The sequence below is a fragment of the Styela clava genome, chromosome 5 (assembly GCF_964204865.1).
Source record: "Styela clava chromosome 5, kaStyClav1.hap1.2, whole genome shotgun sequence".
Taxonomy (NCBI): domain Eukaryota; kingdom Metazoa; phylum Chordata; class Ascidiacea; order Stolidobranchia; family Styelidae; genus Styela; species Styela clava.
Window position 1 is genome coordinate 15,296,602 of NC_135254.1, and position 72,089 is coordinate 15,368,690.

A 72,089-nucleotide genomic window follows, 5' to 3' on the forward strand; every position below is an offset into this window, starting at 1 on the left:
AATTATGTGCGAGAGGATTGTCTAACTCCCGTAGGGTGGTTCACGTTACCGCTGGTCGGTTAGGACTTCCTCCACCACGCATCTAAAACAAACAACTGACTAACTATAACCATAACGGCATGGACTGGTAACCGGACAAGAGGCGTTGGTTCGGCATATGATTAAGCCCACTTTCTTCTTCCCCGGGATCAATAGGTAAATCCTAAATCCGGAGATAAAAAGGCGATAGCACGATATGCCAGCCGTCGAGCACAATGAAAAGATTGTGGTACCAGCGACCGAATCGAGCACCAGTTACGCTTACTAAAAAAATGCAGACTGGAATATATTTTCATAATTTATTTCTTGCATACATAAGCTGATTCTTAGATAACAGCACTATTTTGATAATGAGACGATACCAAGATAAGAAATTTTAATTTACCATGTATAGGCAAACCGTGCACGACTATCCAGCATTTATTCCAGGGATAAGAAATGGTAATTTTCTACTTGAAAACTTTCTTGATTTCCAACACTCCATGGCAACGCAAATAGGAAGTTATGACTAAACAGCTCTGAGTGGTCAGATCACTGATATAAATGGGAAAATTAAATAAAAATCAAGGTAAAACTTACAGCACAATAAACTGAATATAAAGCTCTTTAGGATGGAAAATGCTGTTCAGCGTAGCGAAAAAAAAAAATGCGCAAACTATAGTAATGGACTATGAAACTAAAACTCCAAGCAAATGGCAGCTCCTAATGAATGAAGCCAAATCAAAAAATCTTTTGAAACAGACGAAAACAGATGTAAGTTGCACAGCTCATGCGAAAAAATAAAATAATATCAGCATCACCAGAATCTTGATGTAAAAATTACATTTTAGAATTGATTGCTCCTAAGAGGATTTCGGGATGGCATGTTGATTATATTAAATATTTGATCCGTCCTAAAAAATTTTGATTTTCACATTGAACTTGGATGTGTAAAAAAATTATGATACCTTGGCCACGTAGTCGGGATTGATGACCCCACTTTATCGCATCCTATGATGATTTTTCAGATAGTGGATGAATAATGTAAGATAGTAAATACTGTAATATGAAGGGTATAAATAGCAAAAATTTGCCTTTGCTACATGAAGAAATTTGTTACTTAATTTTTTAATAATTAATTATAAATTAATAAAATTTCAGAAATAGGAATCTTGAGTAAATTTAATACAGAGTTATAAGAAAAGTCGGTTAGGGATGGTATAACTAGGACTGATATGAAAATAGAATAATGTTGGAAAATAATTACTTATTAGCAGATAAGTTCCTAAATGGTACTCATAACTGGATAAATACAACCAGTGTTCACATCCGTTAGAAAATCATACACTTTAGAAGGAGAATAATATGTTAATAAAGTGGTTTTCAACTGGTGTTCCGCAGAACCCTAGGATTCCGCCAGTACAGTCCAGGGGTTCGGCAAGTTTCCATTCCAATCTAAGAGTCCATATATTATTATTTGGGTGCTCCTGCAGTATGTGAACCAAGATGGCAGGCACCTGAACATAGAGTGTGTACCAGGTTAGGGTTAGGCCATAATTTTATTCCAATTTTCCTTATTTTAGTTCTTTTACGAATTCGGGGACTAGCCAAGAGACTCCCATAGTATTTGTACCTGAAATTATGGCCTAACCCTAACCTGGTACACATACTACGGGAATACCAATATTTGTATACTGTTTAAATGTAATCAAATACCTATTTGGTTTGACACTTTCATTAAACTTGTTACACTATAAAGATCATTTTATTCCATTATTAAGCTTTTATGTATATTTATAATTTATACAATTTAAACAATGAAACAAATTTAAACTATTACACAGGGGTCCTGCTCTACCAAAGTTGTTGAAAACCACTGTATTAACATAATGAAGAAAGAAGCATAAAAATTAGCTCAAATTGTATGGAATACAATCTGCCGCAAATGTCTTGAACAAAATATATTTTTCAAACCGTATTGACCTATGTCGCAAGGTTTTAAAAAAATTGCACACCACATAAAAAAATGTCTCTTATCTAGAATTTGTAATATAATTAGAATAAAACATAATTAACATAATAATTAAAGTTAAAAATATGAAACAAGGAACACTCGCTCAAAATTGAAAGAAATGTATACAGTTTAGCCAAGGCAAGAATATTAAGCGGACACCGATATTGTTCGCTCGCAGGGATGGCCAAAACCAAATATTTCACTATATCAATTCATTCTGAAAAAAATATTTTTGAATATAGAATATCGAATACATTCTAAATTACGGGCAAGTTCATGTGGAAATATATATCTGCTTTTCTGGTGGCCCGAAATTTTCTAATTTTCAAATAAAAATATTCTAAATTATTCCTAAACTCCATTTTTTTGAATCGAATATAATTAAATTGGAATGTATTCGATTCGCTTTGGACATCCCTGATTCAGTGTATTGTGTAACACGAAAACAAGTGGGCTTCCAGTTAAATATAAGTATCGATGATTCGGTCAGATCATGTTTAAATTGATTGGTATAAGTTATATTGATAATAAAATGTCCTGCCTTGAATAGTGTGGTAAGTATTTTTCTAATACTAATAGTGCAACACAATATAAATTCATTTAAATTAAAACTTTCAACGCTAACACATGCCAAGAGCATAAGACATGGCAAATAGATGCAAATAACACAAAAAATTAAAGTATGAAGCTTGAGTATGATATTTTAAATGGCTTTTTATATTGTAGCTTATCATTGTATCTTGCCCTGGGTAGGCAGTAATTATATTATTGTTGTGAATGGATACCTGAAAACAAATTATGATGCAACAAATATAACCGAGTAAGTGCACAGAGAAGAAAAAACTTCAAACTTAAAATAGGATGTCTGTTGTTGAACTTGAATTGGTCACGTCGTCCCATGTTGCAGCATTATCATCTGGTGTGGCATCATTAGAAGTCGCTATTTCTTTTTCTGAAGATGTTGTTGACACTGATTTCGAATCACTTGTATCTTCATCATCAAGTTCCTCAGATTTCATTGACAAAAGATATTTTGGTGTGTATTTTCCTATGGTGCTATCTTCTGTAGATACAAATATTTGAACAAATTTATTACAGGATTTAAATTTCAGAGTAGTTATATTTCCAACGAAAGAAAAAAAGAATGAAATGCGTCAGTACAATTTTAACATGCCACAGTACGCCATTTAAACCAGCAAACACATATTCTTGAATATCATTGGAAGTATATTTACATACCCAAACATACTAGTATCAAAAAGAAGCATTCAAAGTTGGAAAAGCTGTATTATTTAATGATAGAATCAGGAAGAAGGTAACAGTTTATAACAGAGAACGAAAATCTTGTGCGAAGATTCAGTGTGGCTAAATTGACCAAACAAATGATGACAAAAGGAAAATAAAACACAATTACTATGAGAAATAAAACATAATGCACACTCGCCTTGTCGTCTTCGATACACAGGTACAAGTTCTATCGATGTAAGAGTTGGATAGAAGAAGTGAAGAAATGGAGAGAGAGAGAGAGAAAAAATATAGGAAAGAGACAATTACTTATTAAAACCCATCTAAGATTAGACTAACATATGGAGAGCGTCCAAAATAGTCGGTATATTACATTTAATTGAAATGCAATTACAATCATTCCGAAATTTCAGTTGAATCAGGAATTGAATGAAACCCTTGTGTTGTATGTCGTTATAAGCTATATCTTAACACAATGTCATTTAAACTGAACAAAAATATGGAATGGAACTTGATAAAACGTAGAATGGAGTGCTAATCATTTTTTCTCCAATTTCACCCCTGATTAAAATATTGATAGGAACCATATCTCGGCATTTTTACATATCAATATAGACTGTATTACGGAACCCTATCAACAACAAATCAATTTGATTTAAAAAAAATGGCAACACATGCCCACTGGGCAATGCGAATTTATATTCCATTCATAATTTATATATATTCAGATTTCTTACTTCCAAATCCTGGTGCTTTCGTAACAGTATTCACTGTTGCTTTTGTTTCAAGAGCCAACAATGATCTTTCTGATGCATAAGTAAATGTTTTCTCAAGGTCTTTATCTTCACAAAAAGATATTGATGAAACCTGGAAATATAAAAAGGTATTGAAACAGAATAAATCAAGCATACACAGAAAAAAAGCATGGGCCAAAACGGACTAACAAAATTGGCAGTCGACCACAGCTATCCTTCCATGGAAGCATATGAAAAGTAACTTTTACAGTTGTCTGACTATATACATTTATAGCTTATTTTGAGTTCCTTTTTGCGAGATGCGCTTACGACATGGTCAATATGAGAGGAATAATTAAGGAAATTTATGCGAGGGAAAACAGCCAAACTACAGCAACTCAAATATTACACACGAACGACCCAAGGATGCCCTTTAATCACGTAATGGATTTCTTAGTAATACAACTTATAATTAAACAGAAATATGCGTGACTTATGGACAAGAACGAATAAACAAACCTTGGTAAATTATTAATCTACTCGCTTAACAAATTTCGTCAAACTCTTCGCATATCATGTTGATTAGACAGTGCTTAGAACACTGTCTTTAATTTTGTTACTGACCTCGCATCCCTCATTTATGTAAATTTGTTAAATGGTCTCTTTTATTTAACATCAAGTTGTTCATAAAGCCATGGTGGCTGCATGGAATTATTGTATGATTGTTTCAGAAATTAACTATAAGCCAATGCTTATGTTTATTTTTTAGGGTCTATCAAGAAGATTGCCAATTACGCTAATGCGCATAGACAAACTTTTTTTCAGACTAGAAGTATCAACAAATACACGTCTGCTTACATATGTCTGCTTAAAAACCCATCTGTAAGATTGTATTCTTGGGTCTTGACCATGAGAATAAGATAGGATTCTCATATTTATCATAGGGTAGATGAAAGCCGATAATACGATTTACTCATATGGCACCCCCCCCCCCCCTCTACATGACAGAAAACTGGTTATCCTCTGAAAAAGTCAGCTATTTTAACAGGTGGCGTGATCGCAATGTCTGTTTCAGAAGCTGCTGCATCAGAAATTTCCCATTCCGATTTTTGAAACTCCACGCTCAAAAAATGCTGGCTGCGTCCCATAACCAGCCAGTGGCTATCTAAGCCACCCTATGACAGGAGTGCAATGGTAAAAGTTAGCACGATGAGCCAACCACAGAACCTGAGATTTTGGCAGTTGGAGTTGAAAAAGGAAAAGTTTAATTTTCTGATTGTCAATATTTGCAAAAAAGAACAAATATGAAAGTATATATAATACATATAATAAGATGTACGAGTAAGAGTAAACATTTTCCGCCTGTCGTAAAAGTTGGCAATCAGCAAATTTTGTCTTGATAGTAGTGAAATTTGATATAGCCTACTTTCATTTTGGTACAAGGTAATGCCCAGATTTATTAATCTTACCGATTTTTTTCTCTTTGTATTCTTAATGAGGCATGATCTCTCAAGAGAGATGTACCCACCGATAACTGTGATTTGATCCACTGTGAGTTTCCTTTTTCCAGATTTTGCTGATTCAATGGAATCAGTTTCTGCAACGTTAGGCTTATTTCCAGGAACTATCATACGAGTGTTGCCAGATCCCTGTGTGAAATAAAGTAAGAAGACAAATTTTAAACACGTTATGTAATCAGGTGCCAAAAATTTTGCCCATCCAGACTGGCGGGCCATGCAAGTGTGACATGAAAAGTTACATTTTATGAACAATATTTACAGTGTTACAAAAGTAAAAGTAGAAAACAATGAGCCTCGCGCCAAAACTGAATTGAATAGCAATCTCAACAAATTCCTTGAGCTATTTTTTAACTAAATCAGCAAAATTTGGTTTTAGTTTGATTGTGGCAGCATCAGACATGCCAGATTAAATTACCCAACAGGCCGGATTTGGCCGTAGTTTGCTCATGCCAGGTATAGAATAACATTTATTATATACATTGTACATATTAGAGTGGTAACTAAAAAGAAGAAATCTAATTTAAGAATGATATGCTTTAATGTAAAATTTATCCAGTCCACAATTAATATAAAATTACAATATCTTTTATAAAACAACAGGCTATATTACTTCTCATTAATATACAAATATTCACTCATTCACTGTTCTATGATTAAAGCTTGTTTAATTGTCTTCACATCTAAAAAGCCAAGTTATCCTCACAAAATGCCTGTCTATCCTGGTAGTGGTAGCACTAAAATATAATCAACAATCAACATAACTAACTCCACAAGTGAAAATTTGACTAAGAGACGTATATTCACAATTCAAACCATGAATATTTGATGAATTTTTTCTACGAGACTCGCAATTGTGGTTTACTAGTTAGCTACTGATAATAACCCAGTGCAAAATTACTTTTCCAACTGACTCACAACAGCAAAACACATATTGTTGACGGACATTCTGGTTTTCTGATCACAGCACTACCTATCACAACCAATGTCTAACTAGTATACTGCTGTCCGATACAAATTCTATATATGCTCTTTTGCTAAATAATTAACTAATTTATGGTTAACCCCATTTGTTTGATATCATGTTATCAGTGGTTGGCACCACGTGCCACATACTTTAAGTACTATTGTACATAACATATGTGTTTGCAGTTCATCAACGAGACAGCTACAGCTTAAGGTACAACTATAATGGAAATTTGGGTGAAAAGGTATTAAACAACATTTTATTAAACGGTAAATCTTATGCTGAGGACTAGTTTCGGGATCAAAGTTATTCTGTTTAGAAAATTGAATAAAAGTGATAGATATGAGGGTGTATTTTTGACTACATATACATGAAATTTTTAGAAATAACAGGATCTAAAACTGAAGTATGGCATTGTGGAAGATTACTAGAAAGCATTAAAAAAATATTTTTTTAAAACTTATTGCTGTAATTTTAAGTTGTATTAATAGTACATGATTTTTACGCAAATGAGAAATATATTAAAATTTTCACTAAATTAATGCTTTTTTCAAAATTGAATAAAATTTTTTCAATTCAGAATCACTTTCTGTAAGTTACATTATCAGAACAATCATACCGTCAGGGAAATATGTATGAAAAGACTTACTGACAAATTTATAATTTTGTACCATGAACCCATCAAATTTCTGTTCTGCAGTGTCAAATATTATAAAACCATGCCATACATACCTTTACAATATTGGTTGGTGGTGGAACAGGTGCAGCAGCAGATTTACGAAATTTGCTTGGATCAATTGTGAAACTTTTTCCACGACTTGATCCCGATGTTGACGAAGGAAATCTAGAACCAAATGACGCAGGCTTTTGCACAGATTCTGTTTTAGGGATAACGGATATTGTATTGGAATTAGTCCTGTTTGTAAACATAGTCGAAGGTTTATGAATATCATTCGAATTAGATGGTGATGGAATGGTAGCGATTGATTTTTTCTTCTCTTCCTTAAAAATTACAATATCCTTCCTTGGTTCGGTTGGTGAAATTGGTAATGATGCCACAGGTGTGATAACGAGATTCGTTTCGTTAAGAATATCGTCAATTGATGTTGAAGGCAGATCACCTTCGGGTGGGGCCTTCACATAACCCCCAACAGGTTCTTGTGATGGCAAATCCTTTTTGGGTGAATCCTTAACCCATGACTTATTAACTGGTTCTGGTGATGGTAGATCGTATTGGGTGGGACTTTTCACCCAAGGTTTGACGGGTTCTTGTAAGGGTGGGGCTTTCGTGTGAGACTTCACAAGTTCTTGTGATGGCAATTCATCCCTGGGTTGATTTGTTACCCAAGACTTTGTAGGTTCTGGTGTTGACTCTTTATTTTCCATAATATGAATTTCCTTTTCAACGCTCAATCTTTTTGCAGGGATTGGTTTATGATTTTTTTCTGATGCTGTTGAAACTTTTGTCATAGTTTTGGTGGGTGTGGCCGTAGCTAATTCTGGTTCATTTTGAGGAAACTGTTTTCTAGCCCTTGACGGGGTAATTTTTAAAGTTTTTGAAGTCATCATGAGTTTATTAGCTTTAATTGCCAATTTACTTTTCAATGTTGATTCATCGAGAGATTCGTGTACAATTTTCATGAATTCATTTTCCCCTTTGCCATACTTTTTTACATACGGTGGATGACTTTGTACAGAGCTATTATTTTCTTTCATTGTTGAGGGCTTAATTTGAACTTTTGGTTTTTGGCTTTCTACAGATGGCTTTATAATAATCTCTTTCTTAGGAGGCTCATATTTCGGGATTGTTTGCATATTCTCTGGCTTATGAGCTTCATTTGCCTGCGTTTTGGCACCTTGACGATAAGATGTAAAGTTGCTTTTATCTTGCAGTTTTGGTTTCTGGATTTCCTTTGCATTACTAGTCTGCTCTACAGTACTTCCGCTAGAATGTAGAGTTTCACCATTTTTCAAATCCGTGTGTTTTTTTAGAGAAGTGACACTGTATGGAGCATGCTGTGGTTCTGTTTTGACAGTGGTGCGTACAAAATTTGTGTTATCCTCTCTAGCGCTGTGTAGCTTTGATAAATCGTCATTGAATGAGCTGGTGTCTTTATTTTTTGTTTCAATTTCATTTGAAACATCTGGTTTAGAAGCCGCTGGTTCAGTTTTTGTTGGCGATACAACATGCTTTGGACTGGTCGGGGCTGATACTTTACGAATGGGGACATTAACATGATGAAAACCGTGATCAGTACTTGACATAGCTTGCTTGGAAAATGGCTTGGCGGAGGATATAAGAAGTGGTGATAGCATATCTGTTGGCATTGTGGATTTTACAGTATCCTGTGATTCTAAATTTTGTGTTTTCTTTTCAACAATCACTGTTGGGTAAGGTTCAATATGTGTCAATGTTGTTGGTGATTTAACAACTTCAGAACTTTTTGATCTTTGATAAGTTGGAATGTGATAGGTTTTAGTCTTTTGTTGTTGGTCAGATTTATCAGTTTGAAAGCGTCCTAGAAGTTTATGTACGATCCCCACTTTTGGATATTCCTTCGTTTCGTCCGTTGCAAAAACAGATTCAGAATTGTTGTTAGATGTTACTTCATTGTTGACAGACTGAAAAATATAACAATAACATTAGAGTCACTTCAAGGAAAAAAAAGTTGGGCTGCATTGAAATATAAACAAAATAATTGCTGAGCTTATTCAGTTTTATTATAAGAAATCTAAAGTAGCGCTACTGATTTGGTTTCTGTTGGACTGACTACTTATCCTTCTTCTATGCTTTTGAGCCGGTGGATCTGTATGCAAATAATGCAAGGAGGCTATAGCAAGATTGAAGATATCTATCTAAATTACACTACAAATTTACAAATATATTTGTAGATCTGTTTTTTTGTTTTGTCAATATTGTTTGTAATTTTAGGATAATTTCATTCGAGAAAATTGATGCCATCTACACCAAATATTAATAAACAAGAGTGAATAAATGACATCTAGTTCAGTAGCTAACCATTACATAATAGCGAAATGATCTGGGTCAGCTACAGCATTATCTCTTCCCAATCATGTGTGATAGATTTAATAAAAACAGACCTTTTGTCAGTAACAGTTGAAAAATCGTAGCCAATGTAAATTTGATCAAATTATTTATATTCTTTTTTATTCAATCACACAATGTTTATCAAGTCATGAATACATTTATCTGAATTTGAAATATCATGGAGACCAGGTAATATAAACTTAAAACGGTGCTCCCGAAGTATGCGAACCAAGATGGCGGACATCGGAACGTAACATGGGAAACAGGTTAGGGTTAGGCGATAATTAGTCCTAGTATCAGTTCGAAGACTAGCCAAGAGCATCTCGTAGTATTTATACCTAAAGTTATGGCCTAACCCTAACCTAGTACACATATTACATTCCGATGTCCGTCATCTTGGTTTGCATACTTTGGGATCCCCCTTTAAACAATACCTTATCCTCATTCTCAATAATAATTATATTGTCAACAGAAGTTATGTTGATTGGATTAGTTGTTGCTATTTCTGGAGACAAAGATTTGTTGGGAGGAGTTGATGAATATTTCGGTCGATGCTGCTTCTCGTGTACTAAGAATATATTGTCTGAGACCTGGACAAAAAAAGGTTATAAGTAATTAGCACTAGTTTTATAAAAAAATCACAATCATAGCTAAAAAAAAAAAAAAATTCACGATCACAGCTATGCTTCAATGTAAATTATTGTAAAAATGGTCGCATCAGCAGATTTGACAATGTTGCAAAGTATTTTATACAATCATCAGATTCAAAAACATAATGACCATAAAAAGAGACCTACCGTACTTTATTTTGAAAATAACTTTTGTGCAAAGCGTCCTAGATTACTGAAACTATTTGGTGATTGTAATCATACACAAATAGAAGTTCGAGTGCTAAATAAATTTTCGTAGAAGTAATTAAGAAATTTATGGATTTTGTTTTTTACGAGGGTCACCCTGTATAATTCACATATAGCCTTGATTGTAAAGAATTCACTTGATTGAATTACCGAAACAAAAGAAAGTTGTAAATCAACATGACAACTTTATTGCCTTATCAGTAATCTGTTAAGAATGTATTACATGGTATCCAATGAGATAAATCATGAATGATGTTGTTATTAGAAACCCACAAAGATTTATTGTTCATAATGAATAATAATATAATGATAATTTGACAAATGAGAACAGTGACTTATTTTGAACTAAAATTCTCTGCGTCTGGGCATATGGAAATACGAGGGATAAACCAAATCTCCCAGTCCCGACTCCCAACTACATTAAATACTTGGCCTTTTCCAAGTGAAAGAGAATTGATAAACATTGGCAAAGTAATACAAAATACTGGTAATATTAAACAGAACCGTTCACTCTTTTTAGGTTACAATCTTAAAATTTTTATTTTCATTTTCCAACCATATATATACTACATACATATAATATAAACTTACTTTAGGTATGTGTTCTTCTAAAATATCAGTCTGATCTTCATTCATTCTCTGATTCTTAGAATGGATTCTTTTCAAGAGCTCTCGTTTCCACAAGGGAACCTGTGTTACAAAGAAGATACAATACACATTTAAGCCTGCAATAAGGAACAATATAGAATGATGCATCTCTATTAAAGGTTGGATGATTCAAGCGACTGACTGATAAAAAAAATTAACCCTTTGATACACAGGTACTCATTTGATGCCCAATAGAAACCAAATGTTAAATAACAAACACCATTTTATATTAGCTTGTTTATTTATTTATATTATATTTTTGACAAAGCTATATTAGGTCTGACAAATCTGATGTATCCAAACTAAAAAGTACCGGTATATTAAAGGGTTCATTATATGTTCTTATATCCACGCAAATATGATATTATATCATCCCACATGGTAATTACTTTTTGCTATTGCAAGAAGCTGAGAAGGAAATTGGCCTGCATACCATTCAATAATATATTAACATTGATTGCGTAAAGATATACATAATATTGCTTTGGTGGTTTTAAAATAATAGAATAAATAAATTTTGAGCGCTTGGTCGACAGGGTTGTTCATGTTTTCACACATGACTGTTTGAAAAAGAAATATGATTAAATGAAACAATTGCACCTACTCATGATTTTGTGAAATATTTTTAAAATTTTTTCACAATACATATAAGCAGATTTACGGAATGATCTGGATTTTACACAATCGACAATGCATTTTACGCCCATAAGATAGATTAATACATATAGGCAATTTACTCAGAGAAACCTTGGGTTTTCATTTGAATTTATATGCATATACACTGCCATGCATGAGTAATTGATAAATGTTACTAAACATCCTTATATGTACCATAAACAGCTAAAATTTATGAAGCAGTAATAAGTCTCAGACAGTAAACCATAAATAGTTCATGTAATCATGTTTCACCCTCATTTATTACAATTAGGACAGGGTGCCTGTCTTCTAAGTCAAGTTAATTTAGTGAAGATCCTAATAACTTTGGGACTAAAGATATTTATAAAAACCATAGCCTTACACAATTTAGTTGAATAAATATCTATATATATTTTATTTAAAGTTACAAGTTTCGGAACTTATGGCTGAATCACATTGGTGTAGCTCAATAAGTAGATATGTATAACTTTTGGAAATATTTCAGAATGTAACAATAATATTAACTTTTCAAGTAGACTACCGGTACATTTTGTTGGTAACCAGAGCCTTGTTCGGAGCAAAACATGTATAAATATGACTATAAATAAGAGACTAACTAAACTGGCAATGACAAGATAAGAGGTCCGGATAGTAATAACTTTTCAGTAAAACTACGCTCTATCATCATGTCCCTAACTTACTCAGAGAGTATTAACATCGCATATTGCATCCTATATTTTGGAAGCCAAATTTCAACAATTGAGTTTAAGGAAATATTATTATTTTCGATTGAAACCAAAACAATTTAATGATAAACACATCCACTGCTCCCAAGTCATTTCCCCGAATATTCTCAGAAGTAGACATAAACAAATAATTCGCCTGAGTACTGTATATTTCAAAAGGAAGTCTTTATATTATCCGCAACACAGCCGAAACATTAAAAAACGGCAGAGAAGAGCAAAACAAGTTTATCAGAAGTTAAAACCGTCAAAATTACCTCGACACATCAACAACGAATTAATTCTGCACCCCAGAAACCTAGACGACGAAATGAGTTAATTCACCAAGGACGAATTGTGTGCGTCAAATCGATACGACGGGCGAAATTAACAAGCCTTTAAATTGGCTATACAACAAATCAATATCGAGAGTGAATTGACAATTTCTTAACTTTGTAACACCTGCTGACTTACTGTTGGTGATTTAATTTTAAAAATGAATGGAAATCCTATTCGTTCCGGAAATATTATCACAGTGGGCTATGATACCGTGTATAAAAAGATTAGTCAAATTCTCCTCGATATGGGTCACAATCATAATTGGATACAATGTAACATGGAATACTCACACTAGGACACCATGATGCGCTAAATTTATCTCTACGTGAGGCGAAACCACCAAGACAACGACGGTAGGTTCATTTAATCACCGTTTTGAAAAGATTTAAGATGAGAATTTGACGTCTTCAGCTATTATGAATCACAATTCATGCGTTTGCGGCGTTAAGAATGAAATTCTTATATGTGTCAAAGTACGAAAACGACACAGCGAACAATAACGATTATGAAAAATCACCAATTTAATTGCATGCAAACGTTGACCTCATTATGCACGTTGACAGTGGAATACGAGAATTATATCATCGCTCGCAAAAAAACAACAACATACAAATGCATTGCAAGCATACGAATAAAACTATGCTTCGCTAGGCGTTTGAAAGACAAAAATAGCAAATTAAAGTAGACGAATTTCTTATTTTGGATTCCACATTCGTCTGACAATTAAACTATAAAATAATAGATACCTTGCTAACTTGAATTGAAAAATATTTAAATGTCTTTATCTTCCTGCTTGCAAATTATACAAACACAGTATCATTATCTTTCTGCTTGCAAATAATACAAACGCTATCCAAAAGGCGTATGAAAGACATGAACAATCAAGCCGGAAACTACCACGCTACTATGTCATGAGGTGATTTTTATCCTCGTCTTCAGCTATATACATTTAAAAAGATTCGTAAATCTCATTGATATACAGCGTAATTCAAAACTTTAAAATGTATTTCAAGGACTATGCACACATAAATTTCACTTGAATTACAAGTATTTCCGAATGCGATATGACCTATACACAATAAGCATCTTAATTATCCCATTTGGCACTGCCGCAAGATACGTCTGCCAAAGTTATATTTATCTGGTTTTTAACTTTAAATAAGTACGCTATTCAGAACAGGATTGGTCGTAGTAAATGTCATACCAATTGGCCATATCTGGCGAATGTATAAATCTTCGCACATACAAGTTGTTGCCATATTACGAAAGCAAAGCACGATTCGATTGAGACCGAGACACGGACAATACAGGAAGGATATATAAAATTTAGTGATAGGTTGGACTTCCTGCCTCGTTTATTTGTGTAAGTAATGCTTACTCGAAAATAAAATGTGGACATCTTAGTTTAGTCGAAGATTATTATAACCGAAAAAGCACTAGTTTTGCTTGTTACATGAATCACGCAATTCTCCCAGTCTTTTGCATAAAGTATAATGATGACAAATTTCATTTTCACATTCTTGTTATTTTCATTTCGTTGCACAAAGGACATTTAAAAGTCCTCAGTATAAACAAGAAAGTAATGCTCAAATATATGGACACGATAGCAAAACGAAATAGTACGGTATGAAATCTGCCACGGTAGACTACCGGTACCAGTCTCCGCGACTTCGCCTGACCACCAGAACGCAACAAACGCGGAGCCGCCACAAGTTTAAGTTTGATTACGTCATCGCACACAAAAAACGAATCCCACCAAGCCAACAGAAATTTTTGACATAAAGTAATAGACTTCTGGCGACAATCTTTAACCACTGCACTTTTCAAAGCAGTTGACCCTGTAGTTGATGAGAGATTTTTTACAACATGAAAAAGAAAAGAAATACAAACAAGATGAATAACAACATTACAGCAAAACAATCCATAGGTCCATTTCGTGTCTAATAAATACACAATAAAAGCGTGGTATTTAAATCCGCGAAAATCTAATATATCTTCAACATATACCAATTACAAATTACTGTACCTCATGCTCTTTCGTATAAGCTACACTGCGCTTCGTGATTAAAATCTTCTTATTCAATGAAATGAATATAGCGAAAGAGATTGCGTTGCATTTTTAGAGTGAGAAATTTGAGAATTCCTAAATAATTTATTGCTCAGACGCCTAAAATTGCACGTGATAAATAAGGAGGTCTTGATTTTCGTTTTGACTTTGCTGTAACCTGGATACTTTTAAGACGAGCTAGAGCTAGCTAGAGAGTTGGGGAAATAAATCGCCCCCAGAGACGACCAAACTATTCAGGATAACACGTGAACGAGAGCACAAAGCAGTCAATTTTACGGACCACGGAACTTGATAGCCTTGATCACGGGTGTGACGTTAATAAAAATCGAAATTGCCAGACAAGGAGAAAGGGAAGCGAGTTGTATTGAATATATAATCAGTGCTAACTGGGTTTGCATAGCATGCAAAAGAAAATAAATGACGGCCAATCAAAGCAATATACAATCTATCGCAACACTTTTAGGATATCTGGCTGTTCAAGCCGCTATAGCCAACAGGAAAGCGTAAAAATGTATCACGACAACACCATCATTTATTGGTAGTAATTTAAAAATAATATTGAAATGCGCTTGAATTTCCCTTGAAACATCGACAATCAAAAGAATCAATCAAAAACGGCCGTCTAATATTCCCATGGCTAGCCTACCAAAGAGTTTTGTTCAGAAACTAAAGTACAACCTGATCCAGGACAAATCGACGACTACCCACAGAAAGTCATATGAGATTGAAAATTATATTCTATCAAAAATAATATTTGCCGGAAGCGAGGCCTCGAGTACTGTAACACGCTTTTGCGGTGGACATTGTCGGGGCAAACTATTTCATCGGTGTCTACCAATTTCACAAGACTGGCAACCGCGACAATATAAAACCGGACAAAAAAAATTATGATATCCCAAGTATCTTTCAGAGATGAAGTTTTTTCCGGGATTACAAACATTGAATAGCATGTACAATTAAGCTTACCGATCGCTGTTCGATTTGAAAAAATCCATCTCTTCGTAAAAATAGGAAAACCCTCTTCCTACTTCACTAGCCGAGCACAATTCCTTTCTAACAGTATTACTCACGCGAAGAGCCGACACCCGCAATTACCCAAAACGTCGTTTTTTCCTTTCGCTTTGTCCAGCAAACCTTTTTCGTCATCGAAATCACTGTTTTGTAAGTACCGGTACGTTAAATAACCGCCTCCGTCGTTTTCGTCTAGTCTAATAATGGCTTTCCCCTTGGTTTTTCTCCCAAGCTAGTAATTAAGCACTCGGCAAAATAGAAACAGCATATTTATCGGCTAAGCCATCTGCCGGTACTCGCAATATCAAATCAAAATACTCGCAATATCAAATCCAAATATAGCTGGAAATGTACTGGTTAAAACTACATGTAAAATATTCCGCATTGCATAGTTAACATCAAATAGGATCGCTCTACACGCTGTTGACAATGCTATACCACGTTAACCGTACAATAATAGTAAATGACACGTATTTTCATAGAGTATAGCTTATCGCTCAGGTATGCTAAAATGAAACCTTTTTTGGGACGGGGTTGAGTGCGGGTATGATAAGGTTGTTTGGTGCGTAAATCGTTGCGTATTTACCTAATAAAACAAAATGAAAGTGTGCTTTAGTAAACAAACAACCAAATAATGAGGTCTGAGAGCCCGTTGACATGCTAACATTCCTGGTATACTTTCAAGCCATTAGAATCAAATAAACCGATGGCATAACATCGGTATGAGAGAAATACCGAAAGTGAACAGGCAATACACCAATCTTGTTATCAAATACACCAGTCTTGTTATCAAACAATTCACGAATACCTAAATGCCTAACCATTCCAGCCCATCTCTAACTCTGTGGAGTGACTGAAGCGATTGTAATCTCCTAGTTATTTAAGAGTGCAAATTAAGTTATTAATTACAGGTTTGTCGAATAGAGCCGTTCAAATTGGAACTTAAATACCCGAAGTTTGAAGCACTCGGAAACTATCGTGTCGCGAAGGTGTTACACGATAATTGCTAAGCTTTGGTTTTTATCTCTTAATCCCACTGATCCAAAATCCAATGCGTTATTTGATTGGTGTTGCTGAAATCAGCGCTAGCGCGAATCAAGTGAGAATATATTTATATGTGACTAGGGCCTGTTTGCTAAATTACTCAATCAGAAACATCAAAAATCGAAGGTATATGAGATGACGACAACGCACGGATTGAAGTGCTTAAGTAAGCTTGATAAAAAGGTGATCATGAAACATCTTGAACACGGAAAAGACAATCTTCATACGGCTTTAAACGGCTTTTTACGGCCTTTAAAAAAATTTCTCAAATTAGTTTTTCTATACCATCAAAATTTGGTCGAAATTATTAACCTTTCTTCCAGACTTTCATTCATGTCACCAGAAATACAAAAATAACAGACTCGTTTATTTCAACAAGAGAGATTTATAAATACAAAAATGTCTACCCAATGAGAAAGAAGTATAGTATTAGTTTGACAATGAACCACATATAAATTTCGATATTTAGGTAAGGGTAATTATAGGCCATGCACGGCGAAGACAAAAATCTGGCACACAACCATCATCAACAAAACAAAGAAAGTAACTGAATAAACAAAAGGCCGTAATCAACAGAATGTAGCGATTATTAAGCCGAGTTTGACTTTCAATCACGATACACAGGTGCACCCGATTAGCTTAAATAGAACATAAACATTGAACAAGAATATACAGCGTTCAAATACTCACAAAGTACAAATAAAACACACCTTATACTACGTATTATGGAAGCAGTAGATGGTTGTTTGCTAAGTGGGCACACCCAAACCATGTCTCATATAGCCTACTACAATTTCCAAAGGTATTTGATAGAGAATTGGCGAAAGTAACCGAACGACAGGAGAAAAATGATATATATATATTTCAACACAAAATTTTAAACAATTGGTGAAAAAAAACATTAGTATTGTGGCACCACACAAGTGGATCAGAAAATAAGTTTACGCTGGTCCGAGTTACGAAAATTGAAAAATAAAATATAACAATGAAAAGAAAATACGAAAGACTCCAATTCTGTTTCGCATCAGGATAGGACACAAGAATTTAAGGGTACATTGAAGTCAACGCGGTATGGCTATGAATCAAACAACTGCTGAAAATTGGCTTTCGAGTCACGGTCTATCAACTTTGCCGCCAATTTGGGGTCAGATGCTAAGACTTCGAGGCGACTTACGCCACCTCGAGGGACCAGCTGTCTCGTTGGTGCATATTCGTAATGCAGATAGGCAAGCATAATCGCATTTTTTTCCGATAAACATCTCACGTCAGAAAACTGGATTTGCTATTTCAAAACATTTGGTGTACGTGACAGGGAGGAAAATCGTAGATGACGTGTTTTTTTTAATTAAATAGTAATCGGCAAGGAGTCTTGTTGGTGTAATAAGTTGTTTTCCCACGATTTCCAAAGTCTGATAAGGGTAATTTAATTTGCTATTTCAATTATAAACAATGTTTTTATTAAAAATTCTTATTTCATATCATTCGATTTGCGGATGTAACGATATTCGTCTCTGACAATGCTAAGACCACACACACCGAGAATTGGCGCTAGCTCATTTTCTTGCGAATGCCGTTTGTGACATTAAAATTCACAATAGTTTTCACTTTTGTGTCGGATGAGGCGTTTAGATTACTTGTTTAATTTTTGCTAGCTTGCGTAATTCTCTGTATGTATAAATAATTAAGTACCTAGCAACATATGTCATGCGTACATTGAAAATGAAGTCATAATGATAAACGTTTCATCATAAGAAGATATTTTTCACACTTGACACTTTCGGGAAATCCAAAGAAAGTCGAAATAAGTTCCATATATTGTGTTATACAGTAAAATTTAATATGTCTAGTCTGTAAGAAAAGCTTCGTCTGAAGTAGTGTCCCACGAGGCAAGTACCATCGACAAGATATTATTTTCTTTTTAATCTTAGTATTGACGGAAGGGAGTCGGGTCTCAAGGGGGAAGACACAATAAAGCATCGACGCTAAGTCAGGGTGAGTGGTCGATTTTAATTAAGACGAGATATGATGATGCTTTCGTTAGAAGTATCAACACAGGCGCGCGAATTGCGAGTTTGTTACGATTACGAAGGTCATCGATTTGTTGATACACATCCTGCATACAGTTAGTTACCAAGCCTATACCAACAGGTCGCAGAATTATTTTTTATCCATATATTCATACCGGACTTTTGTATATATGAATTACTGACTATTCCCAAATTACAGCCTTAATAAAAGTTTATCGATCACTTTAAAGACATGTAGATATTATTCATGGATAGTGAACAGCGATTTTATGACCTTTTAAATAACGAATGGGCAGTCAGTAACTTAGACCAATCGATTTGTTGTTTTCAAAATTCCTTTACATGCGAATCTTATGACCTAAATTATGAATTATATTCAGACAATGACGCTGTTGACGAGTAGGAAGTTTCATATTGTAGTCTACATCAACGAAATTTCTAGCTGCAGGCTATTTTATGATTCCTTTTTGTTTATTGTCGAAAACTGTTTCAGAAAAAACGATAATAAACGTGTCGAACTCGTTTAACACATTGATAGTAAGTAATAATATGAAATCAATTTATGAAAAATGTTCGTTGGTCCTTTACCCTTCCCTATATCCGTACAGCATGGAGATCAGGCGAACAATGACACGGTTTTAATGTATTTTACAGATTACTGATTAGCATTACAATTATATCCGAAGGTCGTTAAATTTCCGCTTATTAAAGGCATGTCAAATGTTGAAAATTGGAGCCTGAATGATCCTTTGATGGCATAATAAAAGGCAACCTTAAATGTTGCATGGAAAATTAACAACTTCGCGGGCTTACCCTCCAAAATAGCAGATCAATGCATCATTTATAAATAATTGTATCATACGAAGCAAGCAATATGCGGGAAATGCTCGAACACTGACGACTGTGAGGAATGTTATAAGTCAATAAATGTAATTCAGTATACTATACAAGCTGTCAAAATACTCCGAATACCAAATGATGTAATACACACAGCCTTGTGTTATTCAGAAAGCCAATTTATCGCATATTAATGTTGTGCCACTGATTGCGAAATTCTTAAAAATATATATATAGCTAATACCATTCGCCACGAGCAATGTCAGACCATGTTTTGAATGAGTGCTAAACGACATGTCAAATTCAAGAACAGCATTCTTTCCACATAAAAGTCATTTTCATATATTCAAGCTAAAAGGCAGAACTGAAGCGAGTTTTTTTTTTTTTCATAATTGATCGACATAATATAGCACTGAATAAAACGTTTCAATCGTACAGCAAACATCCGTTCCCTGAATCATAAAAATTCCCGGTACGCCCATAAAGTATCTTGACGACGACAGTTTCTGAGTTACCTTATATTATCACTTAATTTGTACAGCTCGTAAAACAAATAGACTCGTTTTAAAACATACCTGCTCTTCAAGGTGGTGTTCGGTTCCAAGCATTGTCGCCTTTAGTGCTTTGGCTCAATTTTGAAATTATAACTAATTTATTCCCTTATTAACGAATTAACTATTATCAGACAATAGTCTCGATAATACTGGATTATTTAAATTTAATACTATAACTGTAATCGGTTCTGATTATAAAAGCAACAAAACTATTACAAAACTACAGCTGGCATGGCAAATGGCTAAAAATGACTAATCATATATAAAGGTTCCTAACGCAAAAATGCGTGATATAAGGATTTCCGTTAGTTGGTGCATTTTTCTAACCTCGTTGTTTTTGTTCTATCCTAAAAGGGAATTTATAGAAGCACTGACGCTAACGCTTCTATTTCCAATGTTCAGTTGCCATTGATTAAGCAAATTATTCCCCGAACTGGGAAATAAGCGCAACGAACCCAGCGTACCAGGCAATTTAAGCTATAAGCATGGGAATAAATATTATCCATAATAGATGAGCCAAGCTCTATTCTTATGACAAATATAAGGAGTACAAGGTACTGTATAATATAATGACATCTAGTGAATGAAAATGAATGCATTTTTTTAAACGTTCCGTTTTCCTTATCGAATATGCTTGTAAAAATGTGAATAAATTTTACATTAAATTAGATGATGTGAATGTATGTAAATGGAAGAGCAATTCGACTATGTTTAGTAGTTTAGTTTTGATTAGGAATAAACGACGACGTCTTACAGTGAATAAAAACCCCTCAGGCGATCTGATGGTATTATATTACATATTGGGTAATATAAATGTGGATGCAATGTCAAATTACTAATATTAGTAATCAGACAGTCAAGTGTTGATGCTGACAAAACTATTATCTCCATGTCGTTTGTTCAAAAATGCCTTTCAATGACTCTAAACCTGAAAACAATACTTTTAATATCCAACTATACCCACTTTACTAACTTTATTATAGCACTTCAATGCTTACATTACAATAGTCAACAACTTTCGAGTAACTTGCCTATCAATAATCACGCCACACTGGTTAAAACTATACAGCACAACCACCTAGCCATAATCAATATCTAAACTTTTAAAACAATTTATGAAACAATCAGTGACACTTCACCGTCAAACTGTGCCATTTACGTCATGTCTACCACATTTCACAGAACTAGGCCTATACACAAAATCGTGAAGAATTGGTTTCATTCAAATATATCTACTTCGCAATCTTTAAAATAAACTGGGAATGTAAATACTCAAAATAAATAGAGGATCTATTTGATCACGAAAGTCAAACTTAATTTCTATTTAAATAAGATTAGATAAAGTGTTGGGCTGTTGCTGAAAGCTGATGCTTATTAAATTCTGACAGTGTTACTGTAAGAGAATTAGTACAGTAAAATAAAATACCAACATAATAACGGATTTCCTACTGTTTTCAAGCATCACACATTATTTCCTGACAAAAAGCGTGGTGCTGTGATTGGAGTTTTCCCCATATTACTCGCAAATATCTGGTTTGCTTAATAGCTAATTAATCATTAGTACATATGGAAAAGAAAGATATCCATATCTAGATAGTACAAAAATGACTTTTATTTTATAAACATGATCCCATAGCAATAAACGTAATGTGAATTCACAGACTTGTAATTTGTTTAAACAAAATTTCAAAAGTCCAAATAAGAGTTTATGCTTCGTACCAGAACTAAAATAAGCACTGTAATTGGAATTATGTTTGAGTCGCATTATTCACATATTATAAATTACCAATGTGTTTTTAGGTAGATGTAACACAATTCACAGAAACGAGATTAATGCATGGCACAATGCCATAATAAATTATAAACATTCAACACTATTTCAAAGGTATATTTCAAAAGCTCAAAACAAAATAATTCTTCATTGATATATATATTTTAATCATTCGAACTTTCAGATGGAATCATGGCAAAATTGACAGACTACTACATGACATACATAAATTTTTTTTCATTTAATTAAATATCATGTCTTCAGAATTTTATTTTTAACAATTATAGTTTTTTGCACTATTTCTGGCAACAAAAAGTCGCTTTATTTAGAATAAAAGTTTATATTAGAAGCCAATCTATTATGTTATGTCTTTATCCCATTCCAAACTGTGACCTACTGGAACGTAATATGGTAGCATTTGCATTGATTAAAATTAAACAAATATTGCATAAGCAATTTGGCTGTTATCTCAAAGCAAACAAGTTTTATGTTAGTATTCTAGGATTGTAAATTTGGATAATACCAAAGGTTAATAAATGGGCAAACCTCTTCTCTTCATAACCATTTTAATTCCACTATTTCATAACAAACAAATAATTCGAAAAATGAATTCAAAATACCTTTAGCTCTTCCATCTTTTCTTTTTTTCGTTTCTTTTCCATGAATTCTCTTTTCCATGGTGGCATGGTAACTATGAGCTCTGTGTCCAAACTCATGGTGTTTCACAATTGTTGAATCAAAACACAAGATAATAAAATATAGAAAATATCACACTAGATTATGGCAGTTTATTGAATTAGCTGTAAATTGTAAACAGTGTTCTAGAGATTATATTTATATTAACGATAAAAATGGTTATGAATCTGACTAGCAGGGTAATGCAATAGAAACATGACTAAAGGCATTTGAATAACTTGATAAAACTGAAATCGAACTTTTTCAAGGTAACCATTGTATCAAAGGCTTTAAGAGGCAAATTTTCCCATTATTCTTTCTATTATTTTAGTGTTTAGCACATCACTCGCTTTAATTCCTGATACTTTAAATAAATGTGAACTTGTTAGCCAAATTGGACCCTTTGATAAGAGTGCAAGGATTCAATGGAAGTAGAAAAATTCCCATGTTCACTGTAATTTGATACAATATGAGTTGCAGCTTTTGAGAGGTGAATTTAAAGATGATGGAAGACTTTAATCCTAACATGATTGTAATCTAATCCAATAAACCTCATGTTAAGATGTTGAATCAAATAGTCTAGTACTTACTGACTAAAGTCAATGAACTTACAACGTTGGGATAAATAGGTCGAGCTGTCGAGTGATCACATTCCTGCTTATCTTATGCAAAGGACCAGACCTCAATATAAAGATATATATACAGAATTACCAGAAATACAAACTGAATATAAAATCCCATGACACAGCGCATAGGTTAGGTTAGGACATTAGAATAAGGTTTTTTCAGAGTAACAATAACAAATAAAGAAATGAAACAATTATATCAATTTATTCACTTTAAATATGTGGCCAGTGAGTGCTGGATTGTATTGATGGGCAACTAATTATATGAAAAACCTGACACTGACAAGCAAAAACCAGTGCTGCGATGATAAATCTATCAATAATCTTATCAATTTATCCATACAGACATGACCGAAAGTATTCCAAGTCCAACCACAAACCAGAAAACTGACAAACCCAGTTACGTCTACTGTATGTTAATAGACGATAATTGATAATCATACATCTGTACATGTACACTAACTAACTCACCGTACGTAAGAAGCAGTAAGGCAATCTGATTAGATCACTATAGGGTCATAGGGACCTTTCACTTCTCAACAACCTACCGGTAACCACCTTGCTCCAACTGCAATTCATTTATCAGTTTGTTTTGTTTTGATAACTGTCCCAGTAGAATATTCTTACAATCGCGGCTAGCGTCTGCGGATCACAACACTGCAAAGCCTCTATTACAGACTGAGAGATAATTTGCCGAGATTAATCATCACACTCACGTGGGCCAGTGATAAAAACTTATAAATACACGTCAATTCAGTGGTTAGTTACGAAACTCGGCGTCGTGACCTAGGGCAATATTCCACGCTCCAATGAACATCAAATATCGATGCTCAGCCACTCGCAAATTAAAAAGTGGATATAGAATAGGATTTTCATATTTATCCCAGATGAGAGGAAAGCCGTTATCGTATCATATGTGCCTTAATCTTATGGCATACCACGCCTTTTTGTCCGGTTACCATGTACATGTCGGGTATGGGTGGGATTAGTTATAGCTAGTTACTCGTTTCAGATACACGAACTTGATGGTGAACGAAGCCGGAACCAGCCACCAGTTGGTCAATTTGGTTGAGTTGATGGTTGTACTCGGCACGTTTCGTATTGGACATATTCAGAAGGACCGCCCGAATGTTGATTATTATTAGCGTTCGTGTTTTATGTTTCACTCCTTCTAGTTGAATGTTTTCATGTTTTGTAGTAGAGAAGCAAAAATTAAACAAAAATTTGAGACGATTTTTTCCACTTTCCGGAAAGACCTGTGATCTTTGTCGAAAACTATGCAAGAGAATGGTCGCAAATTCAACCACGCTGTTTTATTAAATCAATGAAGATTCATTAACAATACAATTTTAGTTGATATGGTCGATGTGACAAAACAGCGCTCGCATTCATTCGAATACATTGTCATCTGTTTCACACTTTATAGCGGGTAAATTCCCCAATGTAAGTGAGCCATGGATCGTTGGGCTAAATTGGGGTATAAAAAAGAGTCATAAAATAAAAAGGTTAGGGTTCATCGGACAAAACAATAGCCAAATTTCATTGCGGTACATTTGGCTTTTGTTTTCAATTGCGTCCAACACGGCGCTATATTTCGTCCCCAATTTTGAGATTTATTACACTTTTTTCCTATTGACATATATATCTGTCTTTCTGAACATTTTGTTGTCGCTGCCACTCCGTCTTTCTATCTCGTTTCTTCAAAATTTTCACTTTAGTTTTCGTTTTTTTTTTTGCAAATTATTGCCGCCGTTTTTATAAGAAAGGGTGAGTTTTGCGAATTAAGCATTTTTGTTTATATAAAAATTATACAAGAATAAAGATCGAAAACCGTACTAGAAGCCATACGATTTATAGCAGTTGGTTACAACTATTTCAATGCCATTGGATAGGATAGGATTTACATATTTATCCCGGGGGAGAGGAAAGCCGATAAGACGGCTTATCCATATGGCGAACCACGGCCTCTCGTCCGGTTACCATTCCAAGTCGGGTATGGGATTAGTTTTTTACTGTATTGTTTGTTTTCGGAAGCATGGACTTGGTGGTGGAGGAAGCCGTAACCGACCAGCGGTTACGTGAACCACCCAACGACGGCGAGGAGTCCAGCAATCCTCTCGCACATAACCACCCCTGCATGGGATTCGAACCTGCGAACCCACGCAGAGTAATTAGAGGTGCGGTGGCGAGCGTATTCCTAACGCTTAGACCGTTGAGCCACACCGCCGCGCCGATAATTGAATGAAAGTATAATAGAACGGACATTATTGATCTCCACAAGTGACACCCACTGGAAACAAAGCTTTCCAATGAAAATGCACACAGAAATTGCTCTGAAGGGGAATAATATAAAATGTGCTCTATCAGAAACCTTTTCATGTACGGTATTAATAGGCAACAGCCTTGATTTGTCGCCTTTTGGTGATCTGACCGCAATTGGGGTACATCCATATTACTATTCAATGCAATATGCATTCAAAACTCATGAGCATCCAAAATTTTAATGTTACACTCTGGTGGTCCATGGACCTTGATTGGGAACCATTGATTTAAACTTCATCAGTTTCCTTCCTCAGGGCTGGTTTTCTTGCGGAACACGTTTCGTACATTTAGAGCCTCACAGATGTCACTGTAGCGTCGCAGCAATGTCGAAATGATTCCATAATAAACTAAAAAGCAAACTACGAGTCTAAACTCTAAATTATCCGCCTATTGCAGATAAGTTTCACCATACACAGACTTTTTCTTTTGTAGGAAAAACCGGAACTGAAATGCTTCAAAAGACGTGAGGGGACAATCTATTGGTGGAGGAGTTTGATTTTGTTTCATGCACCGAAAGGTAAAATCACACCAGAGGAGCGCGCGTCAACGTTACTATTTTCTGGGAATCGTCCTGTGTAGCCGTTGGCAAGAGGGAGATAAATTTGAAGAAGCTTGTAACACATTGCCTATGTATGTTCATACAGAAATATCAGTTTTTAAAAACATAATCCAAGGACTGGACAAAATGATGTGTACCCTATTTCAGCGCCCTCCCTAGTACACTACTCAAACAAAATGTGAAACAGCTTAGTGAAAACATTGTTATTAGATTAATTTACTCAAAACGTGATTATAAAATGATACAAATGGCAGCAAACGTGCAAATTTTTTTTTGTTAGAGGTAAACACTAATTTGTACCCGTATCGCAATGAAATAAAATTGTTCATATTTGGTCCAGGAAATTAGAAAAATTATTTATAAAATCAAGCAACAACGTAGGCACCATCTTCATACATATTCTACTAATATTTCAACCATTCTTTGATAATCTTTGAACTCCACTTTTTGCCAAGTCCAACAAATTGCACATTTTCACTGGACTTTGTTTGGCATCTTTCTCAGTCTTGATCTGAATAAAAAATACCATTCGAACGCAAAGCTTTTGATTTAAACAAATAATAAACAATTGAATAAGCCAATGCAATATGTAAGATAGGTAGGATGGATTTGTAACTTGAGATGAAAGTAAACAGTTATGGATAATAAATATTCCATAAAGTCAGGGAGGAGATACCAGCCTATTGATATTGCTAGTTTTCATGTAATTGCACTGTATAGCTGAGCACGCGCACATGGAGTTAGTGCAGTGTCCCAATAAGTTCGCTATTATAGGTCAAACACCCCAGGTTGCAAAAGTTAATATGAGCTTTATGTTTGATCACTGATGGAATTGACATTGCGAACTAGCTTTTGATGACATTGAATTGATGTAAAATTCCAGAAAAAATACTTATTGATAAATTTTATAAAAATGCATAAGATTCTAGTAACCTGGACTCCTGTCTTGACGTCGTGTACTCAAACCACATAATGTTCGGGATCAAAGTAGAATCTCTCAACAAAAGTACTTCAGATAGTTTTAAATTAACAATATCTGGGTACAACGGAGTGAATAATGTCTGAAAAAATGAAGTTCGATTCATATACCATAAACTTGGAAAAAAACTAACAAAATAAAATGCATGAAATTACCTGTGTCAATATGAACCAAATGAAACCTCCAGTAGAGCCAAGCACACCCCCGCAAAACACCTGCCAAGTCGTGTGATACACAAGATACACACGACTATATGATACACAAATAGCGAATGAAATGCATAAGAAGAACATGGCATGTTTCCACAGTGTGCCTAGTGTGCTGTTATTGCTCTGTGACCTAGAAAAATGGGAATATGTGGAATGAACAATGTAATATTCATATATATAGATAAATCAATAGCATCAGCAATTTAGGCCAAAAACACACAGAATTTCAACAGTCAGTGAAAACAGGATATAACACATGTTGTTTGCTGTTCCTGTACAAGGCATAGATATTTAATGGTACTCTAGTTTATTTTTATTAAGACACCAAATATATGATTTGCATGAAATACATAAACTCTACTGGGAAAGTGAAGCCATTGAAAATCAGAGCTGTATACCCAATTGAGCTGTCAATATACCAGATGTTTTATTGAGGGGATGTGCATAGAAGTACAGTTTTAGATGGAACAGATGTCATCGTAATATTTCTATATATCTAGTCAAGCAAATACTCACCTGATATATATAAAAAGCAATAAATAAGTAATGAAAAACCAAATAAATTGGGAATGAGCAGAAGGCCACCCATATATATTCAGATTTCCCCCATGTGAGCTGGGTGGTCGGGGTTCTTTGATAACATTCTTCAGTACGGAGTTGAATAATTCATTTAACACTTGACCGATCATGTACGTTATCTGTAAAATATTTTATTATCTAATAAATACATCCTAAATTCTATTAATAGCCAAAATAATAAAATAAAAAAACATGGATAATTAGAGAAATGACATAATAATGTAAAAATGTGCTACCTTGTGACGGAAGGCAGTTTTATGTCAGAATCGTGTAGAGAGTAAGCAGAATTATATCAATCAAGTTACATAAAACATAAGGGGTTACCATTACTACATACTGGTAATACTATTACTGCATACAGGTAGTATTATTACCACTTACTGTATGCACTTCTCTTCGAAAATATATGTGGGTGGCAAATCCAACCATAATAAATATTGGAGTAAGACTTGTCCATGCCAATAGTTTTCCGAATAAATCACCTAAACACAAAATGTTTGCTCTTTGAAAATGAAACTCAGTAAAATTTTCAAGAATTTTAACAAAATATTCAAAATAATCATGAGAAACTGGAAATTATACCAGAAAATAAGAATATTATGATCTATTTAATCACAAAGAAATATAATGGATTCTGAGTATGGAAATTACTACAACATTCAGACATTTGAAATATGTCTGTATGTATACACTCAATCAAAATGTTATTGTTTTGCTATGAATATTACTTTTACTATCTTAGATGCAAACTTGGACGGAATAATACCAGTATATTGTGCATATGGGAAGACATTGAGTCGTAGATAAATCTGTCAACTTCTGCAGACAAATGTTGAAGCATATCCCAAATCAGGTAAATTAATAAAAAAGTTTAGTATCTGGGATATTTAATTAAAAATATCTTGACTCCGAGTTTGCTTTTAAAATCAGAGTGCTGGAGTGTGTCATTAAAGTATTACTATTACTGTATTAGCATGCTCCAAAGCTCACGTTTAACATTACCGTACCGTACCGGTATAAGTTAGGTACCGGTATATTAATTGCAAAATTAGCATATATTTTACAAAAGAACACAGCTCACCTTCTTCATATTCAACATGTGTATAAGATATTGACTTCCATCTAAGCGTTTCTTCTTGAGCCATTTCCTGGTCCTTGTCAAGCATTATTAGGTTTTCCACCCAAACAGCAAACACTATCTATCTCACCAAGCGTCAGAGCCGAGGTCGCTAACAGACTTGTATCACCCCTGACCTCTTGCGCTCAGGATAGGAATGACGTATTTTGATGTTTTTTTTAACCAGGGGTTCGACGTCTTCTTAAACAGTTGTACCGTAAATATATACTACTAGGTTGTACCGTATATCATGTAAACCTTCTATTACCCAACCTACTGATTATGCAAAAATAACTATGGTTCATCGCAGATATATGAACTTACACGTACAACTCATAAAATAGCCTAGCTCAGTGGTTCCAAAACTTTTTAGGGTTGCGACCCACTATTTATTACCACAGCTTATGGCGACCCATTTAAATTTTTTATGACATAATACAGAACAAACGACTAACATACCGTACAGAACACAGCAATGGCTAATCATCGTAAAACTACCGTGTTTCCTCGAAAATAAGACCTGGCCTGAACGGTAAGAAGTGCTGTACAGTGCACAAAACTGCTATGCGTAAAAAAGGAAAAATTGACAGATTAGAATTTAATTTACGGTATTTTGTTTTTTCGAAGATTTACGTATTCGAGTCACCACTAATCCTAATAACCGTTATATTTTTTAATGCTTTCTACATCTTTTCACGACCCACTAAGATTCCTTTGGTTTCCCATAGTTTGGGAACCACTGGCCTAGCTTGTCATCTTTTGGATCACCAATTTTCGCTTTATAAGTTTTTTCGCGTGTTGGATATAGATATGGATTTACGTATTTATCCCAGAGCAGAAGAAAGCCGATAAAACGGCTTAACCAATAACCATATGGGGAACCACGGCCTCTCGTCCGGTTACCATTCCATGTCGGGTATGGGATTAGTTGATTATTTGTTTCCGGAAGCATGGACTTGATGGTAGAGAAAGCCGTAACCGGCCAGCGGTTACGTGAACCACCCTACGGCGGCGAGGAGTCCAGTAATCCCGTCGCACATAACGATCCCGCATGGGATTCGGACCTGCGAACCCACGCAGAGTGATCAGAGGTGCGGTGGCGAGCGTATTCCTAACGCTTAGCACGATGAGCCACACCGCCGCGCCGTCATATTCCCTGCATGTTCCCCCGCATATACAACAAAACTACCTGTTTCTCCCGCTTTCTTGTCGCCGACACCATTGTGATACATTAATATTTATTTCCACGCAGGTATTGGGATCTGTTACAGTTACACAACAAAGATCAGTTGCTATAACCTTGCAGAAAATCAGCCCTCCCCCCTTTATGAAGGTATGCTCTCGCTCCTAGTTTCAACCACGATTGAGTTCGACGGGAGATTACGGAATAGCGAAGAGTTTAGCAGGCTCGCAAAATTGCAAGAGTTACGAACCCTTGGTAAACTGTACACTGTATAGCCTACAGCAGGGGTCACCAACCTTTTCGAATCCGAGGGCTAATTTCTGGGTATAGATTAAGCCGAGGGCTACCAGTTCAATGTACACTTTTAAAAAAGTCAGTCTGCTCGATTAAGCCTAAATTATTATTAATTACTGGTATTTAGTCAAATAGACCACTGATAAACTCTAGGATTCTTCAGGAAATCAAACGATTATCACAACGTTGAAATAATTTCTATCAATGACACTTGCGTTGCATTTTAAAACTGAGTGTTTTCAAATTGGGTTATTGACAAACACTCTGCACAAGCCTAGGATAAAATGGACTCAACAGTTGTACCATCAAATGTTACAGAGTGTTGTACTGCGGCGCGTAACTTGACACTGTAACACTGAGCGAGACCCGCAGATCATCAGAAAGGCGTGTTCCGAGTTTGTTCCTGGTGAAGTACATATGAAAAATTGTTGATTCACAAAGATAGGTTGAACAGTTGAACCAAACAATAGTCTCAATATTTGTCACCGTCAGGGGCAGTTCTGTCTTTACGGCCGACCGGCAGGAAAATTTTACATGCCATTGGTTTTCAATTTGCTGCCGCGATAACGGCAGCTCTCTATTGGTATGTGGCAGCAAAAAAGTCTGTCGCCGTGAGTCTTCGCTTGGCCATTGTGGGCCATGGTTCGGGAATACCGCCGTGGTTTTGCGGCAGCTTTAGACGCCATAGAATACTTAGAACTGAACGTGAAAAAACGCGGATTAGTGGAAGGTGATATCTGTGTGAAGTCATAATTGGAAGACTATTAAAAAATGACCCATCACATTGCTGAGGTCAAATCAGGGTGATTGTTACAATAATCAATATAGTGCCATTCCCAGTTCCCATGTATGTGTGATTAGTACAAGAATAGGGGGACAACAATTGATTGATGTAGCTTACTGATAAGCGCCGTTATTAAGCTTATTTCGAAACACACCTGCGGGCGGGCGACTCATGTGGTCTTCACGGGCGACTTGGTGCCCGCGGGCAACGGGTTGGTGACCCCTGGCCTACAGGGTACAAACAAAAATAAAGGGTTGTTTTTTATAGCGGGGTGTAGGCCTTCTTAAGGTGCAAGAATTGAATCCTAAATATTCAGACAATGTCATAAATTTGGGGGCCGACAACCTTTTGTCGCTCGCGGGCCAAAATTAAGGTTGTAAGTCATTGGCGGGCCGCACATATTTTAAGAAAGTTGAAAAACCGAACAGATGGTACTTTTTATAATAAAAATCAAACAGTGATACATATCTCGAATAGAATATAGATTTATTTCCTCATTGCATCTTATAAAATTCCATTTGAATACTTTCAGCGCCATTGAACCCTTTGCACTTAGCATCAACTTTTCTGCGTTTTGTTGCCATTTGCTTAATTATAATTAAATTATATGCTTATTAAACGAGTAATTGTGAATTATATAATTGTTAGGTTATAATCTAATTTAGTCTAAAGAATATATTCGTCAAAACGGATGTTTTGTTACTATCATTTAGTGAAGCGTCGCGGGTAGGTTGTCGGCCCCTGTCATAAATATTGAATAAAGGATTATAAAAAATATGGAAAGTGATCTGTCCCAATTAAAAGTAGAATATGGCATATGCTCATAGTAATCGCTGTGTATCGTTAAACTATGCTTAGCTTTTTATGATTTGCATTCGTATTTTCGAATCGGATTCGATTTCTAGATGCGCCTATCACAACTATGGACTACTGAGATGTGTTTACGTCCTTAATGTATTATAGGCATGTCTTTTTAAAGTAACTTTGGTGCCGCTGCTCGTTAACCAGTTTTGGTTTCTCGAGCCACATTTCACCCTGAAATGCCATATTCAAATCTCTTTCTACTGTTCACATAAAACGTAGTTTCTTTAAGACGATGGAATAAATACCGATTACTTGATGCGGATTTAATCTTTTCGGATTCAGGATACTAAAAATTTCCTTGTTTGGAATTTTTGGTACCGACTCTTTAGCAGGCGCTCCGCAAATTCTACAAGTCATGAATGTTTTAAATTGCTTCAGAACTTTGAAAAAGTCACCATGCAGTAGGCGATTATTTCTTCATTTTAGATGCATATTTCCTCGAGTAGAATTACAATGTTTAAGGGCATCAGTAGGACGTAAGAGGCTATAAACAAATAGGCAGACTTTTACCGTCTGTGACCTGGCAAAGTCTGACTCCTGGATTCGGATACCATTCATGAAGTATAAACTGGACTTGCCCCAATCAGGCGACAACCGACCAGGTAAAGGCAGTACATGACATGATAGATATCCATTTCACACAGTGGTTGGTAGGAGATGGAACAATTCCAAGTCGCTACTGTCAGAACATCCACCTGGCAAAAGAATTTAATGAACATGGCCGGGGGTAAATACTAGAAACTAATCTGACTAGGACATACAACTAAACTGAAACCAGCAATTTTATCAAAACTCGCTCATATTGTGCACAATCTCCAAAATAGACCATGTTATGAAAGTCAACGCATAATATTTTCTAACAAATAAATAATGTCTAGAGAACAAAATCCAAATATCGCGACAACGTAAAGCAGTAGCCACAAGAAAAGTCGACTGCAAGGGTGTTAACGGAAGATGCCGTTATTCACGTCTAAATACACAGTACGGAAAGATCGCTAATTGAAAATTAACAATGGAAAAAACCAGTAGTCGTCCTGATTAACCACTTGATTTCACAAGTGCATTATATACGATCTCTTTTTGCATACGTTGGACTCCCAATACCCAGAGCGGAAGTCCGATTAATCCTATATTTTTTTTCAGTTTTTTTTGAGAGTCTTATTACAACTCGTCCTTTTCTTCTTGCTGTTGTTGTTGTTGTTCACCTTCTGCACCACCAGCACCTTGATAAATCTTAGAAACAATGGGTTGAACAATTTCTTCTAATTTTTTCTTCTGCGCTTCAAATTCTTCCTTTTCAGCCTCTTGATGTTCATCAATCCACTTGATAGTTTCATCGATAGCAGTTGTTACCTTTTCCTTGTCATCATCAGAGAGTTTACCGCCAAGCTTTTCCTTATCGCCAACTTGATTTTTCAAAGAATAAGCATAACTTTCAATCTCGTTCTTTGCTTCTACCTTTTCTTTCACCTGAGAAAAATTTAGTAAGTGAAGTTACTCTCAATAACCCGATAGGCATCACCAATAAGTTCTCCCCCAGTAAAATAGAGACAAATATGAGATTAAAATCTCAAACAAAAAGTAGTGCATTTTGATGACCACTTGTCGTATTACTAGTCTCATCACATGAGCAAAAAGCCACGACAGCAACTTTTGGCATGGAACTTTAATATCCTATATTTCCCCACTCAACGACTTATTTTCAGAAAACTGGAGTTTTAGGAATTTGGGAAAGAAAGTATATAAACATGTTCTATTTACCAACCTTTTGATCATCGCTTGCATAAGTCTCTGCATCTTTAATCATACGTTCAATATCTTCTTTTGAAAGTCTATTATCATCGTTTTTAATGGTAATCTTTTCTTTGTTACCAGTTCCCTTGTCTTCAGCAGATACTCTCAAGATACCGTTCACATCAATCTCGAAGGTTACCTCGATTTGAGGTACTCCTCTCGGTGCAGGTGGGATTCCAGTCAAGTCAAATTTACCAAGATGATGGTTATCTTTAACCATTGGACGTTCACCTAAGAATTTAATCAAAAAGTTAGAAAATATACTAACGGAAATTATTTTTCAATGAGAGTCATATCGTCAAGTCTTAAAGACGAACTTTTCTTAATGCTTATTAAATTGCTTACCTTCCAGAACGTTAATTGTCACAGTGGGTTGGTTGTCTGAAGCAGTTGAGAAAATCTGAGATTTTTTGGTAGGGACGACAGTGTTACGAGGGATGAGCTTGGTCATGACGCCTCCAACTGTTTCAATACCGAGAGTGAGAGGGCAGACATCAAGCAGGACAAGATCACCTGAATGAAACAAACAACAAAAAATTATATACTGACATGTAGTTAGTCAAAAGTATAACACAATAATGCTTTATCGAAAATATCCAACTAAAATGTAGAAATTTTAGAATCAAATGACCATGTAATTATTGTTGCCACAAAAACCTTCTTACCAGTGTTTTCCTCTCCGCCCAATACTCCAGCTTGTACAGCAGCACCGAAAGCGATAGCCTCATCAGGATTGATACCACGGTTTGGTTCTTTTCCGTTGAAGAATTCTTTAACAAGTTGTTGGATTTTAGGAATACGAGTAGATCCTCCCACCAATACAACTTCATGGACTTCCTTCTTTTGCAAGTCTGAATCTTCCAAGACTTTTTGAACTGGTTTCATAGTGGAACGGAAAAGATCCTGGCAAAATAAAACAATTAACGTTAGGTTAAATATTTTTGTGAAACACCCTACAGTGAACAAGTGATATTATCAAAAAGGATTACCCCTACAAGAATTCATTCTCGAAAAACAAGATTTGCGCCAAACAGGTAAATCGGAAACATCTTAACCAGTGTTGTAACCAAATGATGAAAAAATTGACATGCCAGGGCTTACCATATTCAATTCTTCAAATTTAGCTCTGGTCAATGTCTCTGAGAAGTCTTCGCCTTCATAGAAACTTTCAATTTCAACTGTGGCGCTATGTTGGGTTGAAAGAGTACGTTTTGCTTTTTCCACTTCTCTTCTGAGTTTCTGTACAGCCCTGTTATCCTTTCTTACATCTTTTCCCTTCTTTTTCTTGTACAATTTCAAAAAGTAGTCCATAACACGTTGATCAAAATCTTCGCCACCTTTATATAAAATAGGCATTGGTTACTATAAATACACAAGTGATATTCAATAAGAGACTCGCGAATCATTCGACAAAATTTTGCCTTAGAGCAGACATGGGCAAAGTACGGCCCATTGGGTAATTCAATCTGGCCCGCCCGATACTGCCATAACCAAACCGACATCAAATTTTGATGTTTTAGCTAAATATAGCTCATGTATTTGTTGAGATTGCTGTTAAATTTAGTTTTGGCACAAGGCATTCATACCGGTTCCCACTTTTGCTTTTGTAACACTGTAAATATTGTTCATAATCCTAAAATGTTATTTTTTTTATGCCACCACACTTACATGGCCCGCCAGTGTAGGTGTGCAAAATTTTTGGCCCCTGGTTCGAAAACCTTGCCAACCCCTGCTTTAGAGTATTTCCATACATATTTTCCACAGAAATATGTGAAGGTAAAAGCAGCTCAGGGTGCTCTTATGTCAGGATCACAAAAACGGTTGGATCAAAAGCATGATTGATTGAGCTGTTTCATCAACAAAGGCAGACTCATACTGATTAAGTTGATTCAAGTTCCTTGAGAGTAAAGTTTTTACACCCATCGGACTATATCTCATGAAACCTACCCAAGTGAGTGTCTCCATTTGTGGCAACTACTTCAAAAACACCATTGTCGATTGTAAGCAAAGATACATCAAAAGTTCCACCACCCAAATCAAAGACCAGGATATTCTTCTCTCCCTCTCTTTTATCAAGACCGTATGCAATGGCAGCTGCAGTTCTGCATATAAAAAAAATTTTCTAAAAAAATGTCCAAATCATAAAGAGCATGGGACTTATATACACAAAACCAGGACTTACGGCTCGTTAATGATTCTCAAGACTTTCAGACCAGAAATAACTCCTGCATCTTTTGTTGCTTGTCTTTGAGCATCATTAAAATAAGCTGGTACTGTAACAACAGCATGAGTAACCTTCTTTCCCAAATATGCCTCTGCGATTTCTTTCATTTTGCCCAAAACCATGGCACTGATTTCTTCAGATGCAAATGTCTAGAAAACAAAGTCAACTATTTAATTCTAAAGAAAGAATTACTAGGAAGAAAGATGAGCCACTTAAAAATTGAAATGGATAATATGCATATCCAATTCATAAGATAACGCCTAGTTTGTAAACAAGTAGAAATTATCATAAATTATCCACAACCAGACCAGAGCATTTTTTTTAAAGAACATTTTGACTAACACAAATTTTAAGCATTAGTCACAGACATAATATTTTATTCACATTCATATATTCAAGATAGCCGAGAACAATATTGCAATACAAACCTTTTCACCAGTTTTTGTGTTGACTTTGATATGTGGCTTCTTGTTTTTCTCAACTACTTTAAAAGGGAAGAATTTGATATCACTCTGAACAGATTTTTCATCCCAAGAACGACCAATAAGACGTTTTGCGTCAAAAACTGTATTTTCAGGATTGGACGTCAGCTGATTTTTCGCAGCATCACCAATGAGCCTGTCTTCCTCAGTGAATGCAACATATGATGGTGTGATACGATTACCTTGATCATTTGCAATAATTTCTACACGACCATTCTTGAAAACTCCGACACTGAAAAAGTTATAAGTTATATATATATTTTATAAGAAATAAAAGTTGAATGATCAACATTATTAATAATTATTAGAGCGAGCAACATATTTCTTATACTCACCAAGAATATGTTGTTCCCAAGTCGATACCAATGACAGTTCCATAATTTAATTCTTTAGTAGTTTCTTTCTTCTGCTCTTCAGCAGCAAATGTACAAACGGCACAGAGCGCCACCAACAGTAATGACAATTTCATCTGAAACATGGTAAAACAGTCACATATTACAGTATTAGGAGATGAAAACGTAATGAACTTTTGTCTACAATGAAACTTAAGTTGATCTAGGTCTAAGATAGTTACCTTACTACAATTACTGAATTAAAATAATAAATTTCAAAATAATCAAAACTTCATGTGGAACACTTCAACTACCAGACTACTGACTGACTGAACCAATACACCAACAAAGTCAGAATGTCTAAACTTATTTAGTTAGGCCTACGCCTTAAAATTGGAGAATTGTCAGATTGTGGAAGCTTTTACAGTTTTCTGGTTTTAAAGTGCAGAAGTGAGCTGGCATTTCTACTTTTGTAATACAGTAATAGGCCTACTGTAATACAAGTTGGTAGTACTGCAATGATTGAATACAATATTCTTATATTCGGATACTAGAATGAATACGGTACAGGAATAAAACTTGACACATTTTCATTTTTTACTCACCATTGAATATTTACTTGAGATTTCAATCGGTTGAAGATGACTTTTATGAAGAATTTTTACTAACAGATGAAAACAAGAAATGTACAAATTGACTACCAGATGATGTCTCGAATCAGTGGAATAGTAGAATTTATTTACTCTAAATGAACTGAAAAATTTACATATATTCAGAAATTCAAGTTTAGTTCTGTAGTTTACAGGTTTAATATGTCTGTATGTACAGGACGTATGATAGACGTGCATCTGTACTTCAACTCTGTATATATATACAGACTTGAGCGGACCGGTACCGTACCAGAATATCAATGTCAGAAGACAAATTAATTAGGCTACATTCAAAACAAACCACAAAGAATTAACGCTGTAACGTTAGTTCACATTTCAGTACCGGTACCTATAACTATACTGGAACTGCGTCTTTATGCTTAATTCTGCAGTTACAAAGCAGTCTGATGTTAATATACTAAAACTCCCAAATTTCGTTCAAAAAACTTTTAATGCGTACGGCCGATGTCCAAGCCAGTAAAATAATTTAGAACGAGTGCGTTCACCGCGGTTGTAGCTCATATTTCGGCACATGGCTCGTGTGTTGATCTCTGATTGGTCGAATGAAATATCTGTGGTGCATTGTGATTGGTTCAAATATGAATCGTCATGCATTAGCTGTTATGTGATAGAATATGAATCAGCTGTCTCTTGCGACAACAATGCAACACAGTACTACTAAAATCACTTCTGGGCTACGACGAAACGGATTTCTTTTAATGCATACGTGGCTTAGAAGATTGTTAAGTAAACAAATGTGCAAAGTGTTTATAAATGTGCCCAACATCAGGTAAGTCTTAGGAAAAAACAATTTTGCAATGGGCGAAACGTTAACAAGATTACTCAAGCGTATAACTCCGCCTTCAAGTAACAATGAAAAGACACGTTTCACTCGTGTCAGTTATGATAAGTTGAACGTGCTTCCGAGATGTCTCGGTAGATACCGCGAAGTTGAACTTTTCTGCTTATTTTCCTGAATTAAGAACGGGCGCTAGTAGCAACGACCACTCACCCGGAGCGATACGCGGTTAACTTTTTCAATCAATTGCTAGCAAAAGTCCTCGATCACAGTTTACGTTCACTTTAAAGGTATTGCCGGCAACTTCAGGACGCCAGGCCATGTCTCCACTCGAAACTTAGTGACGTCTTAACGAAACTAATATCCTAATCATAAGAAATACCAGAATTTAAAGCCTCAAAGTCATGACCCCTGTGAAATTCAGTCAGTGGGTCAAGATAACGTGAATTGTGTCACGAGGAATTCCATAATATCGTAGATACTTGTAGGATCAAAATATTGATGGAACATTTCCATTGTCAAGTTATCGACCGAACCGTTGCCCTGTTTATATCCTTCGTGTTTTACCAGTGCTTTGTGGTCTATTTTTAATCCCGAAAATAAACACGAAACCTATTTGGTGGATTTCATGATGCAGCTATTTGGAAACTATTTACCAGTTTTAACAGCCGCGGATTGGTTCCCACATAATATTTCCCCGAGCATCTACTTCCCTGTTTCTGTACTAATAGTATATGAGTATGCGAGTAAACCGAACAATTAAACATTTATGCTAATTGCTCGTGATTTGTTTTCACTCATGCGTGTTCGTGTGGCCGCGGGTCAATGTTTGTTTTATCCTAGGCTGTACAGTATTAATTAAATGGTTGTGTATTTTGTTTACCCTACGCCATTTGCTATAGAATCTCTCGCAATTCTGTTTATTACTTCTGCTATTCCTGGGATTTTGGAAACACCAGTTGTATTTTTTGGGGATACTTGGAATTTCTGTAAAAAATGATTCTTGTATTTAAAAACGAAATATTTACTCATATTTCGTTGTTTAATCATATTGAAGCATTTGTAGGCCAAAGAAAATTCAATAAAAAATCGGAGCAAATCATTTTCAGGAAACTGCAGTCTTAATTCAAATCAGTATAATACTTCTAATTTTTTTCAACTTACCGATATCAATTTGAATGAACATTCGGTAAACACCTGGCATGATTTCTCACGCAATTACCAAGTCCAGCTTCTCGACTGCTTCCATCTTGGACAGTATACTCGCCTTGGTTCTAAAAAATGTTCTCTTGGACTGTCTCCGATTTAATATACATTATTTAGCAATGTTGTTGTTGTTGTACCGCTTTACATCCGTGACGGAACGGCGCCTGCACGTTCGATCCTATGATATATCTGGTCAGATTTTTTCCATCATTAAACCATATTTTCACTGATCGCCAAATTGGAGTTGTTGTTCTTAATGGCCATCGCACCCGGACACATGCAATCTTTTCTGGAGTTCCCCAAGGCCCAATTCTTGGACCTACACCGCACCTACACTTTGAAATTTGCTTTATTTTTGGAAACAGCTTGCTTAGGGTTTCCGAATGGGGGAAGCAGTGACGGGACTCTCTGAACTAGACAAAAAAGACTTGTCGATCAATCGTTATATTAATCCTAACACAGGCACAATTCCAACGTCGGAGGAAATTCTAGACAAGTGGATCCCAAAGTTTCGTCGCGGACCATAGCGTCCGCGTTTATATTGTGTATATATATATTTTTGTTTGTGGACAGTGGTGTTGACTCTTGTTCAGTGCAGTGATCTGGACTCCGACCACTCACTACACGTGAGAGGAAAACTATATCTTTCTCTCTTTTTTCGGCGCTGGGCTGGAGGTCGGCTGTGTTTTGTTGTGTCCTCTGTTTCAAGTGTGAAGCTGCCTCATAATAAACCACAAATCCGGAATCTGAGTCTTATGATTCATTCAACACACAGTAGCAACATCTTTTAAAAAAACTGTGACAAACATCTTCAGACTGTGACACTTTTTGGTATTATTATCGCAAAATCCCATTACCAAAAGCTCAATTACCCCTTTCATAAAACAATGACGTCCTGATATAATCTCATTGAAAAGAGTGTCTCATACCATCGTCAATCATAATCTTGTCTCGATATTTATAGGATAGGAGGATAGGATTTACATATTTATCCCGGGGGAGAGGAAAGCCGATAAGACGGCTTATCCATATGGCGAACCACGGCCTCTCGTCCGGTTACCATTCCAAGTCGGGTATGGGATTAGTTTTTACTGTATTGTTTGTTTTCGGAAGCATGGACTTTGTGTCAATGTCTGTCATTGCAGAGAATCGTACTTCACAGCAATAAGTTAAAAGGCACTGAATCAAAAATATTACTTCTTAGAAAGAATGGGATATAATATATTCATGTTGAGAGGCAACCTGAAATTTTTCAATATATGTCATTGCAAAGTCTTACGCAGCCCAAGAAATTCCACTTCCGCCGCTATATCGTCATCACCAATTGTACTTTCTTCAACCAAAAAAGGCTTGGCTATCCACACGTCCTCATGTCGTTATTCAATTGCAGAAAAGTAGCCCACTGATCGATAGCACTGATTAATGCATTTAAATGGTCGGAAATATTATGCGCGAAGTTACATTCCATGTTTATATCAGATTTCATTCATTGTTTTCATTGTCATGTTCCAGGACATGCTGCCATTGCTTTGTCATGCCATTCTCTCATACAGTTAAATTTTACTTTTGAGAGCTGCTATTTCGTTGCGAGTCGTGTGCAACCATTGAAAACCCTTCTGAAACCTTGAATTCAGGGAGATCATTTAGGCCAGGGGTTCTCAAACTTTTGGTGTTGCGGAGCCCGTGAAGATGTTGACTATTATTCAAGGAGCCCTAAAATAAATTTTAAAATTGTTAGTTAACGATTAATACTACTGAGTAAGTTAAAAGTACTTTACTCGATTTAAATGCTAAACCTTTTTTAATAGGGTTAATACAAGTCATAAATAAATCTAAATTTCAAAGATAAATCATATATATTAAGGCTGTAAATTTAACACTTGACCAACATATTAATAAATTAGGGGTCGAATCTTTTTCCTTTTGATATTTTTGGAAGACTTAAAAGGTTGCTGCGCGATTGCATTTTGGTACAATCGCCGACTGTTTTCGTCAGCGAGAAACGTTATACCTTTTTAAACATCGTTACGTCGGTGTTTATTCTCCCTAAATCAAAAATTTACTCCGGCATATACATGTATTGTTCCATAATGACGACGATAATTGCTTTTTCGTTCTCGTGGGGAATTATGAAATCGATGTGAAAAACATGTTAATATATTATAGTCATCGGCGACGAGATGCTAAATATAATTATTAACGAATCGGCGGTAAATCCGCAACTCAAATTTCTTGATTGAAAAGCGTCATTATGAAATATTAAAACTAAAACTTAAAACCGAAGATAACACTATAAATATTGTTTCAGCAGACTCACGACAGATTCAAATCGCTTTTTTAGACATTGCAAATGACAATATATATTTGATGTTATCTTAGGTTTTCTTTGGTTATTTATCGTAGTAACTGAAATCGAAACCCATCCTGAAACTACCAACGGAGCAGCATGCGATAACATAAATTTCAATCGTTCGTATTTTGCCTATCCTTGTGATTTTTTAAACGATGATCGGGTGATATCTTGCAAAGAATCTGAGTGACAGGGTTCCATTATCTTTGAACCCGCGTACATTTGAACCCGTACATTTGAACCCGTAATTTGAACCCCGAACAATTGCACCTGTATACTATTGCACCTATGGACATTTGCACCTACGGACATTTGAACCCATACATTTCCACCCATGGATTTTAGCACCCGCATATAGATTAAACCCGCGGACATTTGAACCCGTGTACGTTTGCACCCGCGTACATTTAAACCCATGTACATTTGCACCTGCAGACATTTGAACCCATGTACATTTGCACCCTGGACATTTGCACCCATGTACATTTGAACCCACGAACATTTGCACCCGCGAACATTTGAACCCATGTATATTTCCACCCACAGACATTTGAACCCACGTATATTTGAACCCGCGTACATTTGAACCCACGGACATTTGAACCCGCGTATATTTGAACCAACGTTTATTATATTTGAACTCGCGTACATTTGAACCCGCGTACATTTGAACCCACGTACATTTTCACAAAAAATGTTTGCCCCAACGGCAATTTCCAGTCGCAAATAATTTTCATGTTACAGGCGCAAGCTCAATATTCTAAATTTCAACACTGTTTCCCTTGTAGTTAGTTTTGGTGTATATGCATTTACCCGCTTCTACGAAGCAAGCATTTTTGAGTGTCATTGTAGTCCGAGGGATAAACGTCTCTTAACGATATAAACAACATTGTTCTGCCAAGGTCTTTTTTCTTTTGCTGTTTTTTTTACATTGACATTTGTAAATCCTTATCTCATCCGTTAGCCGCGATCTCCAAAACAGACGATGACCTAGAAAGCGGTACTTCTTTGGAATACCTGAAACCAGGGCTAATACGGAACAAATATCTCACAGACCAATGAAGTCTTAAATGAGGGTCTTACTAAAACTAGCTTTACAGTAATATTTTTAGTGGTCAACTCCTATAAATTTGTTCTGAAATTATTGCACCGAAAACGCCTACTATGATATCCCGCTCAGCATGAGATTTGGGAGCTCTGTGGCCACTTCATGTTTTCTTGCTAGCATGTTTACAAAATTGTTATATGTATGCATACACGACCACCGTTTACTGTTGAAAATGAGTGTTGTCTCAAATCAGGTTTTGCCTTTTTTCCTAAAATCAATCTATAAATTGAATACTATTGTCTGTATATAAATAAATAAACGCACAGATTCTTCGTTTCTAAGAAAATATGAAATTAAGATAATGAAACTATGCCATTTTTGTAACAACAGGTTCATAGCCAAATGCCAGTTTTATTGAAGTATTGTTTCATTAGAATGTCAGAACAAAACTATACATAGAAATCGTAAGTCATGTAAATATATTCGAAAGTGAAGAAGTTTTAAAATCATTATCGTGGCCAAAAATGGTTTTGCTGTTTACACTATTTAGAGTAAATCGAACATATTCAGCATATCAGGTCAGGTCTGTTAAATATGATATTGCAATTTACAAACGACGTCATAGGTTACGGATTACATTTATTTTAATATATCAATAAAGTTATCACTCGCAAATTTGTGTCGAATGGGCGATCAATTTTGAGATGGAGTAGCTATTGACGTTTTACAAATAGGAATTTATCAATTATGATACAATAGTTAAACAACAAATCAAAATGATGACGATAAACAAAATTTTACGATATCACGATCAAAGTCAAAATCAAATAGACTGCATTTGAGCTGTTGAGTGGAGATACCTAAGGCTTGTCGGTTTCAGTTCCATATGAAAAAACTTTAACTGACAACCTAACAGCAAGTTGTACATACTTTGATCTTTGGTGGGCCGTAACTCCTACATGATCATTTGCCGCAGTCAGTTTGTGGACCGCAATGTCTTTTCGTAGGCCATTCAGCAAACCCCATATACTCGGATGTTTGCATCGGAACATTCCTTGTAAGGCGTTGTGAAATCCTTCTACAGCGTTTGTTGTTCTTGGGGCCGAAGGCATGATTTCATTCTCTTTGGCATAGTTCCACAATCGAGGGGAAAATCTTGCTTCTCTTGGACGTGAACCCACTTGAGGTCCACGAATGTAGGTAGATTCAAAATATTGCAAAAGTTGATTGCATTCGGGCGCATCGTCGAAGGTGTCGCAAAGCAAGGTGAAGACTTCGGCAACCTCGTTAATGGGAACAAAAGCCAGAGCTGCCAAACTTCTAATTTTCAGATTGAAAGAGGGTAAACATTCAAACCTTATTTTTTAATCCGATAGAACCAACATTTCGAATTATAGCTTGTGACAGGTGAAAATAACATCCTTTAATATCGGCCAGAGGAAATTGTGCATGGAATGCATTGATAGCTGCTATTTCAAAATCAACAATGATTTTGGTGGGGTTAGCATTTGGGAAAATGATTTTCAACACTTCCAACATCTGAACGTATGTTTCTTGTCGCTTGTCTCGTAATAGGAAATATACGCATGGTAGATAGGATGCTCCCACTTTACAGTGAATTGTATACAACTGGAAGAAAATATCGGGCACCACATCAAATGTACTTGTAGGATTTGTACGTGAACAATTTTTCTGTCGCCTTACTCAGCATATATCGGCCTCCAGAGTCGACTTGCCTGGCAAGCGCATTAGTACATCTGTTGATCTATTATTCAATACTTCACCTAAAATATATCTTGTCGATGTATTTGATGGTGTTGATGCTGCTTTTTTTAATGTTGCACGGATGATCCCAACTTCAGTCTTAATGCTGTCGCCAGAATGACTGTGATATCCTAGTTCTTTTATTACATTTTCACCGATCGTAACAACAGTCGATTTACATCGAAATCTCCTAAACTGACGGCATCGCCAATGAGTAGCATCTGAAACCCAATCATTTCGCTTACAATATTCGTGGACTTTGTAAATCAGTAAGTCGTTTCCTTTTGTGGTCTTGGAAAATGTAGGCGCCATGTTTCCAACTTATTTTCGCAAAGGGACTTGTCATCTTCGCAGCTGCAACGTCCTGAAGAAACAGTTTGGAATTGTCTGCGAGGGAAAAAGGTCATTGATGCAAGGAAAAACTTTTCGCGGGATCGAACTATCTGCGAGGGAAAAAGGGCATTGATGCGAGGAAAAACATTGCGCGGGATCGAACTAACACATCAATTAAAATTTTTGATCGCGCTCTTCAAGAGTCGTCGACCATTCAAAGCACAAATCATACTCCCCAATTTTGGCTCGCATTCTACAGCGGAACATTTTGTCCATTGAGTCTTATGATATCGACAATTGCGATGACAATGACAGACGGAGTATAATATAAATATATAATATAATTTAAATATATAGAAAATAGTTGTAATAAAGCCTTCGAGTATATAATCGAGAATTCCATGGTGACGATGGTGTTTTCGCAACGTATGCATTTGGAGAAAGAATCCTAAGTGTACCTTCCAATCCTATATACTATAGTATATAGCAGGGCTACTCAACTATCTTTGCTAAAGGTCCATATACAAAACTTGAAAATTCCTGGGGTCCGGTCTGGCCAAAAAATGTACTTCATACTGCGCCCAACAATATTTTAGTGGCTCAATCTTTTTGGTTACAAAGTCAAGGAAAAGCGAGTTGTGGAAAACTGAGTAACCGCGAAATATTCCACATCCTTATACATATCCAAAATTAGGTGGAGACAATCTTCCGGAATAAAAATATCATACGCGGTCCGAATCGAATACTTGGAAAGTCCGGATTCGGACCGCGGTCCGCCAGTTGAGTAGCCCTGGTATATAGCATGGAAGGATAAGGGTGTATATGTAAAGACGCTAATATTCTAAATGCAAATGCCCATGGGCGTAGAGGTTCATGGGTGCGAATGTCTGTGGGTACAATTGTACGCGGGTGTAAATGTATGTAGATTCAAATGTACGCGGGTTCAAATGTACGTGGGTTCAAATGTCCGCGGGTGCAAATGTTCGTGGGTTCAAATGTACATGGGTTCAAATGTCCGCGGGTGCAAATGTACATGGGTTCAAATGTCCGCGGGTGCAAACGTACACGGGTTCAAATGTCCGCGGGTGCAAATGTACATGGGTTTAAATGTACGCGGGTGCAAACGTACACGGGTTCAAATGTCCGCGGGTTCAATCTATATGCGGGTGCTAAAATCCATGGGTGGAAATGTATGGGTTCAAATGTCCGTAGGTGCAAATGTCCATAGGTGCAATAGTATACAAGTGCAAATGTCATGGGTTCAAATGTACGTGGGTTCAAATGTAATGGAACCATATATTTTATTTTCAATAAATTCAATACAAATGTTAATTGAAGTAGCAAAATTAAATGCACGTTCTTGATTGAAGTTCTGTGAAGGTATTTGCAGAATAGGATGAAAGGTTGCTTTACCGTTGAAATTTGCCCATATTCTAAAAACAAAACGACAAATTAATTGGGGGCATAAAAGATAGACGGGTTAGATCATTTTGGCCGACTATTCAGCGTTCAACGTTGCAGAGTACAGTATTGCCACACGACCCATTCAAAAAATTACGGTAGTCTACTGGAAACCAAATTAAAACAGTTGCATTTTATCAATCAAACACTTTGTGTGAAGTGAGCTCATCACATGTAAACAGAAGCGCTTTCATTATTTAATATCGCCCTACTACTGCGACGTTACCGACAGTAAAGTTTGAATTTGTGCCGGTAGGCCTATGTACTGTAAGGGTACCGGTGTCAGGGTATGGCTGTATGGTAAAATTCTCAATGCAAACTGAAGTTTATCAACAGAAGTCGTACTGCGCTCAGTTTATATCAATAAATCTTTGAACAATAAGAATCAATTCTCTGTTTCAAAACAACAACCTGTCATGTCAAAACTCCACACCGGGATCCCGCCAGTACCGGTATTTCAAATTTGTGTCCAACAGCGACACAAAAAATGCGGAATAGATTTAAATTAAACTTGCACTATCTAGCTAAATTTTTATTTGCTGAAAAAAAAAACTCACTTACCAGAGATGAAATAGAAAACAACTTCCGTACCCCTTCGATCACGGCGATTCCCGATTTCCCGAGTAGCACGGCGAAGCAACCGAGCAAGACCAGTGCAGCTCACTCCCAGACCTCCTCGGTAGGACCAACGGCCGGCAACCAACTTGCCTAATGTTAAACAAGTTCATGGACGCCATCTTGTGCCATATTTGGAAAACGCGAAACAATGGAGTCTTATGGGAAATTTTCGTCGTGTTGTTGTACCGAATCGAATAAGTCCGCTGTTATAAGGGCTAGAATGAAACTGAAGGGTGGGTTTTGAACTTTAAGATATATGCTATCTAAATATATAAAGCAATTAAGAATAAAAAACTATCTAATGCGTTAAATTTGACAACAAACACGGCGTAGAACCATTTTTGGTCATTTTTTCAAAGGTTTTATAGTGATACGCTAATTTGAGGCAGTAAAATGTCTCGGCAACAATCCTACAATGTCATTTGTTCTTCTAGCGCAGCTTGGAGCCGAGCAGTAAAGCATTATGGAGCTTGACAGACAAAAAATGTTAACCAGAAAATAGAAAGGGCCATTGAAGCAAAGTTGGGTCGGCCGGTTATTTCGACGAATAAATACAACTTTTCATCTGTGACGTCATAAGGAACGCCATTGTCAAATGGTTAATTATGACGGTTAGAATGGCCAATTTACTTCGGAAGCAACTCGGAACCGGTATACTTGTCTTCAAAGACAATTTGATGTAATTTGGCCAACATGAAAGGATATAAGCATGTTCGGCTATGATTCTACTTCAAAACGCGACCTTCAAAATTTTTCTACATAAAATATTAGTGAAAATAATAGGTATGTTTCAATAATTGTGTTGGATCTTCTCATAAGGCGCCGAGTTAAATTGCTGAGAACAGTAGGCACAAGATGGCGTCCATTGTCTGAACGTTGCCTCGCTTATATTATATATACGCTTTCACGCTTTGGGTAGGACCGATAGCACGGATTTGAATCGCAGGTGAACCACTGAAGCGTGAATATGTGGTCTGCTAGACCGGTTCCAGCGGACATGTAGTCAGGCCTGGTTTGAAACCAGACTTGTAGTCAATCCTAGGAAGGGCACCATCTGTACAAATGCCAACAAGTTGTTTGCAATCGATTACATGTACGAACAATTTTGAAGACATCTTTCCTTTTATAAATGGTTGGGAGAGGTTCGGAAAATAAATATTGCTCTTTGATGTCGTTTTCGGAAATGCATCGTGCGTAAATTCGTAATTGGGCACAGTAGTAAACATCTGTGTATTTGTTCACTTGTATCCAAGGAAAACAATGTACTGTTTCATAAATCTTTTACTACTAGCTGTAAGATGTCGTCACTAATTTTTGAAACACGATTTTTGATCGTATTGATTGAAATTTCCTTCAGTTTTGTAGATTGCTGCTTCTCCAAAATCAAAATTACTTCAATAATACAGAGTTTTATTAGTTCTTCGCCGATGATGTGAGTGTTTCGCCCTGGAAATTCGGATGGCAATGCAATACGATGCCCCCAATTCTTCATTGCTTCGACGCGCATATATTCCACTCAAATCTAAACGACGACTTTTCAAAATCTGAGATTTTCGGTGAGAATGATCAACCGTGTTCGTCTAGTTCAGGGGTGACAAACCTATTGCTATTTCACCGCTGGGTAAGCGGACCTCACAACGTTTTAGTCATATTATGACACCTGTTAATTTTCATTAACAAAAACGAACAACTGCATAGTGCATACATACAGCTGAAGTTATTTAATAATATATTGTAACATAAAGTGATAAAAAAAATTAAAAAAGGGAATTCAGTGAATTTTTTGCTTAGGGAGATTTTTAGAAACGTTTTTGCTTTCCTAAGCGCTGTATTTGAGTACAAACTGACAATTTGGAAACTCTCAATTGCAGACTACGATTTTTTTTCTGTCAGTCTTCACCTGTATCGATTAAGTTCGGTTTCAGGTAGCGTCAAAAACCGTTCCGTGGGGATTTAGAGGCGTTGAATATGTATTTTTGAATCCTGACTTCTAATCAATGTCCAATTAGTCATTAATTGACCAAAATAAATGATACAGAGTGAGATTTTATTGTAGATTTTTCTCACTTTCGGATATTTCTCACAGCGATGTCTTGAAAACCGATATCTCGCAACGGGGAGATAACAATAAATTACTACGACAAGAAGCTCTAAATGTTCATATCGGCGGTGGATCAAATACTTTACATAACAGAAGAATATTTTCCTTCGAAAAAGTTTTTTTTTCTTCACAAGTAGCCAGCCTAATTGCGGCGACCGTTAGATGCAAATTTCCAGATTTCTTTCGATTCACTCCCCCTCTTTGATATTTCTGGCTGCGCCCTTAAACCTATTGCAACCTACCTCTTATCGAACCTTCCTCTATAACATTTTGTGTCGGGTCAATATGCAAAATTCTAGTTACTAATGCCTCAGAAAGGTATTTCGGGATCGTTTGTACAAATCCCCCGCAATTAAACACACCACCGCCCCCGCTCAATATGAAAAAATAGAAATAATCCAGTTACGTTTTTAGGGTGAGGGCTAGAAAAGCAAATTGGGACGAAAATTTCACAAATCATTCTTGACCAGAACCGCAACTGGATAATTACTAGTTTTTATTTTAGAACGTGGTGTTTCTCTGGAATTTTGCATTAGTGGCTTTGTACAATAGATCCAAAAATTATAAACGAATCTATCCTGTGACGATTACCCATTTTTTTGAAACGTAGGCATTTTTTCAAGATCTACTATTATTTTAATCATCTAACTGAAGTTATAACCTTTCTATTTTCTATAATACTGGCGCTCTCGTTTTCTCTGTACAGTCCTTACACGTTTATGACTTAAAGCCAAACATACACTGAATCGCCTGAATGTTTCGCGGGCCGCACGGAATTCTTTGGCGGACCGCAGGTTCGTCACCTCTGGTCTAGTTCTATAGCTAGAGGGACAGTGAAAGTCTAAATTACCCCCAGTTTGCGAACCACTGCCTCTGACGAATGATCCGATTTTTTTTCTGGTTGGCCACACCAAGAATTTGAGCTTGAATAAATAACGTCAGTGGTTCGAAAAGCGTCTATGGAAGTTGAATCTATACGCCGTACTCTCCGATATTCGTCCCACGAGTGCATACTTTGCTCACATAATTCAAATGATACGTCCATACGTGGGCGTATTGCATATCTGGTCTGGCGCTCCTGTGATTGTACAAACCCTGCCGAATTCAAGAAAGAATATCAAATAGGATTGGCGTCTAAACTGCAAACTCTCTTTCTCATCGACAAAATGTCGTGTCGGTGTGCTCATTGTTATACATATATTATAATGAGCAGTGTTCGTCCTTGTTTAAATCTGAGTAAAGAACATCTTATTAATATTTGAAAAGCATTTTTATTCTATCCGATTTTTAATCTTTATAATTTAGTTACCTATCCATGTCCCCTCCTAGTGGTTTGTCCATATTCGGCAATTTGAGTTGAGGTTAACGCATCCAACACTAAATATTCCTAGATTTTAATTTCAGCAAGTTTCGATTTCGAGCATTTCAAAAGCAATGGCTCCGGTCCCCGCCTTTGGGTTAAAAAAATACTACGCCTACCGACTTTGTAAGAAACAAATGTGTCCACATGTAGGCGGTCTTACCCCACGATTTGAACAGCGCTCCCAATGATCTAAGTCAGTGGTACGCGAGAAGCTTTGAATTATTGCAACAACCGACTTTTGAGGTGGCTAAAATATGACAGAAATGCTATCTCTTTGCCTTCCATTACTGAATGTATTCGCTGAATAGCGTTACCAGTCCTCCTTTTTTTAGAGCGGCCTCGCTCGTTACTTCCCACCTAAAAGAAAACGAGACGGACATATTTTCGCCCGTTTTACGTGTTACAATGCATCTGCATTGAGAATTCGGCAACGAAAGGAGCGTTCGAATTTCGGAGGGAGTGGTCGACACGTGTCGAGATACCCTGATAGAGCCTAGGTACATCATAAAGATGTGTTACTATTACTGCCTGGTGTATGTGTTGGCTGATCGGCATAATCATGACTTTTGTGGCCAAATAATTAGACGACTAGGTTAGGCAGTTCCGGATAGCGACCGGCGCCGACCAAAGTGTATTTGTCAAAGTTTTACGATAATTCAGTGGTGGCGATGAATAAAGCCTTTCAGCTCTGACGGTAGACGACGCAAATTCTCTCGTGATTTTGCACGCAATTAATAGATTGTTACTGGATATAATTAATACGTTGAAACTTTACACGAAGATCTAAAATTGAATGCAGTACCACATAAAATACTACATAGCGAATTTCTTGTGCCATTGTTCCCCGACACAAAAGCGGTTTTGTCGGTGGTACGCGGCCAGAGTAAAAAACACTGAAGTGGTACGCGGTCAGTGAAAGGTTGAGAACCACTGATCTAAGTGAATTGATTTAGCATGCCATGGTAGTTTACTGACTCGGCCTCCAAATATGGCAGTGGGTGATGAGACGTTAAATAAAGTCGTCGTGTGTCGATGATTTGTTTTCAATGGGAATTCAATATTAATGTTAGGTGCTCGTACGCAAACTTGTTCACCCTAAATTACAAATTTTGTGAATGGTGAATAATTCGTTTTATTATCTTAAATGGAATTACAGGTGGTAGGAAAGTCAACCCATTAAAATTTCGCACATCGAAAATTCACTCATAGAAATGATGGAATTTCTATGATAGTTTTCTTTGTGGAGCATACCGCCCAACGAAATCTAAGCCGCTTTCAACAGCCTTTCGGAGGAAGTAATCCTGGTTGATTTTTCGTTCGTGGAGTTTTCATGGGTGGGATTTTTGGAACAACGTTCCTATTCCATGTATTTGCCATCTCGTGGTGGCAATGGAATTCATTTGATTGTTTAAATAATTTTTACTTTTAAAATTGGAGATGTTTATTGCAGGACCACGACCCGACACTGGAACAGAAGAAGCGGTACTTGCATATATTAATAACACATAACTGTATTCTAATTTTCCAGCAAATGTTTAGCGAGGATGCATATCGCAAACAATGATATATGAACAATCAACGATAATGTAACCAAATTTTATCTTAAAAGTAAACACTTTGAGTAATCTGACTTCCGTACTTCTTTGTGCAATCATTACTGTTTATATGACAAATAAATAAATTTATACTCCAATATGAGTGTTCGGGAGTCGACACTGGTTTATTTGTAAAGAAGCCGCACATCAGCGTATTTTTGATGAAAATTTAATAATAAATATCTGGTTCTCCTAATTCATGTCTGAAAGATCGCCGGGTTTTTAAAGATTTGGAAATTCCTCGAAGGCAAGTGGAAAGTCAATTCCACGTAACAATGAAATGATACGTGGAGGCTTCATACACCTAAGCCCTATTCATGTTGGGGCAGATTTGAATCCATCGAGGATTTCAATAGTGATTATTGAAGCGCTGTTATTTTTATTATTGTTAACGCATAGTTTTTACATCCTAATTGTAAAACACCTATTTTGGAGGTGAAATATGTCTTTTTGCCATTTTTTTTTATAAATTGCCGACTGGGCCAGGTTTAAACGACAATACATAGGCCTATATCTTCCATCCATACAATATTTCCCAAACTCGTTGTATAAGCGCCCTAATATGAATACTTAAACCTGTTTTGTGTAAATTGGGGGACCATCAATTGTACGACATATGTCTTTTTGTCGTTTTAAAAAAAAATGACAATCAGGGCAGGTTTGAACAAAAATAAATATATCGTCCCCTACACAAACTTTGATATGTTTACTTTTACTGGTTTTGTGTAAAATGGGGGACCGTCATTGTAATACACTTATTTTGGGGGCGAAGTATATCTTTTTGTCGATTTTTTTCAAATTAACGATCGGGGCGGCTTTATACGTGATTATGTACATCTTCCACCGATACAATCTTTGTCAAACTCTTTGTGTTTACTTCTTGTTTCAAGCACTCAGGACGTGGACATATTTGTAAGACCCCCTATATTCGTCGAGAACTATGATTTTTTGGCATTTATTCACAATTCATATCATTAATCTGGCAACCCATTAAGCATCAGCTGATTTTACATCGATGCCTTTTTCTCGTCTCTCGCATCACTCAGTTGAAAACTGAGTTATGGCAAAGGCGATCGGTGCGTTCAAAAACGGAAGAGATGTCTGCTAGGGTAACTTTTGTCAACCTGTATTACAATAGGCAACACATAGAAAGACCTAGTATTGGACACTTTAGTGGACATAACGATTGTTTCAATATCATGTTGTTTATATTTTTCTTCGTCACCATCATTATTATAAAATCGCATTTCTCTTCGAATACTGGACCAATTGCTTCGACATTTTCAGTGGTTAAAGTTTGATTTATTTATTCATTCCTAAATTTTCTATGAGATCTGATATTTCATTCAAAATTTCGCTGTTCTAAAATTTACTCATGGGAACACTGTTTTAAACTTATTTCAAGCGGTTGCGTGATCGAGCCTGCGGGTACGGTACTGCTCAGTTACCGTACCACTTATTCCGTTCGCGATCCTACTATTGCAGTAATGTCAAATGTAGGTTTTCTAGCAAATCTAGCCTACCGTATATGTTAATTTTAATAGGAGCAAATTGAATTGAGTTTTTATATGCCAGAGCAGAAACGTTCACGATCGAATAGCAGGCCTACAGTACAGCAAAAGGTACTGTACGGTACCACTGTGAATTACGCTCTCATCTTTTCATTACAGTTCTGAAGAAAACAACATAAATCATTACCACAGGACATGGAAGAGTCATGACAGTCCCTGTATCGTTATTTGTACCCGAGCAGAAGCAGAAACTGAGATATTAATTAACGTTTCATTAATGGGTGTAGTTGATGTACCTTGCACCTGAAATCTTTCTATTTTATGTCCTGCGATATGTATGCGACCTGTATTGTTCCACCATTTAATAATAAATATGCTTTATACCAGTGTTTCTCAAACTTTTTTCTGCCAGCGCACCTGGACGACTTTTTAACTAGCAAACGCTCCCCTGACAAAAACTCAAAGCAACTTTATTCTCCATTTATCATTAGTATATTGTGACGGTTGAGCCTAGTGAAATACCACCAGCTTGATATTAATCAAAAACAGTCAGAACCGCTGCTTCATACGTTTTCACTTTAAGTAAAGCTTTAGACAAGCAGGAATGGATATTCACATGTGTGTAATTTACATTCACATGTGTGTAGTTTCGCTCCACAATAACTTTTAGTGGATGTGTCGTAGCAATTTTTGCTTATATCATCCCTGACAACGCTATTCAAAAATTACGTCACCACGACGTCACAATCGCTTAATAAAGCTGATAATGAAAATGCGCGATACATTGATTCATATTGGGCAGGGGTCGGCAAACTGCGGCCCGCGAACTAATTTTTTGCGGCCCTCGAACGTCCCGACTTTAAATGCATTACACAAAAAATGATCATAAATTTATCGTTGTCTTCACATGGATTTGTGCGGTGAAGAATGCAGCTGTTTTCTGGATTGCTGGCTCTTTTCTGCGGCGTCAGTTCTGAGTTATATGTCGTTTATTTGATGTCGTTTGTACTTTTAAAATAAATTAATTTTTAAAATATAAAAATGAAATTCGTTTTGCCATCCGGGAACGGAGAAAAGTTCGCGTTGATGGTCGAACATTCCGAAGTGCCTGGATGGAAAATATTTTGTGCGTGTGTGCGTTCACCGCGGTTGTAGCTTATATTCCGGCACATGGCTCTTGTGTTGATCTCGAATTGGTCGATTGAAATATCTGTGGTGCATTGTGATTAGAACAAATATGAATTGTCATGCATTGGCTGTTATATGATAGAATATGAATCAGCTGTCTCTCGCGGGAAGTTTCAAATCTGTCAAATCATGAGGTTTTTGTACTGGTTAAAATTGTTGGCTTTTTCTGTCGTGATTTTTTTTTTTTCATCACTGGGATCTGGAAAACCTGGTCTAGACCGACAAACGGTCCTATAATAACTTGTGCAGTATGCCACGTATGCATTGTAAGAAATCCGTTTCGTTGTATCCCAGAAGTGATTTTAGTAGTAGTGTGATTGTTGTTGCGAGAGACGGCTGATTCATATTCTATCATATACAGTAACAGCTAATGCATGACGATTCATATTTGAACTAATCACAATGCACCACAGGTATTTCAATCGACCAATTCGAGATCAACACACGACATGTGCCGGAATATGAGCTACAACCGCGGAGAACGCACTCGTTCTAAATTGTTTTACAGGCTTTGGTAACGGCCACTACTTACCACTTTTTTGGAAGAAATTTGGGAGTTTTAGCTATAGGAACTTAGGATTGATTTGTAACAACAGAACTAAGCATAAACATCAGTACCAGTGGGATAGTTATAAGAACCGGTACTGAAATGAGAATTAACGTTAATTCTGGGGTCTGGTATAGTTTATTACCACATATACTTCTAGTGGTTGGGGCTGAAAATTTATTTCTATGTCACTCCTTACCCCCACCTGACTACGTCATCCAAAAATCACGTCACGGCTACGCCACAATCACGAAATGGAGCTTGCCAAAATAGAACGAAATCGCTCGTAATGGACCTTTCCCTTAGTATCGATTTCCTTGTTTACTTTGTGACATTGGCCAATCAGCAAGATGCAAAAAGTGACGTAACAATGCTCCCTTTTCGCATCCGCTCAGACACTTTTCTCACTCAGACAGATTTTCAAGTGTGCTCGTAAACATTACCTCGTTTTCGCGTTTTTGAACTCTATTCGTTAGTTTTCTGTTGTGTTTCGGAAACTTAAATATAAATCAGATAATTCCACGATCACTCTGTCTTCCTAGGAGTTTTAGTTTAATTGCAGTAATAAAAAATGAGTGTAGAAATGTCTATGATAGACTAGGCTAAAATTCTTTACCGGTACTTTTAAAAAACAGATTGTTGTATGTGATGAATCATAATGATGGTTTGAAACATATAACCCATTTTACAAGCGCCAACTCGCAAAGGCACTCTCAAAATAGCCGCAAAATTTTGCAATGGTAAAGTATAGGAAGAATTTTTCGGGGGTCAAAGGTCCGTGGCGCTGCGACTATGTTAATAAACTAACTCCCTAATGCCAGCGACCTCTCTCGTTTCAGGGTCGCTCCGTAGAGCTCAAAATGAATATGGAAGTAGACGAACAAAATTAGTTACCTCCATATTGGTACACACACTTCTAGAGCTCCCTTTTAGTTCTACTATACGAATAGCTCAGGTACAGCGGAGCCAGACGACGCAATGATATTGCGATCACAGGTCAAAATACTTAAGGCGATATGATATGGCCAAATAAGACAAATGGGGGAGCGATTCCGATAAGCCATATTGGTTAATGTTCTGTGGTCGTTGTTGTACGCTTCTGTCTGATACGTTGGCAATATTATTAATCCACGACTTAATAACGCAAATTGATAAAACAGCTAAAATTAGCACCGTATGGTGGGCTGGGATATATTGGCGTTTAATACATAATGTGAAACGAATCAAGATCAGGAGAATATGCAAGAAATATCGACGGCAATAATTGATTTCTGTCAAATTCAATAAGAAATGCATTGCGCGCCTCGTAGAAGTTGGAAGTCTGTCGCCAAAACAAGAGAGGCTCCAAATTATCCGGCGGAAATGAGAGAGAAGCGCACTCCATTTATATATCTCTGTGATCGCTCCGCAGATATCAAAAAAAAATATGTAACTCAAGAGAGACGTCAATTTCCACCAACGAACGTTCAAATTGCCTCATCTGAGTCACTATGTGATTTTGTGGGTGGATATATTAATTTACGTTCACGCAATGGATGTAGTTGGGTACAACACATATAAAGACCTATTATTTTATTCGTTATACGTTAACTACAACAAAAGCTTTATCCAAGCAGAAACTGAGATATTAATTAACGTTTACGTAATGGGTGTAGTTGGGTACCTTGCACCTGAAAACTTGCTATTTTATGTCTGGGGTATACATGTGTTGTGCCACCATTTAATAATAAATATGCTTTATACGTTTTCACGTTAAGCAAGGCTTTAGTCAAGCATGAATGGACATATTAGTTAACATTCACATGTGTGTAGTTTCGCACCACAGAAACCTCTAGTGGGTGTTGCGTAACAATTTTTGCCTATATCATTCCTGACTCCCACTTGACAACGTCATTCAAAAATTACGTCACTACAACGTCACAATCGCTTAATAGAGCTGATAATGCATATGCGGGATACATTAATTCCTATAGGGCAGAGGTGGCCAACACGTCGATCGCGATCGACCGGTCAATCGCCACGTCTCGAGTAGTCTGTCGATGGCGTCTGTTGGTGAGTGAATTTTATTGAAATACCCTCAAAAATTGCGAAAGTTTTGCAACAGGAAGAATATAGTACTTTACATGCGCAAAATACACATACAGTATTTGAGTCTGGGCAAGCCCGATAAAGCATATTAAAGTTATTTCCGCTGTCAAGGTTTAAAACATGAAGTGCCGAATATCGTTGGCGGCGGTGTGACTCATCGTGCTAAGCGTTAGGAATACGCTCGTCACCGCACCTCTGATGACTCTGCCCAAGGAATAAATATGAAAATTCTATCTTATCGCGTGTTTAGACCAATGTTGCCATATTGGCTTTTTTAACGCCAAATTTCACGATTTTGGCTTTTTTGAAACACGTTTGGCGTCAGAATTTCCGTTTGGCTTTTTTGATCTCCATTCTACTGTCTGTCTTTTATTAAAATCATTTAAAATACAATACCGGTATACATTGTGCAACAATAGCAAGCTCAGCTATTCAACATTTAGATTTTCCCTTAACCACAACCAATCAAAAATAAGCCAACAATGACATAACATGTGCTATCGATTAGGTTGAACTATGTATGCCTGAGAAAGTCTGACCTTGGTCAGACGAAACGTTACAGAAATATATTTGTGTTAGTGTGCAGCAAGACTATTGAACCATTTAGAATTACATAACAATTGCAGTTTTTGCAGTCGCTCAGACAGATGTTCAAGCAGGCTTCGTTTTTATAGTTTTGCGCGTTACAGTGTTATTTGTCAGTTTTTACTTATGTTTTCAAGAAAATGGTTGTATGTCTTAATTCAGTAAATGTCATTTCGCCTTCCGAGGAGATTTAGTTTGGTTGCGGTAATCAAAATTCCCGCAAACGACATGATTATCTAGGCTAAAATCATCTATCAGTAGACTATCTGTGCAAGCGGCACTTGATGCCTTCAAACATGTGAACCAGTTTATAATCGCCAACACTTCAGAACAATCATAAGACAATTTTCAATAGTAAAATATCGGGAGAATTTTCTGAGGGTATAAATCCCTATTATTTTATATGCTAACTCTAACAAAAGCTTTAGACAAGCAGAAACGGACATATTCCATATATTGTGGCACACTTTATTAATAAATAGGTTTTACACGTTTTCACTTTAATTAAGGCTATAGACAAGCAGAAATGCACGTCTTGAACATGTATCCCGTCTTTTTTATACCGTTTAATTATTATGCATATACTGTTACATTTTTGAGGCAAATAAACATACATATATTATATACATACAAATGGGCATATTAATTTACATTGACATGGGTGTACTTTCGTATCACAATAACTTTATTAACATAGTCGCAGGACCACTAGAAGTATATGTGGTACTAAACTATACCAGACCCACACTGTTTTAAGATGAAATTGTCATTATTGTTGGTTGTGCTCTGTGTCGTTTGTACTTCTGCTGAAGAGACCAAAGAATCTGCGGCTGTGGGAACTGTCATTGGTATCGACTTGGGAACAACATATTCTTGGTGAGTATGAGAAATAAGCTTGCTGCTATAATAACTTTTAAACATTAATGATAATCATTCAACTTTTATTTATTTCAGTGTCGGAGTTTTCAAAAATGGTCGTGTAGAAATTATTGCTAATGATCAAGGTAATCGTATCACACCATCATACGTTGCATTCACTGCGGATGGCGAAAGGCTCATTGGTGATGCTGCGAAAGATCAGCAGACGTCTAATCCTGAAAATACAGTTTTTGGTGCGAAACGTCTTATTGGTCGTTCTTGGGAATCTGTTCAGAGCGATATCAAATTCTTCCCTTTCAAAGTAGTTGAGAAAAACAAGAAGCCATATGTCAAAGTCAACACAATTGGAGTTGAAAAGGTTTGTATTGCAATGTTGTTCTCGACTATTTTGAATTTATAAATGTCAATCAAATGTTATGTCTGTGGATAATTCCTAAAATTTGTGGTAATCAAAATGTTCTTTAGAAAAAATTCCCATGTCTGGTTGGGGATACCCTATGGCAATTTCCACCTTTATCACGCTAGCAAAATCGTGCTACTCAAAAACACGGTTTCATAAAAAGTGTTTCACTAAAAAATTTATGTTCAAATATGAATTGAATCGTACTCTGGGAATGCGGTCAAACATTATAAATATAGTATACAGTCTGATGTGAATAAAATCAAATTATATGCTTTGATAATATTATGTGAGTATCGCAATAAAGTATTTGTATACCTGTCAAAAACTAAATCAATTTTCCAAATGCCAGAAATGAACAAGATCCGCCTTTGGGGCTAAAAAAAATATTTCAACCATGAACTTATACCTTCAACATATTTTTCGGAATTCGAAAAAAAACTAGATTGTTTTTCTGACAAAATATTTTATTACAACGCTAGATCTGGAGGCTTAAAATTAAACTTCAAGACTTCGAATTCGATCGTTAAAGTCAGGATTTCAGACATCCAATGATAAAAAAATCACCAAGCTCACTAAACTTGAAATTAAGTTTATTGCGTAGTATTAGAAGTATTTTGTTAGAAAAACAGATCAATGTTTTGCCAATTTCTTTATTTCATTGGAAATATGATTGAACCAGCCATCCATACACAGGATATTTTTGAAACCTCAAAGACCGATCTAGTTCAAATTTTAGATCAACTTTAACAATATTTCGGATTTTTGCGAAATTTACGTAATTGCGTTCTATTAAAAGTATTTTGTTAGGAAACTGATCAAAGTTTTCGACAATATTTTTAATTGGTTGGAAAGATGTTGAAATCAGCTATTCATACATAAATTATTATTCAAGCCCCAAAAACGGATCTGGTCTAGTTCAAATTTCAGGTAAATTTTAACATTTTTTTTAATTTTTGTGAAATTCAGTTTTATTGCGTTGTATTAAAAGTATTTTGTTGAGAAACTGATCAAAATTGTTGCCAATTTCTTTATTTGATTGTAAAGATGATGGAACCAGCTATCTATACACAAAATATTTTTCAAGCCCCAAAGAAGGATCTAGTTCAAATTTAGGGTCAATTTTTACGATTTTTTGTATTATCGTGAAATTTACGTTATTGAGTTGTATTAAAAGTATTTTGTTAGAAAACTTGTTCAGGCTTTTGCTAATTTCTTTATCTGATTGGAAAGACGATGAAAGCAGCTATCTGAACACAAAATATTTTTTGAGCCCCAAAGACGGATCTAGTTTAAATTTTGGGTCATTTTTTACGATTTTTTATATTGTCGTGAAATTTACGTTATTGCGTTGTATTAAAAGTATTTTTTTAGGGAAACTGATGGAAGTTTTCACTAATTTTCTTTATTTGATTGAAAAGATGATGATACCAGCTATACATACACAAAATATTTTTCAAGCTCCAAAGACGGATCTTGTTCAAATTTTGGGTCAATTTTTACGAATTTTAGTATTATCGTGAAATTTACGTAATTGCGTTGTATTAAAAGTATTTTGTTGGAATACTGATCGAAGTTTTCGCCAAGGTCTTTAATTGATTGAAAAGGTGTTGGAACCAGCCTGAAATCATACCTAAAATTTATTTTAAGCCCCAAAGGCAGATCTTGTTCAAAATTGTCGGCCAATTTAACAATTTTTCACATTTTTGAGAAATTCACGTTGTTATGCTATATTAAAAATATTTTATTGAAATATGGATCAATTTTTTTCTCTAATTACTTTTGATCTTAAGATCGGTAGGTATGTGGATAGGTATTTGTCTGTTTGTTCGTTTGCTTGCTTGTTTGTTTGTCTGTCTGTTAAATACACGCGATATCCCACGAAAGCGAGGTTGAATCTGCTTCAAATTTTGCATGTGCATTCATAATATCTCGGATCAGAAGCCTATTGATTTTAAATGAATTATGTCGTATAATTAGCGAGTTATTAATTAATTAGTGATGGGACACAGGGTGTCACTATAGAGTAAGAGCGGATCAATCGAAACCGCAGTTTTTGTTTGAGGGATCCCCTAACCTTCGATCGATAAGTCTCCGGTCTCCGACCGATATTCTCGTTTCTTATATTAAAAAAAATAAGTTAACATACCTAATTCAATTTCACAATTTTTCGACTTTTTTTGTGAAATTTACGTTATTTTGTTCTAATAAATATATTTTGTTGAACCTCTCCTTTAGTCATAAAATGCTTGTCTGATCAGATGCTACATAACGACGTTCAATTTACAAGTTTACATTTCGTGTCAATCAATTAAAAATATTTCGCAAAGAGGAAACACTGTTTTATGGCATTGTATATTTTGATGCGGGTTTTGCTAGCATTTTGCTGATATGACAGTGGCCAATTTCTACTTGCTTACAAACTAGGTGTTATCTTATGAATTGGATATATATATTCTCCATTTCCTTTCTTCATGGCTTATCTCACTCCCTAGTATCTTATTTATCTCTAATGAAATAATTGACTTTGCTTTTCAGACATTTGCAGCTGAGGAAATCAGTGCCATGGTTTTGGGCAAAATGAAAGAAATCGCAGAGGCATACTTGGGAAACGAGGTCACTCATGCTGTTCTTACAGTACCAGTTTATTTTAATGATTCTCAAAGACAAGCAACAAAAGATGCAGGAGTTATTTCTGGTCTGACAGTCATGAGAATCATTAACGAGCCGTAAGTCCTGGTTTTGTAATTATAGAAAAGTCTCTATGATTTAGACAATTTTTTCCAATAGTGTTTTTTATGCAGAATTGCCGCTGCCATTGCATACGGTCTTGATAAAAGAGAGGGAGAGAGGAATATCTTGGTCTTTGATTTGGGTGGTGGAACTTTGGATGTATCTTTGCTGACAATCGACAATGGTGTTTTTGAAGTAGTTGCCACTAATGGAGACACTCACTTGGGTAGGTTTCATGAGATTATACTTCTTTGGGCATACTAACATTACTTCCATTAAATTGAATCAACTCGATAAGTAGGCTATAGGAACCGCTCTCGTTAATGACACAGCTCATTTAATCATGATGCTTTTTGTGATCCAAATATAGGAGCACCCTTAGTTGCTTTTATCTTGCACATATTTTTGTGCTAAACTATGTATGCATGGTTTTCCGGAAACACTCAAATACAAAAAATTATATATTGGTGCGCAAGTCTCTTTATCAATATTACTAGTGTTACCAATAGTTTAGTGTTAGTGTTGCTAGTTTACCAATAACTATTTTGCTCACAGGTAGTGAATATTTTGTTCAACGTGTTATGGACTACTTTTTGAAATTGTACAAGAAAAAGAAGGGAAAAGATGCAAGAAAGAATAACAAGGCTGTACATAAACTCAGAAGAGAAGTGGAAAGAGCAACACGTAGTCTTTTAACCCAACAGATCGCCAGAGTTGAAATTGAAAGTTTCCACGATGGCGAAGACTTCTCGGAGACATTGACCAGAACTAAATTTGAAGAATTGAATATGGTAACATCTGGCATGTCAATTTTTTCATCATTTGGTTGCAACACTGGTTAAGATGTTTCCGATTTACATGTTTGGCGCAAATCTTGTTTTTCAAAAATGAATTCTTGTAGGAGTAATCCTTTTTGATCACCAGTTCACTGTAGGGTGTTTCACAAAAATATTTAACCTAACGTTAATTGTTTTATTTTGCCAGGATCTTTTCCGTTCCACTATGAAACCAGTTCAAAAAGTCTTGGAAGATTCAGACTTGGAAAAGAAGGAAGTCCACGAAGTTGTATTGGTGGGGGGATCTACTCGTATTCCTAAAATCCAACAACTTGTTAAAGAATTTTTCAACGGAAAAGAACCAAACCGTGGTATCAATCCTGATGAGGCTGTCGCTTTCGGTGCTGCTGTACAAGCTGGAGTATTGCAGAGAGGAGAGGAAAACACTGGTAAGAAGATTTTTGTGGCAACAATAATTACATGGTCATTTGATTCTAAAATTTCTACATTTTAGTTGGATATTTTCGATAAAGCATTATTGTGTTATACTTTTGACTAACTACATGTCAATATATAATTTTTTGTTGTTTGTTTCATTCAGGTGATCTTGTCCTGCTTGATGTCTGCCCTCTCACTCTCGGTATTGAAACAGTTGGAGGCGTCATGACCAAGCTCATCCCTCGTAACACTGTCGTCCCTACCAAAAAATCTCAGATTTTCTCAACTGCTTCAGACAACCAACCCACTGTGACAATCAACGTTCTGGAAGGCAAGTAAATTTTTCATCATAGGAATATAATTTCAAGACTCAATCCTAACTGAATGATTAATTTCTAAGGTGAACGGCCAATGGTTAAGACAACCATCATCTTGGAAAATTTGACTTGACTGGAATCCCGCCCGCGCCGAGAGGGGTGCCTCAAATTGAGGTAACCTTTGAGATTGATGTGAACGGTATCTTGAGAGTATCTGCTGAAGACAAGGGAACTGGTAACAAAGAAAAGATTACCATTAAAAACGATGATAATAGATTTTCGAAAGAATATATTGAACGTATGATTAAAGATGCAGAGACTCATGCAAGCGATGATCAAAAGGTTGGTAAATATTGCATGTTCATGTAGCTTTATATCTCCAATTCCTAAACCTCTCAAGTTTTCTAAAAAATAATTCAGTTAGTGTGGCAATATAGGATATTAAAGTTCCGTATCAAATGTTACCAAAGTTTACGTATCAAGTGTTATAATGAGGCTAGTAATATGACTATAATGTTGTCGTCAAAATGCAGATACTGGTAGCTTTTTTTACGAATTTTTAACTTTGCGTCTTTTTCTATTGGGGAAACAATAATTTTTCAGTACTTTATTGGTGATGCCTATCAGGTTGTTGAGAGTAATTGTACTTACTAAATTTTTCTCAGGCTAAAGAACAGGTAGAAGCAAAGAACGAGATTGAAAGTTATGCTTAGTCTTTGAAAAATCAAGTTGGTTCATCACAGGAAACTGGCATGACTCGCGACTGAATGAATGCAACTTTTTAATCTTCTACCAACAATGTAAAATAGCATGCCCAAAGCGTGTTGGTGTGCCTGTTATGAAGGTGAAATTGGTAAAATTACAAAGCATATTTGTGAGAATAGAAATATTTAATAGCTGTTTGAAAATGTAAAGTTAAACAATAAATCTGAGCAAAAATTTGAATATACACGAAGAAAGTTACACATTATTAACGACTAAATTAAAATGCTAAGCATTAAGCCACTGGTACTTCGAACTAACAAAATTTTAATAAAAATTAATATATATATATACTATTTTTTATGTATGATTAGAAAAATTGAATGTCCGATGAATGACAAAATTAGAAAACAAACAATCTCTGACATTCGGAATAAGTTTACTTCGGTCTCTTTGTCTAGATTGAAGCACTATAGGGATAATCTTGTTATTTTGATAAGATTTACTGTTGTTTTTTGAATTAATAAGTTTTTGGCGGTGTAGCGCATCGCGATTAGAATACGCCCGCTATTGCACCTCTGATTGTCATGGGTGGGTTCGCAAGTTTGAATTACAATGCTGAAATCCTTGCCGCCGTAGGGCGCTAATCACTGATCGGTTACGGGTTCCTCCGCTTCCACTTGCATGCATCTGAAACAAATAACTGAACTGATAGTCGGACGAGAGGCCGTGGTTTTCTATATGCTTCGATTAAGCCGTCTTATCGACTTTTCTTCTTCCCCGAGGATGAATATGTGAATTCTATACATCCACGGGGTTTCTCGTATAGTCTACAAGCAATATTAAACTTGAAACCAAAGTACAATTTGTAGTTGTTTTTTATGTTCAATTAGTGCACTGTTTTCAATATTCAAAATATTGTAATATTTAACGTTTGTCGTATTTTGCAAAAAGACGATTTTTTCTCTAGGTCTTTGTTGGAAACACAACATGTTCCCCAAACCTCTGACTTTCTTCGATTAAACCAACTTTTGTCTCATTATTCAACACTAAATCGACTAGTTTCTTCCCTTTTTCATTATTGAACCGTGTTCCGAATTTCCGGTTTTAGCAGCAAGCATAATCAGAACAGTAAACAAGAGAGCAACGCTCAAATATATGGACACGTGGAACAGAGCAAAGCAGTCCTTACCTTTGACGTTACCGATACCGTACCATCGAAAAACTTTCGAGTTTCCAGTCGCAAAAATTTTCACAGTCAGCCGTCACGCTTGGTGAATTTAAAACCGTGTTTCTATAATTAAAAAGTAATACAGCGCAATTTTGGATAAAATATTAGATCTCATAAGATTTATAGAAAATTTAGGAATAAACAAAAAAAATAGCTTTCTGGAAAAAATATCAATCTTTAACCACTGAAAATTTCAAAGCAATTGGTCCAGTATTCAAAGAGAAAAGCGATTTTATCATGGCGAAGGAGAAGAATATCAACAAGAACAACAACATAATGTCAAAGCGGTGCGTAAGTCCACTCACGTGTCCAATAAAAGAAGTTGTTTGTTTTTGAATATAGATAAACTGCTTCTGATGTTGCTAACGTGCAAGAAAAAACGGAGACAATTAACTTTCGTATCAGTTTGCATGAGCATTTCTGTTTTTTATATTTTTGTCATACCGCTTGTATATATTTCATGAGTAGGCAATAATGATTTTCAATGAAACAAAATGGTGTGCAAGTGCAACAATAGTGTGTAAAAGATGTAAACCGCAATGTAACAAATTGTGTCATTACTCCAGAGCAGTTATGTCCAACCCAAATGCCTTCCGGAGTCGCAAATTACATTTCAGTTCAGCCGCGGGTCACACAACAAAAACATGTTATACCACATGAATTTCACTTTTATTTTGGGGAATATGAAGGACAACGAATGGTTTCAACTCAAGCAATAATATGACCTGCATGGAGGTTTATTTTTCATCTATATCGAAACCTGATTTTCAATGTTATTTTCACACTTTTTATTGCCGAATTTTTAATGCTGTCCCACATAATTAGTCAGAGATATTTGACAATTTTTAGAAAAATGGAAGATCTAAACAAAAATGTTGTTTTTGATTATTTGTAAAAGGTTGGACTAGGAAAACCATTTTGCTGCTTTTTCAAACCGCTTTACTCTAGTTTGACTTTAAGCCTGCCTGTGCCTTTTTCTCCGTAATTTCACTGAACGTAAGCTCGAAAAGTTTCGACTTGAAGGTCGATAAAAATAGAGTATTAAAGCGTTCATGTCCTTTACTTGGGTAAAATACATTTCTTCAATTTTTTTTAACTGTCAAATTTGTCGTAGGCCTAACAGAACCCTTGTTTCTGTACCACCAAGCTAATAATATGCTTCGATTGCGTGATTTTGGTGTAAAAGTGCGTCGCAATTGTATGAAACACAAGATTTTTTTTTATCAAAGATACGCTTAGATTTACTCTTAAATATTATTGTAAACGTATGATTGAGGTCCGGCAGCAAATGTTCCCGTGGACTGAACATTGGACTACACCATGGTTTATGATAGGAATGAGATTATCAAAAGAACTTGGGAAATTATGATTTCAATTAGTAGGACATGAAAGTTGCATGAATATAATAAAATAAAAATCATACCCACGGTGATAAAGTATAGGATATAAAAAAGTTCAAATATAGTTTCATTTTGCCTTTGAAAATTCATATCATTGTGGAGGCCACACCACTCAATTTTTTCTGTTAACTCCTTTTATGTATAATGCGGTTCCAGTTGCTTGGTGATTCGGTAACATTTTTGATTCACAGCGGATACGACCTGGATCCTGACTTGCCAATCAAATTGAGTTTTGTTTCACGCTGTGTATAGTGAGTGGATCGTCAATGTTTTGAGTAACAATATTTTGCCGAATAAGACCATTCGGCGGTTGGTCATAGAGCTTAGCAAATAATTAATTATCAAAAGTAGAGGTAGATGTGTTATCAAGAGAATATGCAGGATCAACTTTGTGAGAAAAAAAGTAATAAGGTGCAAAACAATATCATATGGATAAAAAATATATGACAAAATCAGTCGCATAACAATAAACGTTTCTGTTTATGCGTTGACTTTCAAGTCTGCGTTTTGAAACCATTATAGATAACACCAGCAGTGATTTTACAATTTGCTTTCTTTCATGTCTATTTGTCCATTTGCGGCGGTCGACATAGTGGAACGAGAACTGGGCAAGCTTACAATTTCATTAAATTTTCGGCTCAGTTTTTCAAATAAAGCATCTGGCAGGTTTGAATACAAAACTGGATTTAGTGCACTGTTGATCGGTAGAAGCACGATTGCTGCGACGACATATGCAGTTTTTGAAACATTTGCGCCACCCAGTTTACAGAAGGCCATGACACAGATTGGTATCCAGCAACAGAAATCTGTTATAATGAGTCGGAGAATTTTTTGTTGCAAGGCTAAAAAAACAGTAAATTCAATAAAAATGGTTGTGACTAACAATCAAATGAAAAGAAACCCAAATGAATGCATACATCTATTTCCATCGTCCTTCTCCGCACGTGATGCAGTTCTTCTAAACTTTGATCCTTCCCTCGATTTGATATAAATTGCAACGTAAGATGATGCAACGAAGACGAACGCACAAAAGTTGAAAAAGTTAACAAAGAAAGAAAAGGGCCAAGCCTGATCATCTTTGGTTACGAAAAATTTTGGAATACAAACGCTGTCGACACTATAATATCTAGAAAAAAGTCAGAATAAAAGAAAAAATTATTTTATATCCTAATTATTCAATGTCCTAAATCATTTATTTGATAAAATAAACGCATGGAAGTGATTGCGAAACGGCGCAAGACCAATTGATAACGTCCATCGAATGGTTGGCCAAGAAAAATTGTAAAAACTGTTTGCAAAAAGGTCGGATATTGAAAATTAATTCATAATAACATGATTTTTTCTTTCCAAGAGGCTATGCTCGGGATCAAAATAGTTGAAAATCGTAAAAACGAATTGCACACATTTATGCCTATGGTTCTAGCTTTTCTAGTGGTTAGGTATTAGGTAAGTCGGGCCAAAGCTCTAGGCTTCAAGACGCTGTAACAAATTTGGTATATACCATAGTATAGTCTATGTCTGATCTGGAATAGTCTGAACATTTCAAATTTAATCAACTCACTACGTCTAAGTAGCAAGTACAATTCAGGTGATCGCATAAAAAAAAAGTACAATATTCACATCAAGTTTTATCTGTGAGAAATTTGAATCAAAATACACATGAAACATAATTATTTAAATCCGCTCGTACAGATGTAAATATGTCACAAGTTCTCCTAATAAACCTGAAATATCATATAATATTAATATATATGATTACGATAAGTAGGAGGAATGCTCCCATATACCTAATAGAGTGGGTGGATCATTGAAAGTGAAACAAGAAAAGAGAAACCAACCATTTGATTTTTTTCACGCAAATATCACGTTTGTGTGAGAGCCGTTTTTGGGAGTTAATGAGAAACAGACAAAAACGAGATATCAAGAACAAATTTACCCGAATTTCTTTTTTAATCTTGAAATGTTCATGAAGGAAATATTTGGTTGATTGCGACTGAATATCTTGCCATGACTGGAAATTGTTCACTGAAAATTTATCTGTCACATTTCAAAAGAACAGAATTTTCACAATAAGGCTGATTTTATTAAAGCAAAGATTTTACACAACATCAACTTTAATTAAACTCGCATACTCATGTTCTCTGTCGCAGAATAACGGTAAATGTGCATTCTAATGCTAGTTGAAGAAAATTGGAATGTTCAAGTCCACGTATTTTTTGAAGATTTTTGTACAATAAAAATTGGAGGTACTACCCACCATTGCCAAGATGGACGATGCTTCCAATAACAATCTGACACCAAATATCGCAATAAGGGAATTTGTCATAACAAAGATGTTGTACAAGTCCGCAAGATAATGTAGGCCTCATGCATGACGAAATTCAATCAGGGCATAATATACAAAACTTCCTACCGAATCAGTAGAATAATGTGAATGTATTACTTATGTATAGCCTTATATGACTTTAAATATTCGTCACTCAGAGAGGCATGTCCCGTGTAGGTTACTAGACTTCAAAACCTCATTTTCATGTTGAACTGTGACATTGTTAGCTTAAATTCCAAAGGTAAGCTTGTTCGCTTGGTGGAGCAACAAGGCCTTAACTTACATGGAAACGTCATGTTAGGCTTGAGATCATATGTCAGCAGCTTCGTAAAAAGTGATTTAGTCTCATCCAATGTGACTGTTGCGTTTGAAGATTATGGAGAATATTCAAATTCTGCGTGACTGAGAAACATTCCAGACAAAGATGGAGAAAGCGGTAGAATGGCGATTAAAAATGATATCGTCCAGGCTATTACGATCATCAAAGACACTGTTTTCTTTTTTGAGTGGCGAGATGATTTGAATGGCTGAAAATGAATAAATTATAAACCCGTTTATTGTGATATTTATTGCGTCATTATACACAGAAAATATAGTAATTAGTCAACGTGAAACACCTTTAAATCTGACTTATAGTCATATGCCGTGAAAATGGATAGGGAGTTAAGTTCGGCAAGATATTTTGAAAATTTCCTTCATTTAATTGCTAACAAGACAACTCAAAAGGAATAAATGATAGCGGAACCGAACGAAATTCATTTTCTATATAAGTTTTTATAAAACTGAACTTTTATGTTTTGAAAATTTGTTATATAATACAGTTTTGCTGGGTATCACAAATACCGATTTACAGGTCGTTGATAAGCACTGACGTCCATTGAGTGCTTGACTACTCACTAAAAAGTTCTTAGAATCAAAAGTTCAAGAGAAATTAAATATCGCAAATTATATTCGAAGACGTACTGAAATGTTATACAAAGAAGATACTTTTAAACAATTTTTAATAAATCTCAATTTGATCTTTATTCTTTTCAGAAAATCCGATCCAACTTGCAAGAATTATTACTACGCTAAATACCAGGTCATGGATTCGAGATTCGATTACAAACAACCTTTTACGTCTTGCAGGCATTTATCAAAAACAGCGCCATTGGGAAAAACAACCCTTTTGGCTTCCGGTATGTAGGAATCAGTTTGTTGTTATATTATCGTATTCAACCGGTTCAGCCTTCTTTATTACCAAAATCAATAAAAAAGAAAGAAAAAATTAAACTATTCCCAATTAATTCACATATAATATTGATTATTCATTATGGTTGAATTATTGTTTGAGATGTCATAAACGAGCTGATGCATTACGTAAATTTGATATAAAAAAATAATGATGTAACAATAAAACAGTATTCAACGCAGTATATATACGTACAATATATGTAGTGCCCTTCTAAAACTGATGTAGATGTGAACAAAACTCACTACTGGCCTGGAAGTATCGCGGTCAACGGCGAGGGTATACGTATACATATTGATAAACAAGATAGAATTCAAAAATTGGATGTGCTTGCATTTCAGATTAAATAAACTGTTGGCTGTTAGTTATGGATATATATATATGCAATCTAATTATATTTAATATCAATGATTCCTTCAAAAAATGCACCTTCAGCCAACTTTTGTGACCACTATGTTAATGACAACAATGGACATTCGTTTGCATCGCTCAACCAAAAAGATACAATGTTTTTTCTCGAAACAAATCAATAAAAATCGATCAGACGTTTTTTCCATATCGTTGCGGACCCCATGCGCAGTCATCACGAACCCCCTGGGAACCCTGGACAACGGCCGATCTGCCTCCCCTCCTCTTGTTAGCGGTTATTCGGGGATAAAGTGGACGGTTAGAAGAACATTTGTAGAACCACGGCAGGTATACTGTCTCGCCTCCTGACACAACCAATCTTTACTGGAGGTATCCACGTTTCCATTCTTTGACCTACATCGTACCTACACTTCAGAATTTGCTATATCTTTGAAAATGGCTTGCTTCGGGTTTCCGATTGGGTGAAGCAGTGGCAGGCCTCTGAACGGAACAAAAAAGGCTTGTCAATCAATTGCTGTATTAATCTTGATGCGGGTACAACTCCAATGTCGGAGGAAACCCTAGACCAGTGGTCCCAAAGTTTTTATGGAATCGTTACCCCTAAATACAATCACCAAATGCTTAATTAGCCTATCCCCTTTTTAGAAAAAAATTTCAGCTATCAATTTGTGTAATTCAAAAAGCAATAATAACGCAATAGCCCACACAAGAACAACAACATCCTGGTTTAATCACGGTGAGAAGACTGGTACTGTTTTTGCAATACCAGATGATTAAACCTGGACAGAATTGACGGCAGTCAGCATCTCATATCATCGTCAATCATGAGCTTGTTTCGGCATTTTGTTTTAATGCCTGTGATTACAGAGAATTCTACTCCACAACAATAAGTTGGAGGGAATTGAATCAAAAATGTTACTTCTTAATAAGAATGGGAGATTCATGTTGATCAACTCAAAAGTTCCGTCCTTGCACAGTCCATTTGGAGACTGAAATTAC

The 72,089-nt window shown here is 35.9% G+C and overlaps 4 protein-coding genes across 9 annotated transcripts; 1 reads left to right on the forward strand and 3 right to left on the reverse strand.

The window, feature by feature from the left end:
• Window positions 1–324: 324 nt before the first annotated feature.
• On the reverse strand, window positions 325–22,874 carry LOC120345195 (uncharacterized). Of its 6 annotated transcripts, none has more exons than XM_039414627.2 (7): window positions 22,679–22,874; window positions 10,993–11,091; window positions 9,979–10,134; window positions 7,228–9,117; window positions 5,481–5,660; window positions 4,015–4,144; window positions 325–3,095 (listed from the first exon to the last, which is right to left on the reverse strand). In XM_039414627.2, exons 1-7 carry the CDS (start codon window positions 22,772–22,774, stop codon window positions 2,884–2,886), a joined length of 2,763 nt encoding a protein of 920 aa, XP_039270561.2. In that variant the 5' UTR covers window positions 22,775–22,874; the 3' UTR covers window positions 325–2,883. The 6 variants fall into 6 exon arrangements, with proteins under 6 accessions (XP_039270561.2, XP_077968528.1, XP_077968529.1 ...); XM_078112402.1 differs by lacking the exon at window positions 22,679–22,874 and adding an exon at window positions 20,309–20,455; XM_078112403.1 differs by lacking the exon at window positions 22,679–22,874 and adding an exon at window positions 15,781–16,612.
• Window positions 22,875–26,428: 3,554 nt separating this feature from the next.
• LOC120344477 (dolichyldiphosphatase 1-like) lies at window positions 26,429–29,283 on the reverse strand. The gene is made up of 6 exons (XM_039413713.2): window positions 29,089–29,283; window positions 28,389–28,489; window positions 27,945–28,126; window positions 27,375–27,558; window positions 27,174–27,301; window positions 26,429–26,751 (listed from the first exon to the last, which is right to left on the reverse strand). The coding sequence occupies exons 1-6, from the start codon at window positions 29,171–29,173 to the stop codon at window positions 26,715–26,717; spliced, it is 717 nt and encodes a 238-aa protein (XP_039269647.2). The 5' UTR covers window positions 29,174–29,283; the 3' UTR covers window positions 26,429–26,714.
• Window positions 29,284–33,030: 3,747 nt separating this feature from the next.
• Window positions 33,031–37,944, reverse strand: LOC120344158 (endoplasmic reticulum chaperone BiP-like). Its single transcript, XM_039413253.2, has 10 exons — window positions 37,687–37,944; window positions 37,085–37,218; window positions 36,696–36,981; window positions 36,226–36,416; window positions 35,991–36,145; window positions 35,145–35,380; window positions 34,709–34,946; window positions 34,389–34,556; window positions 34,015–34,274; window positions 33,031–33,719 (listed from the first exon to the last, which is right to left on the reverse strand). The coding sequence occupies exons 1-10, from the start codon at window positions 37,927–37,929 to the stop codon at window positions 33,411–33,413; spliced, it is 2,220 nt and encodes a 739-aa protein (XP_039269187.2). The 5' UTR covers window positions 37,930–37,944; the 3' UTR covers window positions 33,031–33,410.
• A 20,875-nt stretch (window positions 37,945–58,819) lies between these two features.
• On the forward strand, window positions 58,820–65,976 carry LOC120344981 (endoplasmic reticulum chaperone BiP-like). The gene is made up of 9 exons (XM_039414332.2): window positions 58,820–59,164; window positions 59,243–59,525; window positions 62,106–62,296; window positions 62,372–62,526; window positions 62,856–63,091; window positions 63,285–63,525; window positions 63,678–63,845; window positions 63,915–64,173; window positions 64,497–65,976. The coding sequence occupies exons 1-8, from the start codon at window positions 59,046–59,048 to the stop codon at window positions 63,962–63,964; spliced, it is 1,443 nt and encodes a 480-aa protein (XP_039270266.2). The 5' UTR covers window positions 58,820–59,045; the 3' UTR covers window positions 63,965–64,173; window positions 64,497–65,976.
• Window positions 65,977–72,089: the final 6,113 nt, after the last annotated feature.

What these genes read in the sequence shown, in the direction of transcription:
- LOC120345195 (XM_039414627.2), bottom strand. Translation starts at nt 22,774, where the DNA reads ATGAGTTTGGACACAGAGCTCATAGTTACCATGCCACCATGGAAAAGA. An exon ending in CACCAACCAATATTGTAAAG is followed by an intron (nt 5,661 to 7,227) that starts GTATGTATGGCA and finishes TATTTCACACAG; the next exon opens with GGATCTGGCAACACTCGTAT. An exon ending in GAAAGCACCAGGATTTGGAA is followed by an intron (nt 3,096 to 4,014) that starts GTAAGAAATCTG and finishes TTGTATCTACAG; the next exon opens with AAGATAGCACCATAGGAAAA.
- LOC120344477 (XM_039413713.2), bottom strand. Translation starts at nt 29,173, where the DNA reads ATGCTTGACAAGGACCAGGAAATGGCTCAAGAAGAAACGCTTAGATGG. An exon ending in TTCGAAGAGAAGTGCATACA is followed by an intron (nt 28,127 to 28,388) that starts GTAAGTGGTAAT and finishes AATATTTTACAG; the next exon opens with ATAACGTACATGATCGGTCA. An exon ending in TTGCTTTTTATATATATCAG is followed by an intron (nt 27,559 to 27,944) that starts GTGAGTATTTGC and finishes CCATTTTTCTAG; the next exon opens with GTCACAGAGCAATAACAGCA.
- LOC120344158 (XM_039413253.2), bottom strand. Translation starts at nt 37,929, where the DNA reads ATGCACGTCTATCATACGTCCTGTACATACAGACATATTAAACCTGTA. An exon ending in AATTTGAAGAATTGAATATG is followed by an intron (nt 34,947 to 35,144) that starts GTAAGCCCTGGC and finishes TTATTTTGCCAG; the next exon opens with GATCTTTTCCGTTCCACTAT. An exon ending in ATGCAAGCGATGATCAAAAG is followed by an intron (nt 33,720 to 34,014) that starts GTTGGTAAATAG and finishes AATTTTTCTCAG; the next exon opens with GTGAAAGAAAAGGTAGAAGC.
- LOC120344981 (XM_039414332.2), top strand. Translation starts at nt 59,046, where the DNA reads ATGAAATTGTCATTATTGTTGGTTGTGCTCTGTGTCGTTTGTACTTCT. An exon ending in TAATGGAGACACTCACTTGG is followed by an intron (nt 62,527 to 62,855) that starts GTAGGTTTCATG and finishes TTTTGCTCACAG; the next exon opens with GTAGTGAATATTTTGTTCAA. An exon ending in AATTTGAAGAATTGAATATG is followed by an intron (nt 63,092 to 63,284) that starts GTAACATCTGGC and finishes TTATTTTGCCAG; the next exon opens with GATCTTTTCCGTTCCACTAT.